General features: G+C 33.4%; 2 protein-coding genes across 18 annotated transcripts; both read left to right on the top strand.

The window, feature by feature from the left end:
* Window positions 1-30,580: 30,580 nt before the first annotated feature.
* On the top strand, window positions 30,581-34,604 carry LOC132616530 (uncharacterized). Of its 17 annotated transcripts, none has more exons than XM_060330995.1 (6): window positions 30,581-30,754; window positions 32,065-32,110; window positions 32,204-32,246; window positions 32,413-32,555; window positions 33,163-33,241; window positions 33,947-34,604. In XM_060330995.1, the coding sequence occupies exons 4-6, from the start codon at window positions 32,544-32,546 to the stop codon at window positions 34,297-34,299; spliced, it is 444 nt and encodes a 147-aa protein (XP_060186978.1). In that variant the 5' UTR covers window positions 30,581-30,754; window positions 32,065-32,110; window positions 32,204-32,246; window positions 32,413-32,543; the 3' UTR covers window positions 34,300-34,604. The 17 variants fall into 17 exon arrangements, 13 of the variants coding, with proteins under 13 accessions (XP_060186978.1, XP_060186977.1, XP_060186979.1 ...); XM_060330994.1 differs by having other exon boundaries at window positions 32,201-32,246; XM_060330991.1 differs by lacking the exon at window positions 30,581-30,754 and adding an exon at window positions 30,764-31,891.
* A 31,147-nt stretch (window positions 34,605-65,751) lies between these two features.
* LOC132617213 (1-aminocyclopropane-1-carboxylate oxidase 3-like) lies at window positions 65,752-67,948 on the top strand. Its single transcript, XM_060332172.1, has 4 exons — window positions 65,752-65,970; window positions 66,328-66,554; window positions 66,886-67,219; window positions 67,430-67,948. Exons 1-4 carry the CDS (start codon window positions 65,866-65,868, stop codon window positions 67,721-67,723), a joined length of 960 nt encoding a protein of 319 aa, XP_060188155.1. The 5' UTR covers window positions 65,752-65,865; the 3' UTR covers window positions 67,724-67,948.
* Window positions 67,949-72,089: the final 4,141 nt, after the last annotated feature.

The raw sequence follows: 72,089 nt of genomic DNA, 5'->3' as shown, positions 1-72,089 counted from the left end.
TGTGGACAAAAATGTCTTTCCCAGGAAAAACGATTTTAAAAAAAAAATACATAAGACCTAGGAATTTTTTTTTCGAAAGCCAGCAAAAACTCTATTTACTTTAATGTAAATAATTGTATTTTATCTATTTAATCCAATAAGTTTTACTTCAAAAAAAAATATAAAAGCTTTTAAATTTTAGAAGAATCTTTTCGACAAATTTTAAATTTAAGTACACTCTAAGAAACTTAACTATCTAAAATCTATCTTGTTTATAAATGGAAAAGCTGTAATTCAATAAGAAAAATGTATATAGTTTCCTAAATTACACATGCTTATTTTAACTAAACTGATAGGAGCACACAATATTAAAGAAAAATAGCTATAAACTAAATTGGAAATCTCAATGTAACCATACAATTCCAACATAAACTATACTAAAATGGAACCAAAGTAATAAAAAGAAGTAAAATCACTTCAGTTTTACCTTTTCTTAGAAAAAGAAAAAGTAAACTGGACTTTAAAATCAATCAATCTTATTAAATGAGAGTAAGGAAGCACGTAGAATGCGTAGAGAGAGCGCGTTCGAACACTTAACCTTCAAGTGCATTTTCAACCCGCTTACCATCTCGCCAAAGCAACAGTTATGTTCAAGTGGGTTCAACAAAAACCAATATTAGTAAACTTTCTATTTTAAGCCAAATTTATCTCTGTACATACCTTATAATTTCCTGACGAAGTGGGTTCAATTGACTCCACCTGATACCACGTGGGTCCGCCCCTGACAAGGGTAAAACATTTATTTTAGTTATTACTGTCTACCTAAATTTCTTATAAATATACCTATAGTGTGCAATTAGAAGACGATATAGATATAGTTTCATTCTGGTAGTTATATGAGTTATTCAGCTGTAATGTGATAATTACTTTTGATCAGTAATTACAGTCGCAGTTCGTTCCACTTTTTCATTACGGAAAGGACCCATAAGAACTCCGTTTTATGATTTATGCTCAATCTATTTAGTATTGATTTACATATAATCTTACAACTTTATAATTGAATGCTTGAAATAATAGGGCCACCAATCACCCTTGAAATATTTACCAAATTACACTAAAAGAACCAACGAGATAAATTTAAATATTAAGGGTAAAATGGTAAATTCACTTTAACCCCAAAGCTGCTCTACTCCCTCTTAGTATATACTAGGGCTGATATGAGCACGGGCCCAACATGTGATTATTATTTTTTTCTTTGATGGTATTTATCACATTTTTGTATTTATACGACATAGTCTACTTGCACATAAAATTTCAAAAAGAAATAATGAAGTTTGTGCCAATCAAGTATAAATTATATTGTTTTCATATTGTGGCAGTAAGGCTTAAATTATGATATACTTGTGGCAATAATTAAATTATATATTATTTTCAAATTTTAAAATGTATTGTTCTTTCCTAAACAAACTAATGAAGAAATAATGCAAATAGTTTGAAACGTTTGGAGGCGTTTTTTTATAAGTAGTTCTTAACATTTCTTATGCACATCTACCACATTTTGTCACAATAGATATTAAATCATATTTTGCAATAATATGGTACTAATAGTACTTAAATTTGGTGCAATTTAATAGAACTACTATAAGATAATTTTCCCCTGTAGTCAATTATGAAGAGCTTTCTTTTTTGTAACTCTCTATTGAATATGTTTTTACTTCAAATAATTTTTCTACTTGTTCTTAGTTGCATCAAAATTTGTCAAAATACCGCTCAAGTTAAAAGGCGCTAGATCGTTTTTTGTAAATCTATTTACCTTTTGCAAAAACTTTGTAAAATAATTTGAAACGGAAGAAGTCTACGTTATTAATTTCGTTTTGACAGCCAGCAGTTCCTTCATGCTTGAAGAAAATATTTCCCATATTTCCTTTTATCATTTATTTTAGAAAGATGAGAAATCCTATCCCCCAACCCCACAAATCAATAATTGAAATGCAAAGAATGAAAATGCAATAGTTCAGGGATTTTAATAAAAGATTTAATCTTTTTCCACGTCCTTAATTTTGTACTCCTAAGTACTCCTAATAAGAGATAAAACAATCTCCTTGAAAAATAAAAAACACAAAATAAAATAGGTTGAAAATAATTCTTGATGAGTGCATTTAAATTTGTCAGTACAAAATTACATAAAATTGGTGAAACTTCATAGGCTATCCAGGCACTCAGTTAGAACTTTCGATATTTTGATTTGTTAAATTCGGACAAGGCAATAATTGTTATTTTCCATAACAGCTACTCAAGATTGAGATAACGCAATTCCGTATGCGAAAAGGCTGCGGACGGCAGGGCTAAAACGGGAAGGACAGAGGGGACCTGGAAATTTAAGCGGACAAGAGAGCAATTAAGAGCCCGTGTGGCTTAGCTTAAAAAAACTGATTTATAAGTTGGTTTGATAAAAAAATAACTTATAAGTAAAAAAAATAAGTTGGGGCATCCCAATTTATTTTTTTGGTTTATGCTAAGCACTTTATTATCTTATAAAGTGCTTTACCAAATACCTAAAAAAATGAAAAACAGCTTATAAGCTGATTTGACCACTTATATGCCAATCCAAATGGACTCTAAATAAAAAAGGGCTGGTCTTTTTGTCCAATAGAGGTAAATTAGGGGTTGGCCTACATGTTGTTTCTACAAAAGCAAAAGGGTAAATCGGTCATTTCTGGATAACGGGAAGCTCCTCAGATTCGCGTTTATAATAGTAGTCACTAGTGGGGGTAGCCCGGGACCAACATAAGCAAAATTATATTGTTTTATGAATTTTGTAATTGAAATACATAATTTAGGCAAAAATTAGTTAATTCACGTGAATCCCTATCTCTTCTCCTGATCAAGGATAAATTTCTAAAGTAAAATGGTAACTTTTTCTAAATTTAAACTTAAATTTTTCAGTCCAAAAAATGTAGGTTATCGGAGTATTTTTCATTTCTTTTGACAAACTTATCATTTTAGATGATATTTTAAAAATGACTTGCATTGCTATACGTTAGACATTATATATAATGGTGCTTATATATGTTAATTTAAAAACAATAAGCATGTCATTACATGCACATACATGAATAAAGATGTCCTTTATATCTAAAGTGAGCATTGTCCTTTATATCTAAAGTGAGCATTTTTACCAGACTAAATTGTTATCAGGTTTTGAAATAGTCGTCTTTTTCTTTATTATGAGTTGGTTAAAATGATCAAAATCCGATTCACCAAGAAGCACAAAGAAAGGTGAATCTGAATATTATTCTTCTCTGTCCCAAATTATGTAATACTTTTTTCTTTTCGAGATTCAAATTGCACGAACTTTGACTAACATTTTAAAATGTATTTTTTCACCAAATTGATATAAGAAAAGTTGCAACTTATAATACTTTTCATGTATTTTTCAAATATATAAATTTTCTTAACATATTGAGTTAATCTGATATAATTTAGTTTTAACGTTTAATCAAATCAACTCTTAAAAAACGTAAAGTATCACATAAATTAAGACGGAGAAAGTACTTTCTTTTCACCAAATTACTCACATGTCACCATCACATGGCATTAGCACATTCAAAACCTTTTTGGACATAAAAAAATGACTTGAGAGTTTGCAAGATTTACAAAAGTGCACAGCTTTTATAAAATAAATTTAAAATTCATAATGAAATTGTTATTAAAATCTCCTTATGACAATCGTGCCATATACAATGGGATAGATCAACGTAATACAAAATAATAATTCTATTCTTAATTTATAATTTCACTATGATAATTTTAATTAAAAAAGTAATGCAACAGTTTTTGTGAAACTTTAAAACTAATCTAAATTCGAAATATTAGAATATTTCTTTGTATCGCTATGCAACATAAATAAAGGGATTAGAATGTTTTACCTTCATTCCTTCAAGTTGGAGTAGTTACTTAATTGAATAGGGTACCATACTTTTTACAAATTAATATAATTGGTGAATCAATTAATACTTAAAATATGTATATCCCAGCAAAACTTTAGTCCTACAAACTATAAGATATTACACCAAATAAGGGGTATTATTAGAATTTAAGCAAGCAAAAGGACTGTAGAAAGAATTTACTATCTGCACGGGGACCATAGATTTGTGCCTAACTACCTATACAAGTTTGCCACTTGGTAGTTTAAAGGAAAAAGTGCCAGGCTCAACAGTCCAGTTGTCCTAACTTTGGTGGGACCCACAGCTTGACAAAGCATAGTAAAATAGATAAACATACAGCTGACATCATCTTTTGAGGGTGTATAAAGTAGGGCTGGGCGTTCGGATTTTCAGTTCGATTTTATCAAATTTTGATTTGACTATTTTGGATTTGGTTTTTTAAAGTTCGATTCGGTTTGGTTTCGAACACTAAACCTTAACATATTTGATTTTCTCAACTGAAATAGAAAATTAGGAATACAAATGCAAAAGAGGGCTTGTTGTAATTGGGTTTTTTTGGCTTTAAACTTAATGGGCCTGAACTATTTTAATTTTTTTGGGTAATGTATTAAATTTCGGTGTGTGTTCGGTTTTTCAGTTCAGTTTTATCAATCTTCAGTTCGGCTATTTCGATTTCGGTTTTTTGAAGGTGGACACCAAACTAGTTCGGTTCGGTTCGGTTTGTTGAAGTTTCAGTTCGGTTCGGTTCGGTTCGGTTTGTTGAAGTTTCGATTCGCTAGTATATAGGCCCCAAAAGTTGAAATACTTACCAAATTACACAAAGAGAACCGCTGGGATGAATTTAAATATTAAGGGCAAACGATCAATTCACGTTGACCCCAAGCTTCTCCATTCCCTCTTATTTTTAATAGTAGAAAAGAAAAGAATATATATATATATATATATATATATATATATAGTAATAGTATAGACGCATGTTTTGCGCTTTCAGAAATTGAAGGCACTGCCATTGTTCTGTCATTCTCAAATGGTCCTTCCTTTTAATAGCTTTTTGGACTCTACTAACGGGCCGTCACTAAAAGTCCATTTAATTCGTGTCCTAAAAGCATCGTTAATCGGTGTACGGTTAGTCGCATAGGGAAAATTGTTCATTTAATTTGATTCGCAGTCGAGCTAGAAAGGAATTAAAAAATGTGTGGGGCCACCTGGGCCCAGATCATCGCTACAGCGAGGGTTGGACCGTTGCAGCGAGTCCACCCCTGTGATGATCTACTCGCTACAGCAACCATCTCAAAACTTGCGAGCTCCACCCCAGTGGATCCCTGGCGGAGGAGCTTTGTTCCTAGAAGTCCGCCCTTGCGGATGTTTTCCCACAATAGCGTGTCCGCCACAACAGACATCACAGAGCAAACCTGGTATTTAAGTCCCATTTCGGGATATTTGACCTCATTTTTCTTAAACCCTTACATCTCAGCCGCCATTTGGGACATTTTGGGAGCAAATCTCATGAATGCTTGGAAAAGGTAACCCCTTTAGACCCCGTTTATTTCACCCTCTCTCCCATTTATTACTTCTTTCACTAAGATTATCTACTAGATCTAATAAAAAGGGAGGCTTTCAAATTGTTCAAACCTTAGCTTGATAGAAAGGGAATTCTTAACTTGAAATCATGTCATTCTTGAGCTAATCACCTAGATTCTTATTCTAGGCTAAATAAACCAACATCAAATGCTAATCTTTCCTCTATTTTACAAATAAGTCACAACTTGATTTCTTGAAATTGGAATTTATAAGGAAAAAAGTTTTATTTAAGACTTGTTTGATAAATTTAGCAATAAAATACGGATTATTAGTCTATGAAAACTTAGGGAAAACTACTTCAGAATAATACCGATTTTACCCTTACAATTTACAAACGTGGAACCTTGTATTCAAATTCTAGAAATTGACTTATGTTCACTTGGACTCATTGACCTCCCTAGACCCTTTGTCAGGAATCATGGTTCGAGAACGAGAAGATGAAGACAAATGGATGTTTGTGACACCTACTTGTCCTCGAGGTAGGTTATGGCTTACTTGAGTAGACTTCAATTAGTATCTCATATATGCACAATAGAAAGTAATGAAGAAAGCATGTCTAGGTCTCCGGACAAGAAGTTGGGTTGGTTAATTCTAGGTTGGTACTGTTATGTGTGTTGTTGCAAAATTATTCCTATTGGTCACCTTGCTAGCTATGAGTGTTGTCGGTATGAATGAGTTAAGTTCTTTCTGTGGGTTATGTACGGTCTTGGATTTTATTTACCTTTTGGTTAGACTTCGGTTAGCGAATCTTCTGTAGAATTAGTGATTATTTGAGAAAGCATGTAAACCTTTGGGTATGGAGTTCGAGATGCAATACTTGGTATTGTTGTTGACTATGGCTTGTCGCCTTATTGTGTTCTATTGTTGTTGCCTTATTGTGATTTGTTGGCTTGTCGCCACATGATTGAGTCTAGATTTGATGCTTAGTCATTGCCTTATGATTTGGAGGACATATTTATCAATGTTGAGTTTGTTGGAAAGGAAAGTAAAGTTATGATATTGATATTGTGATTGAGGACAAGTGAGGGATGGCTCAGTGGTTAAGCACCTTCACCCACGACCGGTAGGTCCTGGGTTCGAGTCACACTGGAGGGGAAGTGTGGAAACACTATAAATCCTCCTAAAATGGGAGGGGGGGAAAAAAAATATTGTGATTGAGATATGTGTCCATGTGTGGCATGATTGATTCTTATATTCTTGTTGGCTTGTTATCATGCATACACTCATTTATACATATATTGGGATAGGGTTGCGCGCCACACACTTACTTGGATCGGGTTGCACGTACCGCAACACTGACTAGGATCGTGTTGCCCGTTCCGCAACATTGGCTAAAGGATCAGGCTGTGCACCACATCATGTACATAGACTTAGTAGTCCCCCATGAATCATGATTGTCGAGGCGATGAGATATTTCTGCCCAAAGCGTGTTTGTATCATTGCATTGCATTGCATTCATCTCATATTTACATATGGTTGTGCATTTTGTACTTGATAGTTGACTGTTGATGGTATGTTGATTTGATAGTATTTCTTTAGATTATACTTCGGACTTATGGTTGATTTTGAGGAAATGGTATATGAAAACGGGATCCTGGGCCACATATGCGTGAGTAAGGTTAGTGTGAACTCTTCTGTTATTGGCAGTGAGGGTTGGAAAGCTCAAATGATATTAGTAACTCTTTAGATGATGTTTATAACCTATCTTTCTATTTGGTTCTGGCCTAGTTAGATTGTTACGTCTGTTGGTGGTAATTGTGGAGCATTTTCCGAAAGCATGGTATTATAGTGAGCTAGTGATTGTATAGGTTCAATTGGATTGATCCATTTGGTAGAATCTTTCCCTGTTATAAACTGTTGGTGGTTCACTTCTGCCTTTTTTTTTTTTGGTTCACATGGTACCCATTGTTCCTACCCTTTATTTGATTGTGTTGTTAAGCGTTCTTCATTTCTATAACCTCATTGTTATTATTAGTAGGAGCAAGTTTAAAATTGGTTTCCTCTTTGGACTTAGGATGAGCCTGATTATTATTCCTAGTAGCTTTGATGGCATTCCTTTTCCCTTCCTCTACTTTTTTTTTCTTTAGCACTCTGCAATTGCCTATGTTATGACCAATTTTTTTTACAATGTCTACAGTACTTAAGGATGTTTTCATACTTAATAGTCTGCGTAAATCCTTTTAAAGGGGAATCTTCATCTTCATCCGCTATCCAAACACTAGTAATCAAAGGTTTCAGCGGATCAATTTCCATTCTAACTTTAGCCATGCTAGGTCTATTCATGTTCTTAGTAGCCAAATCAAGTTCTATCGGAGTACTAGCATCACTAACAATTTACCAATTATGCATATGAAAAGGTAAACCTGGTAAGAGTACCCAAATAAGTGCAATCGACAGATCTTCTTCCGATTTGAAATCGGGGGTCCGTCTCTACAACCAAACCTGGAGCTCTTCAATCTCAATCATTCTTTTATATAGGATCTGGGTGTAATCATCATCGTTTGTGAAGGTAAGAAATATATTGAAATTGTCAAAAACCCCAATATTGACAGTCCCTTCAGAGAAAATTTCTCAAAAAATCTTGATCTAATTGTATCAATTTGAGGATGACTCTTAAGAAATCTTCCCACTATAGTTAGTCTACATGGAGTTGCTAAGATTCCATAGTAGTCTCTTGATTTGAATATAACTGCGTGCATACAATTGTGAATTGTCCTCCTAGCTTTTGTAGGTTCTTGACGAATAATCGTAATAGAACCCGAGGGATCGATGAGGGTTTTAGCATAGGAGGTTTTTTCCAGAGCAATTTCATGAGAATTAGTAGGATTGTTTATGTGGGCTATTAAATTTTTTGGTTCACGCGCCGGAGGAGCGTCCTCTAGCTGCCCCATAGATGGAGAGTGGAGCTCAGATGCCCCTAATTTGACCGTTGAGAAAATAATAAATAGTTTTGTATGGAGAGAGTTTTTTCCAATAGAGAGAAAGTTAGGCTTGTCAAGAGAGAATCTTTAGCAACATAGGAATCCATTGCATTTTTCACCCCTAACGTGTGCTCTCTTTTGCGATTTGCACCCTATTCTATTTTTTTTATGACTTGCACCCTCACCTCTTCAATTTCTTGCAAAACAATAAAAACACACTTTTTATAAATTTAGCATGAGGGCAAAATAGGAATACAAATAAGAAATCATGAAACGTTTTCCACCAAGGAAACCACCCTTTTTTTATGCCCCCTCGTTCCAAAATCCCATCATGCAACTGATATAGCCGATGAACGAGGTGCTTAAAGCCCAGCACAAGTAAAAGATGAATATCTACCCATCAAAAAACATTGCTTGATGTTTTGGTTTATCAAATTGATAAGCTCCCATAGGTGAAATCGTAAAATGTGTACCCATAATCCCTATAGATGCTAGTGCCAGATCCAAATACAAAAATACATATTGGTTTGTTGAGTACAGAAATTGGATCCGTCACCACATGCTAGAGGTCTTAATACATCAATTGCTGTTGTCAATAGTAGAAGCAAAATACCTGCAAATGCAAAACAATAAATCAAAATGTGGTTCTTGGATCCTTTTTCTATTTTCAGGAAAAGAGGATGAAACTAACAAGGGGTTTTTCGATGTTTTCTATGTGGGTGAAGCATGGGCAAATGTTCTTAGCTTAATGTTTAGCAAAGTTAGGTGGCTGATAGTTTGATTTGGAAGGGGAACGAGACAAAACAAAAATTGTTTTAACTCTTTTTATATATAATGTCATTTCTTTTTTATTTTCATGATTTCTTATGTGTATTCCTATTTTGCCCTCATGCTAAATTTATATAATGGGGGTTTTTATCGTTTTGCAAGAAATTGAAGAGGTTAGGGTGCAAATCATTCAAAAAAAATAGAATAGGGTGCAAATCGCAAAAGAGGGCACACGTTAGGAGTGCAAAATGCAATGAACCCGGAAGAATTTATACGCCCAAGCTTAGAATTAAGAGGCACCGGAAGTGATCAATCATAAAGAGTAATTATAACTCCACAAACCACAAAACGAGGAATAAATAACGCAGATATATAAATTCATTTCTTACATTATATGATTTTATTTTTTTTGTTAAATGGTGTTAGTAATTAAAACCAAAGTTAGGCTAATTTTAAGAAATATAATCAACTATGACTCTAACTAAATTAGTTTTTACTGATAATAGAACTTACGGTGAGGACAATTATTGATAGAACAATGCAAATGCTCCAAGCATTATTGAAAACTGTCAATATATTCGCGCTTCGCGTGGTAATAAGAGAACTAAAATCTAACTAAACAGTTATTTGAATTGTTTTATAATGAAAAACAACTTTTAAATTGAAAAGCAACCTAAAGACATAAGATTGATCAAAATATAATTCAAATTTTTTTATATAGCTTTTATAAATAGTACCGAATTTATCTGATAGCAAACTTAGGTAGAAAAAAGGTGAAACTAATTATGAAGTAGGAAGAAAGTTTTTCTTTTTAATTTAAATTCACCTTCACTGGTCGCTATCTCCTCTATTAATATCCAAAAGCAACAAAGCAAGAGCAAGAGGTATGTGGATCTTATAACCTCTTCGAAGCTATATAAGAGAGTGGACATATATACCCACCTCGTAGGGAAAAAGGTTTAACTTCAAAATTAAGATCAAGATATATTATCTCTTATGAAGGATTTTCTAATATATTTGAAAATGTTTCAATCTAAACTAAATGAAAGGATCGGAAAATGTATTGTCTTGTCTTAATTTCGAAGTATATTTCAATCTAAATTAAAGGAAAAGTTTAGAACATCTCATACTGATAGAAGAAGGAATAAGATGGTAATAAAATTAAAGTGCTAAAGAAATTTTTATATAAATGAATCAACTTTAGTCATTAATATAAATTGTGCTAATGACGTTGTCGTCTCGAGTCCGGATCCTAAAGGGTATAAAAAAATACACTGTATTTACCAAAAAGGGATGCCCAAAAATTTATATACCAAAAGGGGTATATCGTGGGCTGATCCACGATATACCCCAAAGTTTTTTTTCGGCTGTTAGAGCCAATCAACGAAAAGAATTTAAAAAAAAAAAATTTGAACGTATAACGTGGACTGATCCACGTTATACAATATATTTTGTATAACGTGGATCAGTCCACGTTTTACCTCTAAAGTTTTTTTTTTTTTTTTTTTTTTTTTTTTGCGCGAGCACTAAAAAAAAAATTGGTAAACTTTTTTTTTTTGTGCAACACTTAGTGTGTTTTTTCATACTTTGACCAATGATTAATCGTGTGTGAAGACTCCGAAACGTCAATATTTTGGACGAAGAAGAAGTATGATTCTTTTTCTCCTTTTTGATTTCTTCCTTTCTCTCTTTTGTTGCCTTTTTCAAAAATGGAATGACCGATCATGAATTCTATGACGTTTTTAAGACCTCACTAATCAGCCAACCACTTTTCCATGAAGCGCCAGGGAACCATGCATTCCTCCCGGGCTGAGCTCTCGCGTGTCCGGGATCCGATCAGATCATATAGAACCTGATATTTTTTTTCTGCGTACAATAATGTTGGCTCAATACATCAAGGATACGTAGACGTTCGGATCGTCATTTTAGGGGTTGAAAAGGTGCCCGAAGTAAGTTTTGTTTGAAAAAACTTAGTGTTTGACTGTAAGGTTATTTTAGTCAACTTTATATGTCGAGAAAATTAATCAGCTTTATTTTCAAAAATTGAAACCGCAGAAGTGAAATTGACATTCACAGATACATTACCCTTGCGGCAGTTTGTCTGCGTAGATCTCGAAAAAATACGCAAGTTAAAAAAAAAACGCGTAAAACGGACGTCCGAGCGCAAAGTTATGACCATCTAAAGTTTGACCACTTTACAACTAGTTTTTCTCCCTATATCTTGTAGAATTATATTTATATTCAAAATAATGTTTTGTCGTGATTAAAAAATAACACACTTAAATCAAAACCTTAAAAAACAATACACTTAAACCTTAAACAAAACTTACTTCGGGTATCTTTTCAACCCCTAAAATGATTATCCGAACGTCTACGTATCCTTGATGTATTGAGCCTACATTATTGTACGCAGAAAAAATATCAAGTTCTATATAAAATATTGACGTTTCGGAGTCTTCACACACGACTAATCATTGGTCAAAGTATGAAAAAACACTAAGTTTTTTCAAACAAAACTTACTTCGGGCACCTTTTCAACCCCTAAAATGACGATCCGAACGTCTACGTATCCTTGATGTATTGAGCCTACATTATTGTACGCAGAAAAAAATATCAGGTTCTATATAAAATGTTGACGTTTCGGAGTCTTCACACACGATTAATCATTGGCCAAAGTATGAAAAAACACACTAAGTGTTGCACAAAAAAAAAAAGTTTACCAATTTTTTTTTTTTTAGTGCTCGCGCAAAAAAAAAATAAAAAAAATTTAGAGGTAAAACGTGGATCAGTCCACGTTTTACAAAATATATTTGTAAAACGTGGACTGATCCACGTTATACAAAATATATTGTATAACGTGGATCAGTCCACGTTATACCTTCAAAAAAAATTTATTTCGTTGATTGGCTCTGACAGCCGAAAAAAAACTTTGGGGTATATCGTGGATCAGCCCACGATATACCCCTTTTGGTATATAAATTTCTGGGCATCCCCTTTTGGTAAATACCGTGTATTTTTATACCCTTTAGGCTCCGGACTCTTGTCGTCTCCATTTCTTTCGTCTATCAAGCTTTCTTCCTGCTTTCATTCGCCATTATTTCTTGTTTAAATATATTTCTACTTCAAGAACTTGAAAGTAAGCTTATAGCAGTTAATATTCCCTTTTATTTAGTATTCAAAAGAAAAAGAAAAAAATCACCAATCCCGATCATACCAAGATCAAAATTTGCAACTCGTAACTCTTCTCTCTCCTTAAGAATTCCAGAAATGATTCGTTTCCCACCTTATAATAAGATAAAATTTCAATACTAACTTATTTCTCTCGATAAATCCTCGTATCATTTAAAGACTTTTATCTTTAAACTTATAGATACTAAAACACACACCTCAAAGAAATAGGGATAGCAAAAGACGAAAATGTTGTATCACCATATTAAAAATCAAAGATTTAGAAGCTACACTTTTAAGTTTATGTGAAGGTTGTTCAGCGTAAATTCTACTCCTTTAGGATATTAATTCTTCAATTTCAGTCGTAGTTTCTCTCCTCCATTGACGTTAGAGTACTTAAAATTGATAGCGTTTGATGTATATCGATCGTTTGCATGTTTTCAGTCTTTCGCATTCGGTATGACATAAGATTTATGTTCGTAGAATTTTTTTGTTGTCATCACTCAAGTGTACTTTTTTCTCTTTACTTATGTTTCCAAAATGAAAAGTAATTGATAGTTGTTTTTCTTTTAATCTTTACCATGTTATTAATTAAGACAATACCCAAAGCGCATATAAATTTCAAACCCAAACAATCAAGAGAATTTCATTGGAAAAAACATGCTATCTGTTCATGAGACTTACACAGATAAAACGAATTACATAAATGCACAAATTTTGAAAGTGAGAGAGGGAAAAAGAAATAAATCTTATACAATATCACTACAAGAAAGTATAGAAATGGCAACAAAATTTTTTATATTTGGCAATAACTTAGTTTTATTGTTGGCAAATGAACTTTTTTGTTGCCAAAGAATTTAATTTTGTTGCCATAGTATTGATTATTGTTGCAAAAAGTACTTTTGGCAACACAAAAAAAGTTGTTGCAATAACAACCGTTGGGAAAAGTCTGTGCAACAAAAAAAAAATTGCCAAAAGTACCTTTTGCAACAATAATCAATCTATGGCAACAAAAAAAATATTGTTGCCAACTATATTTTTTCTTGTAGTGACTCTTTTCTTCATGAACTTTGTTTTCCCTCTGCTTTAACAGTACACAATCAACTTCTTTTGTTCTCTTATGTTCTTTCCTGGAATAACAACCTATGGTCCTGTTATTGGGAGCCCGCCACTTTTGTAACCCAAAAAAAAAAAAAATTTGGAACCAAACTAACCCATTAAAAAAAAAAGAAATAAACTAGGCTTTAGAATCTATGCGTGAAAGGGCCAAAGTGTACATTTACACTTTGGTCCTTTCACACATAAATTCTGTGGGTGAAACCCCTACCAAAAACCGACCCCAACCTTTATTCTTTGGAAATTAAACTCAAAATTAAGTTTTTTTTTCATACTTTGACCGAAGATTAGTCACGTTTCAAAACACCGGAATATAAATATTTAATATAGAACTTAATATTTTTTTAGTGTACAATAATATCGGCTCGTTACATCAAGTGTACATATACATTTGGATCGTCGTTTTAGGGGTTGTAAAGTGCTCCGAAGTACATTTGAAAACTTGTTATATTTAGGTTTAAGTTTCATATTTTAAAGGATTTTGATTAATCTCTTTTGTTTTACTCTCAAAACTATGAAAGTACTTTTTTGGTTCAAGAAAGATAGAAAAGAAAAAATTACTCTGCTTTGTATTAATTTTTTTTCTTTCTCTTTTTTGTCTATTTTATTTTGTTATTGTATTGTGCAATCCGCACCTTTTGAATGTGAAAAAATAAATATAATATTTAAATATAATTCATCCAATACGAGAGGTTCATAATAATTGAAAAATATTTCATTCCATTAGCAACGAAATGCATCATAAATTACAATAGACTTTAAAAAAAAAAAATCAAGTTCTAGACACTCTTCTACTTCCAGATGTGCTGCCACCACGGGAGTTTTGCCCACATGAATGTCACGCCCCAAAACCCCACCCTAGACGTGACCGGCATCCGATGTCATGAACAACATCGGAAGAACCTAAACAACACAATAATAATACTTGAACCCGCCAGGTTTAACATTTGCCTCCAACAATTTATAAATTAAATGTAACAAATCATGAATTAAATCAGCGGAAGTCTAATATAAGTAATAGTCATAAACGTGGCAAACACCCATTAAGTCGTACGAGACTTTGACAATCTACCCCACAATTCTGGCGACTATCTATGGAGCTTCTAAGAGACACAACCATCATCTAACTTCAGGACGCGGCCCGGAAATCTAGAGTAATAAATGAAACAGGAAGTACCCCACGAACAAGGATGTGGGATCACCAAATCAATAGCAGCAGCAAGTTCTCCTAAGCGTCGAGAGTATCACGAACCTGGTCTTCTCCGTTACGTAACATACCATAAAAAACAACAATGGTATGCCTGAGTACTTTCATACTCAGTGAGTGCCTCAGGGACAACAAGTATTATAAAAATAAAATATAATAATAGATAAAGAAATCAGTTCTGAAAAGATAGCATAAAAACAGTCATTCCACTTTATGATTCTTAATATCATTTGTTAAACAGTTTACAAAGCCATTAATCAATATAAAAACAGGTATTCAGCATATGTACCTCAATAAGAATTATCAAAACCCATTTATAAATCCTCTTGTCAAGTTACAACTTCAAATATGCCTTTTTAATCAATTATGATTGTCAACAACAGTTCCATGAGAGAATAAGAATGTCACACATGCCAATACAGGCCCAAGAATCAATCATATCGCGCATAGTGCACCACACCGGAACATATAATTCTCGGTGGCTATCCTTCCTCCCGAATAGCTAGACATAAATCACACCGGACTATGTAGTACGCGGTGGCTATCCTTCCTCCCGAATAGCTAGGCATAGATCACACCGGACTATGTAGTACGCGGTGACTATCCTTCCTCCCGAATAGCTAGGCATACAGGTAGCAAACCCAGCGGTGGCTATCCTTCTCCCCCGAATAGCTAGGCTTAAATCACACCCCGGGTAGCGAACCCGGTAGTGGCCACTCCTCCTCCCGAATGGCTAGGCAATTACCGCACTAGGATCTATAGTGACTACCCTTTCTCCCGAGTAGCTAGGCATATATACACCAGAATATGAAATCTTCGGCGACCACTCATCCTCCCGAATGGCTAGGCAAAATCACATCAACAGAGTTCATAGCATAAAAGCCAAATCACAATTCATCTCAAGGTAGTCACATCACCATTTACCATTAAGGTTCATTATGCCATTATGAAAATTCATAGTTTCATAGATAATCTTGAAAACGTTTCCACTTCTTTAAACAAGATTCCTTTGTCATAGTTCCTTTATAAAATCATCAATACCAACAATTAACCATTAAGCATCTCTTATAGAAGAAAATGATTATGATTTCATATACGTATACAGAGGATAATACAATCTAGGTTTAATGTTGGGCTTGTCCCCTCACACACATTAACCATTAATCAAAAAATGTAATAAATTTCAAGAGTGTAAAACCAATTCATCATATCATTCAAAATATGCTTTTATAAAGAATCAATCTTTCAAGGGAGTTTGCAAAAGAGACATATAAATTAACTTTATATTCAAAAAGGATTTTATTTTTTAAAGAGACATACAGATCACAATAATGTTTTTTTTTTTAAAGGGAGACATACAAATCACCTTCATAGTCAGAATGGATTTTCAAAAGAGACATATAAATCACCTTTAAATTTAAAAAGGATTTTATTTTTAAAGAGACATACATTAGGGTTTTGTATGAGAAGTTCACCCCTTTTATTCAATAAAGAACTTTTGAGAAAAAGACATATATCCATAATAAGGTTTTTAAAAGAGAGACATACCTTAATTTGTTAAACAAGATTTAACAAATCACTTTTCTAATGAAGAACACCCAAACCGTAGCTTGAATTACTTTGGGAAGAATTATGTTGCAAACCCTAAGTTTTGGTCACAAAAATCATGTTAAGAATTATGGGTTTGATGTTAGAATGAATTAGTAATGTTAAGGATGCCCTTACCTTTTATTTGAAGACTTGGGGGAATGATTCTCATCCTTAGGGGTGTTTAGGAAGTGGAGGAATAAACAAAACAAGTGTCCTATTTATATTTTTCTGGTGAAAACGTGTCAAAGGACGCCTCTGAAGGACGGACCGTCCTTCGTGTTACGGACCGTTCTTTGGACCATCCCTTAGTGAAAATTTTCAGAGAGTTTTTGGAAATTTTTGAGACGTTACGGTTCATGTTATGGCCCGTAACATGTGTTACGGTCCGTAACGTCTCACCGTAACACAAGCAAAATTTTCAGCGAAGATAGGCTTCTGTAAAACGGGCATAAATTTTTGTACGCAACTTTGTTTGGGCTGGGCAACCTACCGTTTGAAAGATATTTCAAAGTTATACAACTTTCATCAAGGAAGTTTTTCCAAATTCGCAACACAGTTTCATGAAAATCGCCCAGAAGACAGACCCACCAAAACTTAGGCGAATTTAAGAGCCCTTAAGAACTTCACTAGTTGGTTTGACTTCAAAACGACCATCCTCCATCCGAATTCATCAATAATGGATTCATATAGATACAATATAATATTAATACTAGATTTTTACATATTCACACCTATTTCAAGTTTACGGGTGTTACAATGAACGCTTGTCATGCCCAAAAGAGTAAGTCTTTTCGCTAACATCCATTTGATTGTGATAACAGGTTAGCTTCCCCCCCCCCCCCCCCCAATTTACGGATATGGTTCTTGTTCGCAATCATAGAAAACGACGCGACTGACCAATAAGCTTGATCACTAAGGGGATAGAAGTTGTTGGAATATGCTTTAAGGTATTTTACGATCTTATATTCCTCTGCCACATAATCAGTTACATTTCTGGCCATTCGATCAAGTGCATGATTTTGTACGCCCAGTAACGATATGTTTGTTTCCTCCTTTGTCGTCGCAATAACCCGTTGTAACTTCATACACTCATTGAGCGACGTTATACTCGGTCATTTGGTGACCCTCTGCCTTTCTTCTATAGTGCTCCATCTTTTTGTCGGGCTTTGGCATCCATGTTCCGTCCTCAGCTAATATGGCTCTGGCCTACCTTGTTCTATCTGCAAATTTGCTCCACGACCTGCCTGAAAGTTAGTCTTACCATTGCGGTGACAGGTAGTCCTTGAGTAGATTTGAGGAGTCCATTGAAAGACTCCGAGCTGTTCTTTGTGAGCATGCCCCATCTCCTTCTTCCATCAGCATAAAGAGTCCATTTTTCAACTTCTAATTTCATCAACCAAACATATGCCTCTTCACTCACTTCCCTTAGCAGCTCCATTTTTGCAGCCCATTTTCTTTGTTGATGCTGCATCGTAGCCCCCCACATCAATTTGTTTACAGTGCTATTTTCAAACTTTGTTTGCAAAATAGACTTTACGTGCTTTAAACAATATCGATGGTAAGCATGCGGAGGCTACCACCCTTCCAGAGTACGCATATGCCTTTATGACGATCCGACAGTACACATATGCCTTGACGACCCTTAATGACATGAGTTTGTAGGTGAGTCAAGAACATCCCCCATGTCTTGTTGCTCTTGTTGGCGACAATTGAGAAAGCAAGAGGGAATATTGACCCATTGGCATCCATACCTACTGCAATTAGGAGCTTAATGTCATATCGGCCATATACATGCGTCCCATCTATCGATATTACATTCCGACAGTGAGCAAAACCATCAATACTTAGTTTGAATGCCCAAAAGACGAAGTCAAGCATTCTGCCCTCTAAAAGCCTCCACTGTACAACAATGCCAGGATTAGCATGTTTTAGAGCCGCCATATACCCCGGCAACGCCTGAAAAGAGGATTCCCAAGTTCCAAAGATCATCTCAAAAAGCACGTCTACGCCCGAGAAATCCCTTTCTCTTGCTTATGATTTTACCATATTTTGAGTGGACCATGCTAATACAAGTTTTGATAGGCATCCTGCATAAGTTTAAACAAACAACATTTAGCAATGATATTTTAATTGCTATAAGATATATAAGATAAACGGTCAGATAAGTTATCTTGGAGTTTCATCAATGTGTTTAAGTAACACATGAGAAATCATGTTTATATATAAATTAATAGGCCAAAGTCATAGATGGACCCCTTAACTTGTCCTGATTTTTCATTTAGACCCCTTAACTGAAACGTTAACCATATGGACCCTCGAATATAAAATAAACTGTGCCATTTGAACCCCTCGTGCCAGCTGGGTACACGGGTGCAGTCCACTTGCAGTGACATGGAAAAATAGACCGATAAAAATAAGTCATGTCAAAAAAAATAAAAAATTAAAATCTATTTAAATAATTTTAAAAAATCTGAAAAACTAAACCCATCCTCTCCGATAGCCCATATCGCAGCTGCCACTGCTGCCTCCGCCGCCCCCATCACTGCCGCCGCCGCCGCTTCAAAATCTATTTAAATAATTAAAAAAATGGTGCCGTTTTTTTGTCGGAGATTTATTTAAATAAATTTTGAAGTGGAGTAGCGGCGGAGGCGGCAACGGCAGTGGCGATGGCGACGGAGAAGTGGGCTATCGGAGAGGATGGTTTGAGTTTTTCAATTTTTTTAATTAGTTAAATAGATTTTAAAATAGAGTTTTTGTTAAAATGAATTTTTAATGATTAGAAATTTAAAAAAAAAAAAAAAAATTGGTAACTCACGATCTGTTTAAAGCAGTGCACTGCACGCGTGTGCCCAGCTTGCACGAAGGGTTCAAATGACACATTTTATCTTATGTTCGAGGGTCGAGATGGTCAACGTTTCAGTTAAGGGGTCTAAATGAAAAATCATGACAAGTTCAGGGGTCCATCTATGACTTTGGCCTAAATTAAAATGATTTGCTCGACTTTGTCCCATATCACAAGTATGCTTTGGGTGGAATTTTGTGATTTCCCACAGACCATCAGGCTTAGCAATTCCTCGAAGCAACCACCGACAACCTTGATTATGTCGCTTACAAATCAGCCTCCATACCGATTTGTTTGAGTCATCAATCTTAAAATACCTCATATCCTTTATACAATACATTTTGACAGCCCGTTGCAACATCTTTTTTTATGTGAACTGCATTCCCTTTGCAAGGACGCATTCATCAATTATGGGTTTTTTTGGGTCAATCCACGTTTTTTGGCGACTTTGATCATCATCTCTTGTGAAGACAAATGCATCCTCACCACCTTGAAGACTGTCAAGATATGTAATATAGTCAGAATGCCACTGCATTAGGCTGTCAGGAATTGGAGTTTCCACCATCGGAGGTGGTATGTGGTGGTGAGTTGGTTCTGGTTGCTTCTGGGGCCTAAAATGCGTATCTTCTTTATCCCCTTCACTATCTTCATCATCGGTTACCTCTGTATTATTAGCTGGTTCATCACCATCATTCTCTGATGTATCCACATAACTTGGACAATCAACGCCATCTACGAAAGGTCTTCTCCTACATGATAAAAAGCATATGTTAAATTCCAAATTCATATATATATATATATATATATATATATATATATATATATATATATATATATATATATATATATATATATATATATATAATTTAACATCAAGGTGATGAACCTACACATATTGATAATGAGCATGGTGTGGAGAATGATCAACTCCACCAAACTGAGAGGACTGCCTTTTATCCACAGTTGATACCACTGGCAAGTTTTGATAATAATCAGCTGTACCGAACTAAGAATTATTATAATAATCAGCTCCATTGAACTGAGAGTTTTTGTAACACCCCGTACCTTTAACCTAAGCTTTGACCATGATCCTAGACTTAGAAAACCAGATAAAGAATGTGGGAATTGGAAATTTCCTCTTCAGCTGTGAGATGGTGGTTTACGCCCATGAACAGTGACCGTATTTCAGTTTACGGGCCGTAAATCAAATCGTAAACTGGTAGTTGAATGTCATATGGTTAAATACGGATCGTATTTCACAATAAGGCCCGTATTTCAAATCGTAAACTGAAACCAAGGATTTCTGAGCATTCTGGAATTTGGCAATTTGATGTCAAATGGTTAAATACGGACCGTATTTCAAAATACGGCCCGTATTTAAAAATGTATTTGGAATTTGGGAAAACTTCCTTCATGAAAGTTGTAGAGCTTTGAAATACCTTTCCAACGGTATATTATGGGGGTCAAACGGACATCGGTTCAAAGAGTTATGACCATTTTACTGAAGAGACGCAGTGAAGTCCATATGTCAAAATACGGACCGTATTTCAAAATACGGCCAGTATTTAACTGGGCCGAAAATCTAATTTTTCCAGAACAGTATATATTCATCCATATCAGTTCAAATCATTATTTTTCATTTCTTCAAACCCTAGAACGACCTCCTACCCTCTTCCATCATCAAGAACATCAAGGTAAGCCTACTATAATTATTCCAACTCAATTCTAATACCTATCCTTGTAATCTAAACAAGAAATTATCATTCCTAAACTAGGGTTTTCAAGAAAACCCATCTCAAGGTTCAAGAATTCAAGATTTTGGAAATCTTCTTCAAAGCTCAAGTCTTTAATTCAAGTTTTGGAGCAATTAAGGTATGTAGAACTTCCATCCACATGTGGGAATCTCTACGTTCTTCCCCATGCTCCGTTTCTTGATATCCATGAAGTTCAAACCCTAGGGCATTAAACCCAACATATTGGTAGCCCGTATTTATGTATTTATGTACATGAATTTCGTATCTATATTCGTTATTGTATTCCTAATCTTCCATTACGGTTATTAGGAACCCTAGCTTAATCCATGAATCATGAATTCTTCCTCATGTGTTCTCATTATGTTTATATGAAACTTTATGATTTTATGTAGCAAGTTACAAGCATGTTTTCAAGTCAATTATATATATATAATTATGAACTATTGTTATTACTCATGAATCAAGAACATGTTTGCAAAACTATGACAAGTTATCTCATGAAACCATATTACAAGATATTTCATGAAACCATGTTTACAAGTTATTTCATGAAATCATGATTACAAGTTATTTACAAGTTATTTCACGAAAATCATGGGCTTCTTAGCCAACTATATCATGTTCATGTTTTTGGGAATTGCTTAGTTAACCGAGAAGGCTCAGATAGCCTGAAACTACGTTGCCACCGTAGGATAAGGGTTGTCAGCAAGGAGGCAACACCTTCATTATGCAGTTTGGATCCTTACATGCTTATTATTACTTAAATCTCATATCCCTGGCAAGGTTGTGAGTGTTCTGCTGGTAGGACGCAAGTACCAGACCATGTTGTCGGTTATACTATAGCATTCCCCACGTTACAAGCAGTTTTACATACATGTATTTCCATTGATTTACTGATTTCAGACTTTACTCACGTTTTATGCTCATGTCCAAGTTACATTCAGTTTTAGTTCATGTCCTATACCTATATTGTGCCATGTTCTTCATTTCAGCAGGTTTTACATACTAGTACTATTCACCATGTACTAACGTCCCTTTTGCCCGGGGCCTGCACTTCACGGTGCAAATATCTATTTTCAGGAGCATACACCTGCGCAGTAGGATCACTTCAGTTATCAGCTTATTGGTGAGCCCTACTTCTCTCTGGGTTCAACATGGAGTCTGCATTAGTATTCAGTTTATGGTAGTCCAGGGCCAGGTCCTGATAGTTAGTATTCAGACATGTTTTTAGAGGTTTCATAGACAGATATTAGTTCACAGAGTCAGTGGTGTTTTTCCTGTTTGCAGACTATTATGTTTTCATGATATTTTGTGCTAAGAGATAAATTCAAGACTTTATTCCGCAAATTTACATTTTCATGATTTATTTAAATTGCATCATATAGATTATAGTGTTTTGATGCCCATGTTGACAAGCAAGCCATGAGGTTCGCTCGGACACATGCAAGCAAGGCCCGAGTACCGTGTTACGCCCAGGCCATGGTTCGGGGCGTGACAGTTTTGATAATAATGAGTTGCTTCACTAAATTGAGATGATTTCTCAATATTACTCATATCAGGTCTATAACCCCTACAAAGATTTAAAAATGGTTATTTACCAATACATACAATAAACACGTGCTACTGCATAAAATAATAATATAAGAATGCATATTTACCAAGTATGATTTAATTGTTGGGTAAGATTTTCCAGCGGCACCTGGACACTCAAAATATATACCCCCGTAAGAACTAAAATCTCCATACGTGCTAGCTTGACTAGGCTGTTCATGCGGGACCTCTCGGGGTATCTTTTCAACATACATCTCAAGAACATTAAGGGAGACTAAATGTTTTAATTCTTCTGGCGCATTCAAATAATCCCTCAAAGAATCATCATCATTGATATAATGCCTACCATAAAGAACTATACTATTGGAAACTGATTGTGGATGTCTGCCTGTTATAGCGATTTCATACTCATCTGTACTAACCTTCATTTTTTCATATATGTAAGTGACTAGTGATTCATAAGACTTTTCAAGTGGACATTTAATACGAACATTTGGTCTTTTATTGTAACGAACTGTACTATTGTCATCAAGGATAATACCATCCCAATGTATTGAAACCTTAACTAGTGGAATATTTTGCGCCATTTTTTGTAGGAACTTTGTTTTTGTTTTTAATGAATTAAGAGACTTAAACTTATGAAATGGATGAGTTTTTACCTCGTCCAACATTTTTCTTAAATAGATTCATATCGACCCCTATTGAACATTGAAATATTGCGTAATATGAATTAAATTCAAATAAACGGTCAAAAAATGCAGCATTGTATTATCAAATCGGTCCTTTACGTATCATAAAAAGGTTGAAATTGGCATGCATGATGTGTTGTCAAATCATGTTCTATTGCGCATTGAAACATTGCGTAATATGAATTAAATTCAAATAAATGGTCAAAAATGCAGCATTGATTGTCAAACCGGTCCTTTACGTGTCATAAAAAAGCTGAAATCGGCATACATGATGTGTTGTCAAATCATGTTCTATTGCGCATTGAAACATTGCGTAATATGAATTAAATTCAAATAAACGGTAAAAAAATACAGCATTTATTGTCTAATCGGTCCTTTACGTGTCATAAAAAGCTGAAATCGGCATGCATGATGTGTTGTCAAATCATGCTTTATTGCGCATTGAAACGTTGCGTAATATGAATTAAATTCAAATAAACGGTCAAAAAATAAAGCATTGTATTGTTAAATCGGTCCTTTACATGTCATAAAAAAGCTGAAATTGGCATGCATGATGTATTGTCAAATCATGTTCTGTTGCGCATTGAAACATTACGTAATATGAATTAAATTTAAATAAACGGTAAAAAAAAATACAACATTGTATTGTCAAATCGATCCTTTACGTATCATTAAAAAGCTGAAATGGGCATGCATGATGTGTTATCAAATCATGTTCTATTGCACATTGAAACGTTGCGTAATATGAATTAAACTCAAATAAACGGTCAAAAAATGCAGTATTATATATAACATGATTAACAAACAACTAGTATTCACTTTAAAACGAGTTATCATGACATTCAACACCCAATTCGGTAATCTTGATTCTATTACAAGTTTTATCTCGACAAACATATTTGAAGCAATGGGTCGGACATGGGAACTAGATGATGATGATTTTCATTACTCATATAACCCTAACAAAAGATTCAGTCAAGAATACAATAAAACAATGAGAGACGAGTGGAATTGGCGTGTTAGGGAGGCTGAAGCACTAGAGCAAAAGTTATCTTCAGTAGGGCTTAAAGGCCCAAAAAAAGGTGCTATGTCAATGCCTCGCGGAACTCCACAAGATTTTAATTTTGCTCTTAATCGTTTTCGCGAAGAGAAAAATCGGACGCAAATACATTACCATAGGGTAGAATATGGTATACATGGTAGCACAAGATTTAGATCCAAGTGAGATTCGGACTGTGAAATGTCTGATAAAGATTAATATTTTTCTTATAATAAGGTAAGTAGGCAGGGTCATAAAGACCCCCTCCCCCCTCCCCCCGAGGGTACTTGGGGGTTTGCAACTATATAAGTATCCCCTTGTTTTTGTTATTAGACTACAGCGTATTCAAGTCGAGTAGTAGAAACTCAGCTTGGTATTTACTCCTTCCAAAAGAACCAAATAGCAATGATGGTGAGAGTTCAAATCATAGCAGTTTTTCGAGTGATACCAGTGATTTCAAACTAGACGAGCTAAATCCCCACCTTCTTATAATGCGTAATGATGATTTCTGCAGTGTGAAATATTTAGATCCACGAGAATATTATTGCGGTTTACGCCGAGAATGGTCACATTCGATTACCGAATCAGAACGTCTTGTTTATGACTTGGAAAATCTCAACGCTCCAATCCCAACAAGGTACTCAATAACCATGCCTCGAGTAGGCCCAACAACTTGCGAGCTTGCCGTACAAAGGATTAGAAAAGAAAACAACAGAATGCTGGCAAGACATTATAGATTTTACATGCTAAAGTTGGTCGAAGAACAAGCATCATCAACCGGTAGAGAACTAACATCTCCTGAAAAAAGATGTGTGTTAAGTGATCGCTAATATTCTAATGACGATTAGGGTCTATTTAGGCTCACTGTCTTAGATTATGGGTCAAGTTTGGGACTAAGGCTGTCACTTTGTATTTTTATTTTATGATGAAGTCATAAATTTGAATTAGTTTGGCATTTTTTTAATTCTTCAAAGTTTATTGTTAATGTCTATTATTAATTGACAATTTAACAAAGAAACACAAATAAATTAGTACATAAAGGGTGCGGATTACATTATAGGGGAAAAGGTACAACTAGTAAAAAACATAATCCATAGAAATATTAAACTTAATAAACAAAATACATATAAATAATGAACAACAACAAGATAGCACAAATGATCTTCCACAATTTAAGTTTCTCTTTCAAAGTTATTTTCTCATGTTGAGCCTCTCTAAGTTTAGCCTTCAGCGAAATTCCTTTTTTTTGGGAACCGGTGAGCAAGACCTCCAAAAGTTCAATCTTTTCTTCAGCTTCCACAAGCTTAAATTGTGAGTCCAACTTCACGGTATCTCTAGAGATACGTGAAGTCGCGGTATCCCTATCAAAAAGTGGATTTTTAAACTTCATCGCCACCGTTTTATCCACGTGAATGCTATCTTCCCACCGAAAGTGTTTACAACTGCCCATATCCTATAAACATTACAAGAAAATCAGTTTTTTAAAGTAAAATATATGGATAATGTGAAAAACAAAATACTAAAAAATGTAAAAACATTTACATCGGGCACTTTACAACGCCAAAAACGGCGACCCGGATTATCTTGGGTCTTTGATGTTTTTAGTTTACAGTAATAACTGCATTCACAAATATTGGGTTGTATAGCAAACTTTGAAGTTTCAAAACTTTGAGATATGTTTTTGGGAGTGCAAAAGTGTGTTGAAAGGGTGAAATGGAGGAAATGAAAGAGAAGAGTATGCTGGAAATGGGATCGGTTTTTGTAGGGGTTTCACGCACAGAATCTGTGCGTGAAGCCTAGTTTTTTTTTTTTTTTTTTGATGGGCTAGTTTGGTTCCATTTTTTTTTTTGGGGGTTACAGAAGTGCCGGGTCCTGTTATTGGCTCTCGATGTTGCCTCGTGTTGGTGGTGAACTACAGTAGTTGATTGAAACGAACGTTAATATGGATGGAAGATAGAATGTGAAGTGGAAAACGGCTGGTGTTGCTCCTTAATTGTTACTTTAATTATCACTAAATGTTTCAACAATTGTAACAGTTTTATATTTTCAATTGTGGAAACGTTTCATTGTTTCTTTTAGAAGGATGTAACAACCGTTCCATTTTTTCATTTGTAGCAACGTTTCATTCATTCCGAACAGATATAATCAATTTGTTTTTTTACTAATTTAAAATATAGAATAAAGGCAAAAATTTGAGGATAAAGAAAAATAGAGATTCTAAGCTATGAGAGTGCCACATCCCTGAGCCTATGTCCTGCCTTTATATATATATACTAGTTAATTGACCCGCGCTTCACGCTGTGAGGCACTGTTTGTAAATTTAATTAATTAAAAAAATATACTTTGATCTAAGACAAACACAAAGACGATAAAAATCAATTGTTTAAGGAAAAATACATATGAAAAAAAATATTAAACAAATTCAAATAAATAAATAAAATTATTGTGAAGGGATCTTATTGCGTAGAGGAAAAAATTATGTAACGTAAGTCTTCTTCGCCCATTATTCCTATTTAAATGCTATTAAGAAATGTTATTAACAATCTTATAGTAGTAAGATTATGCAAACAAAGCAGTAACTCTCTTTACTTAATATCTTTAGATGATATTAAAAAGGGGATTAAACCCGCCACAAAAAAATATTTTTCATGTGAGATATAGTTGTCACATTTTAAACTTGATTGTTAGAGATGGTCTTGACTATTTTGAAGATTCTATTCAAAAAGTTAGAAATGCGGTTGCTTTTCTTTTTTACAATGCTAATAAGCAAAAAATGTGACTTTCAGAATTCTTGTGTGCAAAATGGCCTTAGACCTAGGAAAATTCAAGTAGAAGTTAACACTAGGTGGAACTACATTTACATTATGTTACAACAAGCATATGATTATAGGATTCCCATACAACAAGTTCACAACCATTTTAATACAGATAGTGATGATTGGATAAATATTAATTAATGATTGAGAAGATGTTAAGGAATGTATTGAACTTTTACAAAAAAATTTAGAATGCAACTCTTGCTTTTTCTAGACAATTTTATCCCACGGTAATCGGAATTTTAGCCTACTTAACGGAAATAGCTAGAGTTTTATATGAGTATAAAGATAAATCCGGTTATCAAGCGGCTATTTTTTCTATGACGACAAAATTTAAGAAGTATTTTTTTCCCATCTCAACTTTATCTATATTGGGTTATCTTTTAAATCCTTGTTTTAAAATGTCTTATACTAGAGGATTGGTTGGTCAAATTTATAACTATTTAGAAATTAACGAGGGAGTTGAACCACCTTTACATGACGCCGAGTTTAGAAAGGTTTTTAGTCATTATTCTACTTTGGAAGAAAGTGCTACACCCATTGCTTCACGCCCAACTACTTTTCAAAGTAGCAAAAAGGGCTTGTCGGGTTTGTCGAATTTAAAAGTTTTACATTCACATCCAACTCCTCGTCATAATGCAAACTTTGATGAATATCACCTTTATTTGATGCAGCCAAATGTGAATATCAACCAACTAGATGATTTGGACATCTTGGCATGGAGGAAGAAATACAAGGCGAGTTATCTGGTACTTTCAAGAATGACTCGAGATATTCTTACAGTTCAAATATCAACCGTGGCTTCGGAAAGAGCATTTAGCCAAAGAAGACAACAAATTGGAGACCATAGACACTCATTATCTGGATTTAGCTTGCAAGTAAAAAAAACTACAACTTGCAAATAAATGTTATCCATGAATGAATAAAATATATGGTTGATTGAGCTTTCTTCTATTTACTTGTGTTCATATTTTTACTTATATTAAGTTAGGAATATACTAAGAATATACTTATAATATATATCTACTTAAATTAAAAAATAGAAACTTATATACTTGGAAAATAACTTAAGTTATATATATATATATATATATATATATATATATATATATTATAAGTAGCTAAGCATATAAGTTAAGTTTTTTCTAAGTTTATAAATTTCTATTTTATAACTTAAGTATATTTATATTATAAATATATTCTTAATATATTTTAGGTATATCTAGTATAAATATACTTAAGGTATAAATAGAAAGTTATAAACTTAGAAAAAAACTTAACTTATAAATAACTTAAGTTATAATACATATTACTTAAACATACATGTATATATATATATATAAGTAGTTAAGCATATAAGTTAAGTTTTTTCTAAGTTTATAAATTTCTATTTTATAACTTAAGTATATTAACTTTAGTTATAAACTTATATAACATATATAAATATACCTACAATATACTAAGAAATACTATAATATACATATACTATACAAAAAACGAAAAACAAAAAGCTTTTTTTTTACGTTTAAAACCGGTCGGTTCCGGTTCTAACTTTGGAACCGGTTAACCGGTAACCGGTGGCCGGTTCCGATTTTTCGACCAGAAACTGGCCGGTTTTATAACCGGTTGCCGGTCCGGGCCGGTAACAGGCTTAAGTTAGAGTAATACTCTGTCAAAAATAAGAGTCAATAGTTGACAGGTGTTGAAGAAAGTGTATTGCAAATTCTTATTTTTTTTTTAAATTATTTTTTTTGTTTCTTCTAAGGCTTTCCAGCATTGAAGCAAATAAAAGTGGGTATACCAAGTTTACAACTTGAATCAAATTCTATCGTTCTAACTCTATTATGTATTATTATCTAAATTTTGTCAACTTATTGCTTATAGATATAAGATAATAGTTCAGTAATGATTACTTCAGTAGAAGGATGTTTTTCAACATTGAAATTGATAAAAATTTTACCTAAACTAACAATTGAAAAAGAAAATTATTCAAAGAAATCGATTACAAAAAAATTATTAAGTAATAATTTTGCATCTAAAAACATTTAGAGAAATAGATTTCGAATAAAATTTGTTTGAATTTTAGACCTCTAAGAAGAATTTCGCTTTAGGCTTCTAATTAGGTTGAACCGTCACTGGCTAATACGATAGTTAAAATGAGACGAAGGGAGTATTCAAAAGGGTTGGGAGAAAGTTCACAAATATTATCATGTGCTAAGGTGGTAATTCAAATGCTAAATGGTCAGCTAGGACAAGCGTGGGAGGTGTAAAATGTGTGTGAAAGATATTTGACATCCAAAAAATTACTTGGATGTTGTGCAATTTTTCTTTTACCAGAAGGATCATGAATTGTAGTCGTCGGCTTGGCCTTTGTTTTTCTATGAGTTAAAGTAATGAGATTGCATGGAATTTTAATTTTTCTAATTGGCTTATAACTGAAACTTCAAACTGTGAAACTTCTATGAATAAAATTCAACGTTGAAAAAGCTGTAAGCAGAAAATATTTGAAGTTCGAAAAATTTTGAGGTTCAAATTTCACATTTTTTTGTGTCCATCTATTTATCTTACTTAAACTTTGTCATCTAAAGAAAATATTTGTAATAACAGAGAGGAAAAAGGAAAAAAGAAAAAGGAAACATCCAAATAGGAGGTAATAGGGTTCTTTTACCAAACCAAAAGCAAAACAAAAGAGAAAAAAAACCAAGAGAAAACAAACTAATTATTTTTTTCTAGAAGTATCTATTTTAGAGGTTCTAAAATTTCCTAACCATAAATTTAGTACGATCAGGACAAAAAACCGTAGTCATGTGGTGTTTTTTGTCCTTTCATGTGCAATGAATCTGAAAATTGGACAACCACTTAAAAAAAATTCTAGGATAATTTTGGTCAGTTAATTATTGACAAATTTTAATTTTAATTCTTGTTATATTGAACAAATATAATTTTGTTCTTATGTAGAAATTATATGATATACTGAACTAATTTTAGAACTATATCACTGCCAAATATGAAGTATATAGTAATACAAGTTTAATATAACACATGAGTAATTAACTTGTTGAATAATTAATAATCATATAAATTTTTAAATATTCACAAACAAAAGGATCAAAAGCGGAACATTTCAATTAATTGAAGGTTTAATATATTTAATGAAGCATCGCAAGTATTAAACTCAGAATCTATCAGGAACCAAAATGTTCTCACTACTAAAAAAATAGTATTTCCCGACCTCAAAAAACCGACCTCAATTGAGGTCGGAAAATAACCGACCTCATGAGGTCGGTAAAGTAGTAATATTTATTTTTCAATTTTTTTAAAAATAAACCGACCTCATGAGGTCGATAATATAATACTAAAATTTGAAAAACGTAATGTATCGACCTGACTAGGTTGGAAATTTATTTAATGCTAAATATTATAATTTTATTTTTAATTTAAAAAAATACCAACCTCACGAGATCGGGTTATTAAAAATATTTTTTAATAAATCGACCTCATGAGATCGATATTCTTTTAAATTAAAAATAAAATTATAAAATAATTATATACCGACCTCGTGAGGTCGGTATAATTAGTCAAATAGTTTTAAACCCCATCCGGTCACTTTCTTTTTATTTTTCTCGTTCTCTTTCTCTCTCTTTCCTTCTTCCCTCCCTCTCCTCTCTAAGGATAATTTACCAAATTGATAACTAAGGGAAATTGGACAGTTTCGATTGTATAGTTAGACGGTGGGATAGAGACGATTGACAGAGAAATTTGAACGGATAATCAGAAGACCAGAAGGTATTTAAAAAACCCTAATTTTATCATTTACTCAAATTCTTCTTTTTATGGTTAATTGCTTGTTTTTTTTGTTAATTAATGTATTGCACTAGCACTAGCCGTAATGGGAGTATCTTTTTATGGTTAGTTACTTGCTTTTGTTGCTTTTGAAGTATCTTTTTTTTTTTCCAGATTTTTTGGTCTGTTTTGGATCATTTTTTGACTGTTTTTGTTCAGATTTTTGATAGTTGTGTTTCTTTTTTTTGACAGTTTTCGTTTAGGTTTTGTTTAAGTTTTTTAATCAAGTTTTTTATTCATGTTTTTGCTTATTTTGGCATGGAGACTTTTAGTTTGAGTAATAGTAAATTCGCATTTGAAATTGAGTAAGTTGCTAATACATAGGTGGTTAGTATGTAGTTATTAATGGAAGTTAAAAAGATTTTGGTTGGTTTGTAGGAATTAGTTTCTTATAGTCATGTTCCAGCATCTATTGAAGTCATTGCGTCCAGTGGCAGAATTGGAGGAAGAAAAGATTGGAAGGTGTCATGACTAAGGAATATTCCAAGAATTTAGTTGCAAGTGCAACATTCTCTGTTGAAAATTTTAACCATAAAGGGAAGGGGAAGTTACGAATGCAAAGTAAATTAGGGGAAGTTAAGAATGCAAAGTAAATTAAGTACTACTGGAAGAATTGTGAAGGTCAATAGAGATAGTCTATTGGCTTTCAGTGCTGATTTGCACCAGTCTTGAATTATTTGGCCTTTCATCATAATATATATTGTTGTGGCTGTTGAGAGAGGGAAAACTGTTTTTCCCATTCTCGTAGTTTCTATTTGATATACTTTAGTTAGATGCTCTTGTGAAAAGGGATTATATACTTGTATGTATCCAATCGGAAATCTAGCAAAGGTTTATAGAATTTTCATATTTTCATATCTGCTAACTATCTCATATTGATGGTATTTAATGGCTAAATATCTCATGATGATAAGAAATCATCCACTTCCATCCATCAGCTCTCCTTTTTATCACACCAGCAGCCACGAAAAAACAGATCTGTCCATTATTTCCAAAATTGAATCCGGTATCTTCAAGGCAAATATGCACCCAATCCTTTCATAAGTGAGTTGGAGAGGAAGTTCTGCAGCCTGCAATGAGGTAAAGAAAATTTCAAGGATTGATGCACATGATACGAGATAATTGTTCCTTGGTTCTCAGTAGCCTAGAGTCACCCTCTATTACTGTAAAATGGCTATGTTTCAATTATAATGTAGTTGATTGTACAAAAAAAAAAAAAAAGAGATAAAATGATAATTCAGGTAATGTTGCAGAAAAAGTTAAATCTCTTCATGATGACTTGGTACAGATGATGACACTGTAAGTTTCGCTACTTTGACATTATTCCTTTTGTTAAATATACTAAGTTCTTTTATCTGATATGATAGCTGTGTCAAATATATTTCTCAGCAGTTGAAGAGCTCCTGAATCAAGCGGAACAAGATTACTATATTGGGTATGTTGCTGATTTCTTCTTTTGGGAAGCAGCTTTAATATTAACTATTAATCTACTTTTACTTTGATATTTTTCCCAACAAATTCAATCTTTATTTATGGCGTCATAAGTTGTTGTTTGGATTGGAAAAGTGACTATGATGTGATATATTGTTCTTCCTTTGTAGCTGAACTGTTTCAGGACAAATAATTCTTCATGCGGTCTCATGGTTTGCGGGCGAGCTGTTAAGGTGATGAATCTGAAGATAGCAAAGATATTATCGAGGAAGATGATGATGACCAGAATAAAGAGGAGGTGATGGAAAAGAAGGTGAGATTTGTTTTTTCTGCTTTTATAAAGTGATTCAAGTTTACCTAAGTTGGGATATTCATGTGAAAGAGGGTTCTTAGTTTTTTACATATTCTGTTTGCAAGGTAAAAGTTGATGTGTTGTCTCTTCTTAGCTGCTACATGTTAATAGAAGGATGTTATAACCAAAAAAGTTGCTTTTAAGAGTTAATTTAAGAGTGTGTTGTTCTCACATCAAAGGCTTGAATCATTGAAAAGAGGGGGGGGGGGGGGGGGGGGGGTTGTAAATCAGCAAAGCCAGAAATGAGGTAACTCTTCTATTCATTCTTTTGTCCTACTGCTTCATATATTCAATGGCTTTTATTTAAATCATACTATTTCATGAAATTTTGTAATATCCATGAAATCATCTATGTGTCGTGTAGTCATCGGTTTTACCACCGGAATACCTATGAGATTGTGGTCAGCCGATTTGGTTTATTGTTTTCATCTCCATAACTTAAAAGTCGGTTTACTTTTTGGGATCTCTGCAAATTTTTGAACGATTAAACCCACAAACCCATCTCTCCTTTCCTTCACTCTCACAGTTACCCAGATTTAACAGAGCTCAGTTCAAAGTAACATTATAGGAAAAGAACGATGGCGATCAGACAAAGTCGAATGGTTGTAAGTCGAAGGACAGAGGAACTGAAAATGATAGCCATGGAGGTAAACATAAGTCTTTATTGTTTAATACATTCGATTGTTGCTAATGGGACCTTAGTGGGTGATTTGTTAGTTTTCTGTTCTTTTAGATAGTCTCTTGTCGGGTTTCCTACATGCATGTTAGTACATTTCTCCGATTCGCTATACATGTTTGGAACTAGACACTTGGGTGCATGATTTTGGATATTAAAGATACATGTGTGATCTTTTCTATTGTTAGTGAAACTTAATTCTTTTTTCCCCTGTTCAATAATGAAAATACATCTTATCAAAGGGAAAATAATATTGATAGCCGAAAAGGAAATTTTCACATGTATATGCTCATATGACTGTGTCGACTTCCTAATAATCACTGGTCCTTAGAACTCAATGAGAACACAGAAAGTCTCTCTAAACATATATTCCAAATGAAACGAAGTAATGTACTTATGCTCCCCAATTTTGTTCGGTTCGTTTCAAATTACTTATGTTCTGCATTAGAGTTGGAAAGTAAGTTATTTTCCTTTTTTTTTAAAGATCAACAAAAGACAATTTATTATAAGTCCTGACTTTGAAGACTTAATCGGACCACAGGAAACAATAGACTGTACAAGTATTATGCAAATGATGTTTAAACTGCAATGGTTAAAAGTTAGAAAGCAATTGCAAGTTCAATTTGAATTGGCACTTGCCGGATTTTTATCTCTTATTCGTTCAAATTGAACACAGATGGCAGCAGGAGGACTGAGGGACCAATTGGGGCTGGTGGAATTTGTAGAGATCATCTAGGTAATTTGATCATGGCATTCCAGCAATCTCTGGGAACTGGTAGCAGCAATCTGGCCGAGGCAAAGGCAGCTATGATAGGTCTTAAGTGGTGCAAGGAGTACGGTGTACCTTGGTTATTACAAGAAGTTTTCAATGAAAGTCGGAAGGTAATCGATGAAAGTAATTGCATCATTCAACATTGTTATAGAGAAGGAAATCAAGTGGTGGACGCATTGGCAAAGGCAAGTTTGATAATACCAAACCAAGTTTCTAATTCGGCGAATGACTTGCCTAGCTATGCTAAAGGTCCTTAAAGGCTTGACTGGATAATGATGCCATCTTTTAGACACAAGCACAAGAAACACCAGTTTGTTTAAATCAGTTGTTTAGTTTCCAGGTTGCCCCTCCTTATACCCCTGTATCTTTTTGTATATGTTTACCGGAGGGAACTTGGTTTTTAATGTTATTCCTTCTTATGTATAGCTGCTTCATTGGGACTATGGATTCATGGAAATCCTGCAAGTTTGTACATAATTTTTGGTAATGATATAAAGGGCCACGCCACCATATGGCGTAGTTGCATTTAAATAAATAAAAAACGGTTTAGTTATTCGTTCAATCTAAGCTATTTTGCATTGTCTGATCAGTAGTTGGAACTTGGAAGTTAAGTTTGTTTCTAGAGTGTATTCTTCTTTCACCATTTATATATTAATGGTTGACAGTATTAAATATTCTGGTGAATTGTTGGCAGCTATTTGAGCTGGTTTTAGTTGAATATAAAATTGTTTTCGTCTTGACAGGGGCAGCTGGAATAGCAGCGGGATCCTACCAATTTGTTTGCAAAATACCGACCTCATGAGGTCGGTTTTCTGCAAAATGTTCCAAGAAATTGCAAATTACTGACCTCATGAGGTCGGTTTTATGCATAATATTCCCAGAAATTGCAAATTACCGACCTCATGAGGTCGGTTTTTTGCAAAATATTCCCAGAAATTGCAAATTACCGACCTCGTGAGGTCGGTTTTCTGCAAAATATTTCCAGAAATTGCAAATTACCGACCTCGTGAGGTCGGTTTTCTGCAAAATTATCTAGAAATTGCTAAAGCAATATATCATATATTCATATAAATTACCGACCTCACGAGGTCGGTAAACTCATATCATTATATTATTAATATAATTTACCGACCTAATGAGGTCGGTATTTTATTTAATTAATACCCGACTAAAAAAGTATTACCGACCTCATGAGGTCGGTATTTTGCGACCTCATGAGGTCGGTAATAATTCCGACCTACTATTTTCCGACCCAATTTTGAGGTCGGTTTTGTGAGGTCGGAAATTGCCATTTTTTTTTTGTTGGAAAATCCTGTTTTTTTAGTAGTGTCTCTACCCTTTTCTTCTCTTTCCTTCTATAAAGAAAATTCCAATGAATATTTTTTCCTGGTGTTGCTATTATCGTTCTCATATAGAATGTTCTACTCAGTGATTTGCAATTAAATAACTAGAATTTGTCTATATATAATATAAATCTAGGTATAGATAAGGTGATGTGGCACCTCTGTTAGGCCTGCATTTATTTATTTTTTCTCTTTTTTTTGACTTTTTTCTCTAATTTCTCTACAGAATTTACTAACTAAATAGATTAATGAGCCTTTTAAAGTAAATATTCATTTGTCATTATTCCATTAACCGTTTGGATGAGTCGGCCATGTTGAGCAATAAAGCCTGAAGTGACTGTTTATCTAAGCCAACCCACGTTGCGGTAACTATAAATTTTTAATACCAAACTTTCATATTCATATTCTTATAAATTTCTGCTTAATTTCTTTAAATTGATGGTACTTATGAATGATAAATAGCCTCAACACTTCTTAATCTAGCATACACAAGGTGATGTGATGTGACACCTCTCCATGACCAAAAATCATATTTATCTTTTTTTTTCCCCTTTTTTTGGCCGTTCTTCCTATTTAACTTACTTCATTGTAAAAGTAACCTACTTAATTTAATTTATTATTAATAAATGACTTATTATTGAAAGAACATTTACAACAAAGACTCTTCACATGCCAACATACAATTGCAAAGATAACATATAGATGTTAGTCATTTCAGAAGTTAGTAACCGTACGTGGTGTAATTAGGATCCCATCTTATTTTGTAAGATTAAAGGTGAAAAATTAAAGCAAAAACTCTTCAGATACCATGACAAATATAATTTAGAAATGTCTCTTATTTGAGAAAGTACTACTATGAACACATCTCATCCCTCTCAATACAGTGCTTTCTTTTGACAAATGGTTGTGCTCATGCGAACTCTAGAGGATCCAATTTTTATAGGTATGTATTGGATGATTTTAATAGTTATTTGAAATATTGTTGAATATACAAATGTCTCTCATTTGACAAGGTACTAACTATGAACATATCTCATCCCTCTCATACGGAGCTTTCTTTTCACAAATGGGTGTGCTGATCCGAATTCTAGAGAGGATCCAATGTTTATAGGTATTTATCGGATAATTTTAATAGTTATTTGAAATATTTTTTTTTATATATATATATATATATATATATATATATATATATATATATATATATATATATATATATATATATATATATATATATATACAGAGTTTAAGTGAGATCTAATTATTTTACTCCGAACAATTTAGACAAGTCTGGTCCTCCTATATATACATTAAAAGTTTAGTGTTATGTTGCTGGTAGAAAATTACTCTATTTATGACGCAGCATTGTCTGTTGCCTATATAGCGTGTTCCTTTAATTCCCTCTTCTTACTCAAAACTGATGTAGCATATTTTTCAAAATATGTCCTCTTTCTATGGTGGTATGTTGCATATTTTTACATAAGCACATAGACAAATTTGCTTGTTCATAACCAAAGTGACATAATGTGTAACTTTAGATTCTTTCTGCTTTGGACTGCCAAATTTATCTTAAGTAATGAATTATTTGATACAGAAAAAAATTGGCTTGGGCAAAAAAATTAATGTAGAAGATTCATATATAACTGATAACTAGATTGGAATTAATGAATAACTGATTAAAATGAGAATGCGTTTGGATTTTTAATATACAGATGGTTATAAAAAAAAAGATCATGTTTTTTAAAATTAGACATAAAATATGAGGAATTTTTTTTTTTAGGTGATTTTTCTTTTGGACCGGATGCTAATGAGTGTAGTTTTTTTTTTTTAAATGAGAGTAGAATGCTTATAAGATATTATGATATTTGTTTCCGGAAATTACATCATGATATAGATCGGAATGCACACTAAAGATGAGCATTCTGAAAAGAAAAAAGGATAGGCAAATCAGTGATTATATATATACGTTAACCTTTTTATTAGATACATTCACTCGAACAATATGATTATGTTTTATTGGTTCAAACTTTTTTTTTTTTTAATTATCAAAATTTTTATTAGCGTCCAGAGGCATGTACATTTGAAGGAGGGCCAGGCATATTTTATTGATACAATTAAACAAAGGAAAGAAAAAGAACCAAAATTCTTATACAAATTAATTGTGGTCATAGTAAACGTGACATCACATCTATCATAATTTCCTTTTTCTCCCCAATCACCCAATTTGCTTATTTTAATAATCTAAAGTCAACAATTACTTAAATTCATATATAACTGATAACTAGATTGGAATTGATGAATAACTGATTAAAATGAGAATGAGTTTGGGTTTTTAATATACAGATAGTTATAAAGAAAAATCATGTTTTTTTTAAAAATTAGACATAAAATATGGGGAAAAAAATCCTAGGTGATTTTTCTTCCAGACCGGAATCTAATGAGTGTAGATTTTGACCGGATGCTAATGAGTGTAGATTTTTTTTCTTTTTAAATGAGTGTAGAATACTTATATGATACTATGATATTTGTTTCCAGAAATTACGTCATGATATAGACCGGAATGCACACTAAAGACGAGCATTCTGAAAAGAAAAAAGGATAAGTAATTAAGAGGGTGGCAGATCAGTGATTATTGATAACGTCCAAATCCACTCCTCAACGAGAAAGTGTACACAGTCGTATGCAATATAATTTACCCAACTATGAGTCGGGGTTGATTCCACAGGAAAAAATATACTAGGCGATTTAAACAAGTAAGGAATTATCATCAACCAAGCTAAGCCAAACACTTTTTCAATATTTGGTTTTTGATTTTAAAACTAACAAAAATAAAACTAACTAGAAAGCAAATAAAATGATCAACGGCCACAAGCATGGATATAAGTAACTCTCAAGTAACGATCCAATATATTTTATGATTTTACAACTAAGAGCTGGTTTATGTTAATAGATAATGATTTCTAAAATCTCATTGAAAGTCTCTAACCAAATCAATAAATTTCACTCTAAGCTTTTCCAAGCCTTAGAGTGTGATAGTAGGCACAATCAATTTAACCTCAAGTAACTATCCTCTTCCAAGCTCAAGTTATTAGATGGATTTAATGACCCAAATTCTTGTTAATTAATCTTTCTCAACCTAAATTTCCTCTTCCGAGCTCAATTAAAGTAAATGGGCGAATCTTAGGGTTAACTACTCCCTTAAGAATCATTCAAAACAAGATTAATTAAAGAAACAAAGACCCACTTCATTAGAAATAAAAATCATTCAATACATAAGCATAACAAGAGATTTAACCCAACACTTGATAATGAATAACATCATAAACAAGATTCAAGTGAAAGAAGAAAATACTACATACTTAAATATTCAATACAAAACAAGAAATTGAAGAAAGGTTTAAGAAATATTTCATTAAAGTGATCCAATCTTCTCCTCCAATGGTGTAGATGAAACCCTAGCTCTCCAAGCTTGTATGAAATGGCCAAAGATAATGATATTTCTCCCAAGTCATGCTCTTATAGCTCCCAATATTCTCGCATTAAAATATGACCAAAACTGCAAATCAGTCACATTTTTGCAGTTTTAGCCATTTTTATCATTTTCTTCACTTTGATCTCTTTTTGACTTGTTTTTCATTTGATTTCTTCATGATCACTTCTCAATCATATAAACCTATAAAATTGAAGTAAATGAAATTAAATGCACTATTTTCTCAATCAAAACACAACAACAATCTAAGATTAAAGAATAAATAAGTTGGTAAAATACCAACTTATCAAACCCCCAAACTTAAACTATTGCTTGTCCTCAAGCAAATCAAATCTTACGACTCCATTCAAAAGTGCACCAACATCATACCAAGTCAAAAAGTCTACTTTAAGCACAGACACATACTTTGATTGGTACCAACAATTAATCCAAAACATATGAATTACCACTTCTTCTCAAAAACTTCATTTCATTTCGAGTGCTCAAACACCAAACTAACCAAAGTAATAATCAAGTCATGACACTAAAGTTTCAAAATTTACCTCATCATCACAAAATAACTTTCTCTTGTTCATTCCTCTCAATTGGAAAATGGAACAAATTCACAACTCAAATTCTCATGTGCCCTCACAATCAAAAGAGAATCCCAACTCGCAAAATGCAATTTAAAACACAAATGGGATATCAAATGGAAAGAATTAACTCTCTCTCTCTCTCTCTCTCTCACACACACACACACACACACACACACACAAAGATGTTCAAATGCACACAAGTAGTACCATAAACTTTCCCTTCATGTATTTTTCCACTAATATAGACACACTTGGTTCAAAATCAATTAGGACTTAAAGGGTTGTAATGTAGACTTTTGGTTAAGGTAGGACACAATTGGGTAAAAGTGACTCAAAACCTCCCTAAGCACTACAATTTTCAACAATAAAAGCAAACTTCCTTTGAAACTTTTCTACCCCTTTCTTCATTTTTCATTTCACCAGCTAGTCTTCCATTTATTCACAACTCTTATTATTCCTTCCTTCCTTTTGCTCTTCCTTTTTTTTTTTTCCAAAAATAACAAGGAAGTTTCCAAGTTTTTTTATTTTTCTTTTCTATTCTACTACTACTTTTTTTTCCCCACCTTTTCACCTTTAAAGTAACTCCTATATCACAACTTTTTTCAACCATCACCCCCAAATTTAGGCGTTTAGCTGATGTTTGCACTTTCAAAACACTTAAGGAGGAAGGGTGCCAAAAGATATATCAATAAAGAACAAAATAATGAGAGACAGCGAGGCATAGAGAACATTGAGACGATGGAGAAGAGTGCTAGAAAAATATTATTTTTTGGTATCTCAAAATAATGAGGTCGGTCAATTGGTCAATCAATTTTAGTACAAAGATTTATTATTATTTTATTAGTCTTGAATGGCATGTCTCAACCTACGAAGAATTCTCTATAATTGTTCATGATCAAGTATTTTCTTCAAGCTTAGAAGAAGTCCCTACAAGTGTTCGTGATGAGGGGAAGTTCCTACAAGTGTTCGTGTAAAAGAAAAGTCTCAACACGCATTTGTAATGAAGTATTTTCCATAAGATTTTCAACAAAAAGTTGAGGAAAGAGAGAGACTTACCTGGTGGTTGTGAGAAACGAGAAAGGATGGTTCGAATTTGTGGGGAAGCAACGTGGTGAAAAGTGGAAGGAGACAGTAGGGACATGCTCTTTTTTGTTTTGAAGTAAGGAGGAAATAAGGGAATGATTTTAAACTGTAGGGGTCGTTTGGTAGATTGACTCATTAGTCCCGGGATTATAATTTCGGGACTAATTTATCCTATCTATTCGGATTATTTTATAGCATCTAAAAGATGGTACAAAATAATCCCAGTATAAGTGGGATAAAAAGGTATAAGTTGGGATATCACAGCATTAATGTTTGTACCATGTTTGGTACAAAAATTAGTGCTGGGATATTCCAGCTTATACCTTAAACCAAACGACCCCTAAAAGTGAAAGACATACATGGGGGCTTTAAGTTCTCAGCACAACATATGACCTTAAGTTTTGGCACAAGGCTTGGAACTCTTTTAAACTTAGACCAAGTTTCTAGCAACTTTAGCACAAATTGTGGAATGGCAAACTCTGTACGTGCTCAAACAAGAGGCTTTTTTCTTTTCAAGTTGATTTTTGCCTTTGCTGGACCAAAAATGACAACAAGCCCTCTGGACTAAAAAATAGGTGCAAGCTGCACTTTTGTGTCTTGTTGAGCTCAAAGAATGGTCCTGAAGCACTTGTGCTTTCAATATGCAACCACTCCAACACCCCAAATAATGTCTAAATCAATTTCAAAAATCATGAAACTTGGTAGAATTATCAAAAATAAAAACAAAAACTTATCTTAAAAAATAAAATTTCAAAATTGAATTAAAAATAAAGGAGATATGGGTTGCCTCCCATAAAGCGCCGCATTTAACGTCGTGGCACGACATGAATTAACTTTACCACTTTTCCCTCCACTTGGAGGATATGAATTGTCGCCCAACTTTGAATCAAGAATACGATGATGCTCATGGGGCGGTGGTAGTAAAGCAAGGAGGCAAAGTCTCGAGTGTCGCGTCTTGCACATTTTTGCCTTTAAGTGAGGGATGTCGTTTTGTCTTCTTAGCATAGCAAACTTCAAAATGAAAACATATTCTTCTTCATCACCAAATTCCTCCATAGGCTCCGGTGATTCAATTTTCATATCTCCCACCAAGCACAATGCTGAAAAATGGTTAGAATGCGGTACAATGCGCTCAACTTTCAAACTTGCATGAATTTTGACATCCTCACCAAAAATGCACTAGAGTCTTCAAAAATTATGTTATGAACTTTTTCATTCAACTCTAGTATCATTTTTTCAATCTCGGTATCTTGCATTATCTTTGGGTTGGTCGGTTGGCAATTCACCATTAAAAAAGCTCTTGAAAATCAATCTTTACCTCTTGTTCGTTGGAAACCAACTCAAAACTACTATCCATGGCCCTTTAATATTGAGCATCACATGCCTCAATTTTTGCATTTAATTCGGCCTCCAAGTCCCGGATAGCAATTTCAAGTAGCTCAATTTCTTGACTTTGCTCAACATGCAATTTAAGACAATCTTCCATCATCTATGAAATGCCTTCATGGTTATCCCCATAGACTCCAAGTTGTTGAGCTTGATTCATAAGCCAATCTTGGCTCACAATTTTCACTTTTTCAAGTTCTTCATCATGGTGAGAGTCGTTCAAAGCTTGTAAAAATCCACTCATGGAGAAATTCATGTTTTGGACACTTTCTTGTCTACTTTCAACACCCTCAAGTTGGTGAGCGTTATAAGCCTCAACCAATAATCTCATTTGATCCTCCAAGGTGTGAATAGCTTTTTCATTACAATTAATTGTTTGCCTCAAGTCATTAAGTGGTTGCCTCAAGTGCTAAGTTCAACTTTTCCTCCTTTTCAAGAATGGTCTCCAACATGAGCATTATCCTCTCATTTTGAGCATTTGAGACTTCTTCCACTTCCATATCCCTATTATCATCAAAATCAAAAGTAGAATCGTCATAGTGGGGGGTTCGGGGAAGGGAAGGACAAATAAGCACAATTAGCCCAATGACCATTTTGACCACCACACCTATCACAAATACTCCACTCATAGATTTGAGATTGTGCACACAATCCGCCCCCGGGAGAATTCAAACAATGTTGCCATGAGTGTGGTCCTCCACAATAAGAACAAGGATCATCAAAGTATGAACAACTACCATCCGGCCAATTTTCATTATATGATGCCATATACAAAAACTAAGAAAATAAACAAAAACAAAGAAAATAACTACACAAATATTCACAAGTTTGGATCAAAGCAAGTAAGCTTAAATCCAAACTAACCCAAATATTCCAAACTGTTCCCCGGCAACGGCGCCAAAATTGATAACGTCCCAATCCACTCCTCAATGAGAAAGTGTACACCATCGTATGCAATATATTTTACCCAACTATCAGTCGGGGTCGATCTCACAGAGAACAATATACTAGGCGATTTAAACAAGGAATTATCACCAACTAAGCTAAGCCAAACACTTTTTCAATATTTGGTTTTTGATTTAAAAACTAACAAAGATAAAACTAACTAGAAAGCAAATAAAATGATCAATGGCCACAAGCATGGATATAAGGAACTCTCAAGTAACGATCCAATATATTTTATGATTTTACAACTAAGAGCTGGTTTATGTTAATAGATAATGATTTCTAAAATCTCATTGAAAGTCTCTAACCAAATCAATAAATTTCACTCTAAGCTTTTCCAAGCCTTAGAGTGTGATAGTAGGCACAATCAATTTAACCTCAAGTAACTATCCTCTTCCGAGCTCAAGTTATTAGATGGATTTAATGACCCAAATTCTTGTTAATTAATCTTTCCCAACCTAGATTTCCTCTTCCGAGCTCAATTAAAGTAAATGGGCGAGTCTTAGGGTTAGCTACTCCCTTAAGAATCATTCAAAACAAGATTAATTAAAGAAAGAAAGACCCACTTCATTAGAAATAAAAATCATTCAATACATAAGCATAACAAGAGATTTAACCCAACACTTGATAATGAATAACATCATAAACAAGATTCAAGTGAAAGAAGAAAGTACTACACAGTTAAATATTCAATACAAAACAAGGAATTGAAGAAAGGTTTAAGAAATATCTCATTAAAGTGATCCAATCTTCCCCTCCAATGGTGTAGATGAAATCTTTGCTCTCCAAGCTTGTATGAAATGGCCAAAGATGATGATATTTTCTCCCAAGTCATGCACTTATAGCTCCCAATATTCCCGCATTAAAATATGACCAAAACAGCCCATATTTTCAGATTTGCAAATCTGTCACATTTTTGTAGTTTTGGCCATTTTTGTCATTTTCTTCACTTGATTTCTACATGATCACTTCTCAATCATATAAACCTATAACAATGAAGTAAACGACATTAAATGCACTATTTTCTCAATCAAAACATAACAACAATCTAAGATTAAAGAATAAATAAGTTGGTAAAATACCAACTTATCAATTATATGTATACATTAACCTTTTTATTGGATACAAATCACTCGAACAATATGATTATGTTTTATTGATAAAGTTCAACCAAGTGCTTCTCCGTACGACAGGTACATGACCAGTGTCCACTTTCGCCACATCGATATCTTCTGAGCCACGTGCTTCTGGCACTTCATGCCTATCGTGATTCTTCTTTGATGAATGATTAACACCCAGAGAAGAATTTCTTCCTTAACCATTATCACGACCACGACCATGAACACGACTGGGGCCATGACCTTTTCCACGCCTAGAGTAGTGGGCGTACACCTCATTCACTTCGGGGAATGGTGCAGCGCCAGTAGGACGATTCTCATGATTTTTCATCAGCAAATCATCGTTTTGTTCAGCCACAAGAAGATGAGCAATTAAATCACAATACTTTTTGAAACCTTTCTCTCGATGTTGCTGCTGCAGGAGCACATTCGAGGCATGAAAGGTGGAGAACGTCTTTTCCAGCTTATCAGAATCACTAATCATCTCTCCACATAGTGTCAATATAGAAGTAATTCTGAGAATTCTGAACATCTCAGAATTGTACTTCGTAATTGACTTGAAATCTTGTAGCATAGATTGATCCATTCGTGTCGTGCTTTTGGGAGGAAGACCATCTTCAGGTGGTCATACCTTTCTTTCAAGTTTTTCCATAAAACAAGTGGTTCCTTAATAGTAAGATATTCAATCTTCAGGGCGTCATCAAGGTGATGACGCAAGAATATCATAGCCTTGGCATTTTCTTGGTTGGAAGCTTTATTTTTTCTTTAATGGTGTCTCCAAGACCCATAGCATCCAGATGGATTTCAGCATCTAGCACCCATGATAGGTAGTTCTTGCCATAAATATCAAGGGCAACAAACTCAAGTTTCGCAAGGTTAGCCATAAAATAGAGATAAGAAAAATAGTACCTTAGCCTTCTAAAATTTCTTTAGACGGCAGAGTCTCGTGCTGATAACGTGTTGTAAATTGAAATCAAATAATTCAATATAAAACAAGATATATAGACAATAGATATGGAAGAGAACGCCTTTATTAAATATTTCTTCTGTGTGCTCTGTATCAAGAGATCAACATATCCTTTATAGGGTGAAAGAACCACCCAAGAGTTACAACAATTAAGTACAAACTTAAATAGGTACATGTAACATACAAAAGGTTCATGGAACTTGGTGAATGTGTATGGACATCCATACAATAAATATGTATTTCATAACAGACATGAATAAATTTGAGTAAGTGAATGATATGAGTGTTGTGGTCATTTCTCAAATGAATCTTGTGGCTAATGCAAGAGGTTGAGTGTTAGAATCTTGTGCTACTAAGCATCTTTGTGCTAACAAAGTTTATTTTGTGTCACACGAGTCGAAGAAAAAAAAGATTTATTTATGTTGTTGATTCAAGAACTACTCAGGTTCTTAAAAAGAGAAAGTTCTTCTTAAACTCGTATTTGAAAAAAAAATGGATGAAAATGTTGGGACTTGATTAATCCTTTTTATTTATGGGCGTTATTAGAGGTATACATATTTTGAAAGGTTATTAAGATTAAAATTAGTGTTTTGTTTACTTGACTGATTAATATGATTTATGGCCTGTTAGACATGTATATGTTAGATTTTCCTTATATTAAGAAAATGCCAAGTTAAGTTTTTTCTTATGTTGAGAAAATAATATGAAGATTCATCTTATTAAATTTAAATTTTTATGATTTAAATGGGTTTTATTGTTCAAAATGGTCAAACCTTGAATAGTATTTATATGGTCTTAATGTTGTCAAACAGTTGGAATTAAGACAATTGAATGACAATTATCATGATGAAATCGGTACTTGACTATCAAATTGCATGTGTTATGTGGTTATTAAATCAACCTGCAATCAGTTAGAGGACTTATATGTGTTATATATCTTTGAAAGTCCTTACCTTGGGTGAACAGAGATTAAAAACAATACTTCTTCACTTATAAAGTCTATTTTATTTCACTGAAACACTAGAAAAGTTCTTGTTCTCCATTTTATGTTTGATATATTTTTATTTGTAAATTTGTATGTGATATAAAAAATGGGAAAATTTATAAGATTGGAAAAAAATTCTATAAATTGTGGAAAGATTATTTTTTAGATTGAAATATTTGAAAGTGTGAGGGTTTATATATCATGGAATATGAGTTTGTAATATTGAATTGACCGACAATGAGTTGAGTGGTTATGAAACCTCTTGATGATTATTCCATTAGGAATTAAACCAACACTTTTACATCGATGAATTGTTATTGTCAAGTCATAATATCCATTACAAAAGATAAATCTTGTGATTGGATGATGATTAATAGAGAACATTTTGTTTGAGACAACATTGTGAATGTAGTGCTAAAAAGGAATTCTAGCAAGTATTCCAATACTTATTTCGAAAACTTTTCTTGCTTATCATGATAATGAAAGTTGATTGGATGGGTGTTATGTATATCTGAAGGAACTCATGTATGTGTTGAAGCTTGACATTTTAATATTAAATTATAATGTTACATTAGAGTACGTTATTTTAGCGATTATGACTTGGCAAGAAAGAGGTTAATTATTCCCGATTTATCATAGTTGTGAGCTTTTGATTGAAGGAAATATTAGCTTCATACATTCCTCTTGTTCATGAAGTAATTTTATTACTGAGATGTTCACTTCGAGATCGTTGTTTAATTTCATATGCAGTTATCTTCGTCAAATAACTGCACTTTTGGAGACATGCTAATTATTATAATAACGGAAACGATGGGCAGCGAGGCCAGCTATGGGACAGAGAAAGATTTGAACGGACACGAACCCGAAACAACAATAATTTTATTTGGAATGGAAATTGTCATATTTCAATAGGAAAACAAAGACAATTTCAATGTGCAAGAAAAGAATGTCGCAATAATCGGGTTCTATTATGTTACAACTCCACTATTATTTATTTTTACAAATCTACCCTTGTGTTTCTTATAAAATATTAGCGATGTAAGTGATTAGGGTAGATATCAATTTTTATGATGATCTTAAAATGCATACTAAGTGTTAGACTAACATATATCATATGCATGTGATGATTTGCGATCTCATCATATTATTTTCTTAACATAAATATGTTGTTGTAAGATCATGTGGAGTTTAATTTCAAGTTGTGAAATGATATGAATTATTTAAACTGAGAGGATCATATCTACACTTGAAAGTTGTTATACAATTTTTTGACCGCATAAATAAATGATATTTACATTTAAATATTATCTTAAGGTTGGTGAACCTTTATGACAATTTTAAAGTATGTTTGATAGCTGAAAGTTGTGAATTTCTATAGACTTTAAGAGATCATTAATAATAAAAGTGCTCTCAATTCTTCTTATATTACTTAGTCTATTGATTTGTGGCAGGGTAGGCTATTGTTAATATTTCTTCTTTTAAAAGATTTAGAAAATGAATTTAATTCATGCGATGAATTTTGATGAGTTTTCTAAGTGCTCAGTTTGTGTAGAAGCAAAACATAACAAAAGGTCTTTTAAGACTGTCACTACTAGAAAAATAGAATTGGTTGAACCAGTGCATTGGGACTTGGCTAATTTCAAGAACAAATTGAGTAGTGGTGGAAAGATATATTACATCACTTTGTGGATGTCAACGTGATGAAGAACTGAAAAATCAATAGATGTGAAGGTAGAAGTTATTTACATGCTTTGTTTTGAGTTGAAAAGGTAAATCACTTTCTACCTATCAAACTCAAGAGATGAAAAGGTAGAATTATCTTTTACCTAAAACTTCTACAATATTGTGTATTTTCATGAGTATTAAATTTTATTAAATTCTCAAAATAGTGAGGGTTAATAAATGAGAAAAATATTCGTCATGAAAAATGTAATTTGCATTTTTGAGAATGCTTTAACCAAAAAAAAAGGGTATTACAAGTGAATATATCAGTCTTGAAATAACTCACATGTTATTACTTGTAAATGATGATTTTTAGCTCTAATATTGAAAGATGTGTCATTGTGGGGGAACAAGCTAAACCAGTTCTTTACATTATGACTCATATGAGGCAATTGGAATTGCCAAGAGTAGTGTGTACAATGAAAAAACAAGGACATATTTTGTAACGACCCATTTGGTCGTTTAGCACTTTTAGGCCTAATATCCCTAAAACACCCTTTTCGTGGTCTAATTTTGGTGTCTATAGCTTGCGATAACGGGTGATTCGGTTATTTAATTGACGAGTAAATTTTAGAACATATGTATTTAATGTGTGTGAATAGTTTATTCATAGAAATATTATTTGCACACATATAAAGTGTAAGTGGGTAAATATGATATTTGACGGAGTGGATAATTTTTAAATAAAATAAAATGGTTGAGTAAAAAGATTATTTTGGACAATGATTTTGTTGGGGAGTAATAGGACAAGCCCATAATTAATTATGTGAGTAAGGATTAAACATTGAATTTTAGTGGCAGACTAAATAATTAATTAGTGGATAGAGAATAAGTGGTATGTTAACAATAATGCACCACGTGGGTCCATAGCAATTAACAATCAGTGACAACAAATTGGTGGCATTTTTGTTTTTTTTATGTATGCTTCACAGCAATCTTGTACTCAAATGCTCACTTTTTCCAAAGTATTGACTATTGGAAAACCCCAAATGCCACTTTTGCATAATGATCCGGCTGCACTACATTTTTTATTTATGCTTCTTAGGAATTTATTATTATTATTATTATTAACTATAGTGGGAGACAAGTGAGGAAATTAAGAATCAAGTGGATAAAATTAAGAACTTACATGTCCACGTGGGACCATGACAAGTAAAGCAACCCATGACTATCCTATACAATATCTGGTGGGTGGACACGTTGGGATAATTATGATTAGTATGTAATAAAGTGTATAAGTGGGTGCCATTATATTCAGCACTCTCATTGTGCTTATAGAAAAATGTTTCAAGTACTGTTTCTTTAGATACCAAAACGTGAGATTATAAGTGTACATAGCAATCTTTTAAGTGAGAAATTTGCAATGGAGAAAAAGGGGGTGGACACCACTGCCCACAATAAAAAATTTATTTATGATCTTGTACATAATGAATATTATACCATGAAGTGGGCAGCACATAATGAATATTATACCAAGAAGTGGGCAGCACAAGACTTTTCATGGAATGTTGGTTCTGTTAAATTGAAAAGTCGTGCAACTTAGAAATTTTCCTTTGGGGAAATTAAATAAGTAATGAAGTGTACTGCAATGGCACTGCAATTTGAGGCAGCAACGTGTAGTTCTTCTCAAGAACAAAATACGGGTGTTGGGCACCGCTTTGATCTCGTTGTTCGTTTTATCGTGTATTGGATTCGGACTCTCTTCACAATGAAGTAAGGTGGAAAAAGAGAAATTATTGGCATATAAGACTTTGTCCGTTCGGAAGCACTTCAGAAGGAAAAAGCTTTGGCGTGAAAGTTCGTGACACCTGCTCAGCATTGAGGTAGGTTACAGTTTACTTTATTTCTAGACTCTGGTTAGCAAACCGTATGTAGATAGTAGTGATTGACGGGGAAAGCATGATAGGTCTTCAGGCATGGTGTGGAGGTAAATTTCATCTAGGTTGATAATGTCAGCTGTACGTGGGCTTGTTGCCATTATTGCGATATCGTTATATGAGCTTGACACTGTATTGTGATTTCATGTACTTGATATAATTTCCTCTCTCTTGTTATCTCACTGGTCATATGGAAGAGGAAGGTTATTACTGAGAAACTGAATATTGAATTACACTTCCTAGTATGAATCTATGGAATCTATGATTGCGGTGATTATTGAGGTTGATTTCATGCGAGGCATGCATCCCTTATTCTATGTGTTATTTAATGTAATTATCACCTAGTTGTATCTTTATCACATACTAGCTCACTCACCTTATGAAAGAAAAGGGTAATATTGATTATTGAGCCACGAACAATATTATGACTTGTACTTGTTTATTGCATATTGGTGATATAGTTGAGACTGATATCATGCATGACATGCTTCCATATTACTTTTATGTTTTCCTAATGGTGAGGAGAGTGATTGAGAGACTCCGAGGTCTTTGCCGGAAATTGAGAGTGACAGAAAGACTCCGAGGTTTTTGCCGGAGATTGAGAGTGATAGAGAGACTCCGAGGTCTTTGTCGGAGATTGAATATGATTGAGAGACTCCGAGTTCTTTGCCGGAGATTGAGAGAAATTGATAGCCTCCGAGGTTTCTGCCGGATAGCACGAGTGGTACATGGACTTCGCGGGTCCCCCATGGGTCATGACTATGAGGCATTTCCATAGCATGTGTGTACGAGAGTGGAGCGTGAGAGGTGACTACTGCATTGCATAACATTTACATAGCACAACATTGCATTGCAAGGCACTCTATTTGAATTGCTATTCATGTCATTGCATGGCACATTCTCTGATTGATTTTAATTTGTGAATTATTGAGTTGTTGTTGTAAGTAATTATTTTAGAGACTTGATGGACTCGAGGTTTGGAGATTTTCCCCTAGGCTTATAACCTGAGATTTGAAATCCCTTGTGACTATCGTACCGCTAGACTTTTATATATGCTAGAGTTGGGACTGTGTTTGATTACTTATCTGTTTACTTGTTAGTTGCTTCTTGTTTATATGCGTGAACTAACCATTGTCGGCCTATGATACCTACGAGCCTTGTGTTGTGCTCATACTACTCTTGCTATACTCTTTGTGGAGTGTAGAGTTATTTTCAGGTAGTGTTCGGAGTCTCACGACCGTTTTGAGGCATTCGTCAAAGGCGTTTGGGTGACCTATTTGAGATCTTGCAACCCAGAGTCTCTCCTTAGATTTCTGTTGTTCTCTATCCTTATACAGAAGTCGTATCCAGTTTGAGTCTGTTATCTACTTCAAATTGTAAACTTCTTAGAAGCTCTTGTATGAGTCTAGACCAGGTCTTGGGAATTTCTTATAATAAAAGTATTTGTTCCGTATGTTGTATCAAATTAAGGTAGTTACCTGAAGGGTTCGCCCACCAGGGAGGGTTAGTGTGGGTGCCCACATGATCCATGATTTGGGTCGTGACATATTTGCGTTAGACATGATGTTGTCAAGCAATTATTGAAGCTTGGAGTTTGTAAGGTCCGAGAGAAATTTGGCGGATCCTTAACCAAAATTTGGCAAAGAGAATAATTCTTGAAAGATCGAGGGGGATAGGGCTAAAGCACATGGATTGAGGTAATATGCTGGATACCCGTTTGTGATCAAACAAAGCCATATAGGGCGTCAATATACACTACATATCCTATTCCTATGACGTGTGGTAATGTTTTTTAAGGTTGAGTTTTACTCTTAATCCATAGCCTGTTGTGGGGGTGCATTTGAGATGCACTTGATGGGTTTACTTGAGCTTTACTTTTAATGTTTCCATAACCCATTGTGGTGGTGCTATTGAGAAGCACTTAATGGATTCACCGTTTGATATGAGAAGGTTGAGCTTATTCTTCTCTTAATGGTTCCATAGCCTTAAGGTGGTCTATTTGAGATAGAATTGATGGAATCACCTACGTAAGTGTAAAGGTGTGGTCGCATTTTATGAAAGATTTCAGCCGTCTTTCTAGAGCACTCATAAGACCCGAGGTGTGTGCATGACCATAAAAGCACTTTGTTAGTATCACAGAGTTTGCATAAAATTAAGGATATCGTATGTGTTGTGGGGGTCTCAACTTATGTCCATTCAGTTCAAGAGTACTTCACTTTATGGATATTAGTTGTTGCCTCATTTCACTATGTGTTAATTCAAATCGAAAGATATTTACACTTAAGTACATGTTCCTTCCTTTTGCCGAGAAATTATTTCTTATTATTTTTTTGAGATATGTAGGGGATTGTAAAATATATATACTTATATTATTAATATCTCAAATAAAGAATAAGAAACATCTTTGAAATTTATATAATATCTACCACTAATTTTGGTCAAAAGAAGAATCGATTATATGTTTTATGAGTCTTAATGGTAGCCTCATAATGAAGGAAAATGCTTTGAATTGTCTTTATGGACATTGTCTTTATGGCCTTGATTACAATTGTCTTTATGATCTACAATTGTCTTTATGACCTTAATTACTCTTATAATTTCATGAAAAATATTTTCAGAAAAAGCAAAATACTTTCCTACATATATGATCTTATGGGATCATATTTGGACATAGCAAAAAAAGATAAAGTAAAATATTTTCTTCTTCTTCTTCTTCTTCTTCTTCTTCTTCTTCTCTTTTTGGGCAATTGTGTTTGTGCAAACTCCAAACTTCCAGCCACTAATGCAAGTGCTTGGAATTGCTGTGGAACTTTGGGGAGCGACTGGGCTAAACGATTTGCACCACAGTCGGTTCGAAATCTCTTTCAAGATAGTGGCTTGCGACGACGCAACATTCATCCGATAAGTTGATTCTTTCCTTTTGTTCGTTTTACTGATTAATATTATTAATATTTCCAACAAATGGAATCTCAGAGTACAAAAGTGAACTTGAGAAGGAAAAAACGAGAGATGACCATGAGAATAAAAAGGAGAGGATGACCGTGAGGTAGAGCAAGAAAAGCAAGAGAGTCTGTGCGAGGTTATTTCTTATTCAATCACTAAATTTCCAACTTTTTCTTCTAGTTGTTTTAACACTCTTATAGGTACTCACGAAAAAGTGTACTTGCATTGAAGAGCCATCATTGGATGAACTTAATCTTAAGGCGGAAGTTCATTCTGATCATGATATTTAGAAATCAAATTCTATTACGTACATACGATTTTGAAATAGCAATTTGAAACCCTCCACACCACTCTTACCTAGGGACCCAAAAAAAAGGACTACTTAATATTTACATATCTTTAACAGAACAGGAAAGTTTAATTAATATTCAATGGACATGGATTAATGTCAAATTTAAACACGATGCTAAAAGACATTGCACAAACACACATGGGGGCATCAAGATCATGTCTTCAAAGTTTTGGCTCATGAATGAAATGTCATTTTCATCTATGTCCTTACTCTTTGAAGTAAAATAAAGATGACTGCCTCATGAATCAAAAACTTTAATTTCATCCAGACCTTACCCTAAATAAAGAAAGAAAAAGTTAAGAATTTTAGGAATTTTTGGTTGTTTTCGTATCAAAGTTTCTTTTTGTTTTCTGTGATATTTTATTGAGATGAATTATGACCATCAGTTTAGCTTATTTTCCCTTTATATATGCGTACTTCATGACTAATAGATCTACAAACTCTTGTCACCTGAAGTAATCTGTTTCACGTAACTAAATTCATTACGGTTCTCTTTTTACGCGGGCAAATAAAAGCTACTACGAGATTGTTGGTGCTCTAAATTAAATTTTAGTATTTTAGAGTCGCCACCTAATTTATTAAGGGAAATTAGAAAAATCGAGTAAAAGATTTATTCAAGCAATAGAAAAATCTTTTGGTACCAAAGTTTAACGTAAGGATTCTGATGATACCCTAGGAAAGGTATTACGCACCCTAGTATTAAAGATCCATAGAATACAGTTGACCTACGAGCTTCAATGTGTGATTAATGTATTTATTTGCTAAAATATTTAACTTTCCGCAAAAAATGTCATTCATTCTTATCATAAACTCAAGAATGGCAAAAAGTTCCCATTTAGAAAAGGGGTTTTGGGTTTAAAAATCCGCATAAGTGTTCAACTCACTTTATTACCGGACTAGGACGCACCCGGGATTTCTCCCGAGTACAGTTACTACTATTCTAGTCTTAATAAAATGGGTTTATTACTTATGAGTTTTGTTATTATATAGGAAAATACGAGTATATCTCTGTTTTATACATACATACATACATACATATATATATATATATATATATATATATATATATATATATATATATAAAAGAAAGGGATAAGGCATCATTACGCCCCCCTCACCTAGTAGCGTTTTTGCTACGACACACCTTACTTAATTTTTGGTCCTATCACCCCCCTAAACTATTTAAAACCGTAATATTTTACCCCCTAAACGCTGATGCCCACTCTCATATGGGAGAGTGACATACACTCTCCTTGCCACATATGCATTTATTTATTATTTTTTAAAAAAAAAAAAATCAGTTTACGTGTCAATTTTTAAGAATAAAAAAATAAAAAACGGATTTTTCTTTTAAAAAATTTATTTTTAAAACCCGTTTTTTTTTTTTAAAAAAAATAAAACTGAAAACGTGAATTAAAAACTGAATTTTATTTTAAAAGAAAAATTAAAACCCTTTTGTTGAAAAAAGAAATTCAGCTCACGTGTCAATTTTTAAGAATAAAAAAAAAAAAAACTGATTTTCCTTTAAAAAATTATTTTAAAAACCCGTTTAAAAAAAAAAAAAAACTGAAAACGTGAATTAAAAAATTGAATTTTCTTTAAAAAAAAATTAAATCGCTTTTTTAAAAAAAAAAATCCGCTTACGTGTCAATTTTTAAGAATAAAAAAATAAAAACTGATTTTTCTTTTAAAAATTTATTTTTAAAACTTGTTTTAAAAAAAAAACTTAAAACGTTAATTAAAAAACTGATTTTTCTTTAAAAAATATAAATTTAAAACCCTTTTTAAAAAAACAAATTTGAAAATTTGATTTTTTTTTAAAACCCATATGTTTTAAAAAAAAAAACAACTGAAAACATGATTTTTTAAAAAATATGGAAAAATGGATTTGTTAAAATTATGGAAAGCTTGATTATGTTTTTTAAAATGTCTTAAAAGATCTTGATTTTCATGATTTCATTTTCTTAGGACACTTTTATTTTTCAAATAAAATACGGAGATAGTGTTTTTCTTGTCAAAATTTGAAAAAAAAAACTGATTTTTTATAAAATTTTGAAAAAATTAATTATTTTTTTAAATGTGGAAAACTAGATTTATATTCATATTTTAAGAAAAAATTAAGTTTTCCCGTTTTTTATGTTTCTCACTCTCTCAAAGAGAGTGAAACACACTCTCCTTGCCACGTCAACCTTAAGAGGGGATAATATTACTGTTTTAAATAGTTTAGGGGGGGTGATAGGACCAAAAATTAGATAAGGTGTTTCGTAGCAAAAACGTTACTAGGTGAGGGGGGTAATGAGGCCTTGTCCCTATAAGAAAAGTGAGAGTTTTATTAAGTCCACTTTAATTCCATTTTGAAGCTCATATAAGTCTACTCATATTCCACACCAAATCCATTTTATCATTTAAATCCGATCCAAGTAGGTTTCAATCACGCCCCGAATCATGGCCTGGGCAAAACACGGCACTCGTTGCCATATTGCATGTGACCGAGCGAACCACATGGCTTGCTGAATCATCCTGAGGCATACATGAGCGGAAACATATAACATGAATGTGATGAGATTTTATAAAATATGAAAATCATAACATTAATAAAATATTGATTCAAAACATGAATGCAGAAATATCGTAAATGAGCCAAAATGGCTATCCGACTCCAATCATCTGACATGGCATGTCTGACTAGTCTACTCTATGAAACCTCTACATAAGTCTGAACATGAAAATATACTCACAGGGACAAGGCCCCTAGCATACCTTTAAATGCATATCTTATCATGAAAATAATAAATAATAAATATCTAAGCCCCGGAAGAGATGGGGCTCACCAACAAGCATCAGTGCGAAGTCCTACTAGACAGATGCGTCGTCCTGTAAATCAGTACCTGCATCGTGAAATGCAGGCCCCCGAACAATAAAAAGGGACGTCAGCACATTGAATGTATTGGTATGTAAAGCAACTGAATGAAATAACATGGGACATGGAAATAACATAATAGAGACTGAACTGAAACATGATCATGAACATGAGTACATATATAACATGTGTAAAGTATCGTAAGTAGGGAGAGCATTAAATACAACCGACAACATGGTCTGGTACTTGCGTCCTACTAGCAGAATACTCATATTTTGCCAGGGACATGAGATTTAATAATATTATGAAAGGATCCAGTCATTATGAGAGATCGTCTTAAGCATGGGTGGAGTGATCCTCATCCTACGGTGGCTACGTAGTTTCAGGTTGTTTGAAGCCTTCTCGGTAATTAATGCAACTCAACTCCCAAAAACATGAACATGAAAAATAAGTGGCACTTGCTGCCCATGGCTTTTCATGAATCATCACTTGCATGTACATGGATATCATTCGTATTATTCTTGCATGAACTTATAAAAAATATATATCTTTTCTTGAAAATATCATAATAGTTCATAAACTTGCATGTAAAAACCCATGGAATGCAAGGTACGAGTTTACATGAATTACGGACAGATTCTCAATAATCATAATGATGTATCAAGAACACAATGAAGAATTTATAACAATTTAATGCATAATATAACATGGGGCATGGACCTAGGATTATCATGAACATGGTTAAAAACCCTAGTTTTGATGTACCGCGAAATTTCGGGATATTCGATGCTAATTCCTTAAGCTTTTGTGAATCTTCTAGCACTTTTGTTGTTACTTTTTATGTATTTATGTCGTTTTGTAGGATAAGATGCCTGAAGAGCATAACGGAGCAAAATAGAGCAAAAATAGAACAATCAGCACTTTCTGGCAGTACATGCTAGCAGCACTTGCTGCAGCATGTTGTGCATGCAGCATCTACGAGTAGCACTTGCTGCAGCATGCTGTGCATGTAGCATCTGTGAGTAGCACTTGCTGCAGCATGTTGTGCCTGCGAGTAGCACTTGCTGCAACATACGCTGCACCTAGGGCATTTTTATCCACAATTTGTTCCCAGTTTGGAATGTTATAAATACTCTTTTAGGGTTTGTAAAACATTATCTTTGGCCATTTCATACAAGTTTTGGAGACTAGGTTCCTACACCACACTTTGGGGTTGAAGATTTTAAGATTTGGTTGAGCATTTCTTAAACCTTTACTTCATTTCTTCAATTTCTTGCTTTGTATTGTATATCTAAGTGTGTAGTATTTATTTTCTTCACTTGAATCTTGTTTATGGAAATATTCTATGATTAAAGTGTTGGATGAAACTCTTGTTTTGCTTATGTATTGAATTATTTTTATTGCTATTGAAGTGGGTCTTTGTTGATTTAATTAATCTTGTTCTTTAATGTTTCTTAAGAGATTAGCTAACCCTAAGACTCGCCCATTTACTTTGATTAAGCTCGGAAGAGGAAATCTAGGTTGGGAAAGATTAATTAACAAGAATTTGGATCATTAAACCCATCTAATAACTTGAGCTAGGAATAGGAAAGTTACTTGAGATTCAATTGGTTGTGCTTGATATCACACTCTAAGGCTTGGAAAAGCTTAGAGTGAAATTCATTGATTTGGTTGGAAAACTTTTAATGAGATTTTAGAAACTATTATCTATTAACATAAACCCGCTCTTAGTTGCAAGAGCATAAAACATATTGGATCGTTACTTGAGAGTTCCTTGTACCCATGCTTGTGGCCATTGATCATTTTACTTTCTTTCTAGGTTAGTTTACATTTTTGCATTAGTTATAATTTTCTTAAAATCAAAATATTATCAAGTGTTTGGCTTAGCGTAGAAAGTGATAATTCCTTACTTGTTTAAATCGCCTAGTATATTGTTCCCTATGGGATCGACCCCGACTCATAGTTGGGTAAATTATATTGCATACGACCGTGTACACTTTCTCTTTGAGGAGTGAATTTGGACGTTATCAAGTTTTCGTAAAGCTTCGTACTATATGGAAGAAGAAGCGTGAAGAAGAACAATGATGTTCCCACACATAGATAGCAACCCTACATACCTGGTAATGCTCCAAACTTGTATTAATAATCTGAACTTAGAAGAAGAATTCTAATCCTTGGTCTTGGATTCCTTTAGGTGGGTTTTCTTGAAAATCCTATGTTAAGAACATGAAATTCCTACTTAGAATTCATGGGTAATTGATGGAATTCACTTAGGATGGTCTTAAGGAGCTTACCTTGATGCTTGGAGAAGTTGAGAGAAGAGAACTTTCGTGTTAGGGCTTGAGAGGAACGAGACTTATGAAATAAAACTGAAATTCCCGTCTTTTAATTGTCTCAGTCGCGGCACCGTTACCGACCTCGTTCTTACTCTTTTCTACCCTTTCTCTTTCTTCCTTTCTAGATCCGTCAATTATGTTATTTCAATGCCGCCATGTCAATTAGTGGCAAGTTCAGTAAACACAAAACTATAGATAACATAATCATCATTTCCTCCTGTAAATGTTATCAGTTAGATTCTTCTACTGCAATAAATTAAACATACCTTTTGACTTTTTAATATATGTGCTAGATCTTTACAAAAAATGATATTTTGAGGTTGGTCGAGCAAATTCTAAAAGTAAAAGGGAAGTAAATAACATATAATGTTTCGTAGAGGAATATGAACTGAAATTATCAGTTGAAAGTGACTCAGCTCTTTGGCTTGGCTCCTAATATACCTCTTTTCTTTGGGTCACGTTATAAAACTCCTTTTTCTTTAAGTACATTCCTGCATTTTAGTTCCCCCACTAGGATGGCAAAAATAGTGCAATGACCTGATTGTGTGTTTGATAAAATATTGAAATTATTAGGACTTTAACCCCATTAAAATCCTTATAAGGTCAAAGGTAAATATGTAATGACATGCACTACTAAGTACTTACTACTATTTACACCAAGCTCATCAACTTACCATTTTTAGTAGAAATATATATTAATTGATTATTAGTTAAATGGATAATTATTAAATTTTCAAAAAACATATAATAAATAGGATAACTTAACTATATAACTTGTATTATTGATTTTGGAAGTGAAAAGAGCTTAACGATAGTTAAAATGAGACGAAGGGAGTATTCGAAAGGGTAGGAAGAAAGTTCACATATTATCATATGCTAGAGTAAACCTGTCAAGTGGGCCGGACCAGCTCGTTTAACCCTGCCCATAACCGGCCCGGAATGGAACCGGTAAGAGGGGTAGTGGGCTGGGCTAGGTGGAACAATTTAGGGGTTGGTTCGGACATGCTATGTAGCTTGGTAGCCCAGCCCACGGGGTTCGGGTTCTGGCCCACCGAGCCCCCAACCCGGCCCGGTTCGGCAAAGGCATAATTAACTAAGTTTACATTAGTGTTAAGACATTTATCTATGGCAAAAGTTCCACAATAAGGTAATTCATATATAATAAATGGTAACAAGATGATAGAATACGTTTTCAATTTAGGTGAGTCCAACTAGTAAAAGTCGAGGCCGTCTAACTTTAATTTAGGTATCACTATCACATTTAAGGGAAAAAAAAAATATCACTTTCAATTGCTTTAAAAATTAAATTTTATCTTCAACTTTAAACTAGATATTATTTCCTCTCATCTGAAACAATGCATATTTTGCCCATTTAAATTGTTCATCCCCCATTTATAATTTTTTTTTTAAAATATTGTGTTCTTTTAATTATTGTTCATCTTAAGTGTTTTTCTCAAAATACCCCCCAACGTTTGACCAAAATCCCAACTACACACCTAACTTTTGCTGGGGTCCTATTACCCCATGGACAAATTTTTTCAGTATTAAAATGCCCATTTTTTGCTGATGTGGCAGTCCAATATGATAACTCCCAATTATTAACAGGCGCTTGTCTACACGCGCCTGGCCCACGTGCCACGTCATCATCGTCTTCATTAGGAGTTGAAAAAAAAAATCACACCAAATCAACTCAAAGAATCTAGTTGAAAAAAAAAATCACACCAAATCAACTCAAAAAATCTCCAACCAAGCAACAAGTAGCAACTCCAAACAAGCAATTTCCAATCAGATTTTCTTTAACAAGATTAGATTTTTCAACCTTGGTTTTTTTTTTCCAGATTTTTCATTTTTTTTTCTTCAGATTTTTTTTTTTAATTTGATTTGGGAAAACATTGATTATAATCCAAACAAACCCAAATGTGAAAGGAAGCTTCCTAACACCAAGTAGAACAAAGTTCATCCATTAATTTGATCAAACAATCAAGAATTTAAAGAAACCCACTTGGTGTTCTTCATAGCTTTCTCCACAATGGAGTTTAATTTTCTCCCCAAATCAACTCAAAGAATCTCCAACCAAGCAACAAGTAGCAACTCCAAACAAGCAACTTCCAATCTCAAATCTCTTTAACAAGGTTAGATTTTTCAACCTTGGTTTTTTTTTTTCCAGATTTTTCGTTTTTTTTTTCTTCAGAATTTTTTTTTTTGAATTTGATTTGGGAAAACGGTGATTATAATCCAAACAAACCCAAACGTGAAAGGAAGTTTCCTAACGCCAAGTAGAACAAAGTTCATCTATTAATTTGATCAAACAATCAAGAATTTAAAGAAACCCACTTGGTGTTCTTCATAGTTTTCTCCACAATGGAGTTTAATTTTCTCCCCAAATCAACTCAAAGAATCCCCAACCAAGCAACAAGTAGCAACAGAGTTTAATTTATGAATTCATAATGGGTATTATTTTGACCAAAAAAATGGAGATGGGTATTAAATAGGGTGAAGAAGAAGATGAAGTAGCCTAAAAATGGAGAGAATTTAAATTTATCTATGTGGCAGCTTAGTTGGCGCTCCAAAACACGTCAGATGCAGTTTTTTGAAGGCTATCATGCGCCACTGAGCGGTGCATTCACGCTCTTGTCCATATCAGCAAAAAAGGGGCATTTTAGTACTGAAAAAATTTGTCCGGGGGGGGGGGGGGGGGGGTGGTAATAGAACCCCCGCAAAGGTTAGGTGTGTAGTTGGGATTTTGGTCAAACGTTGGGGGATATTTTGAGTATTTTCTCAATGAAAGATCTCCTTCCAAGTTATGAGAGTAAATAGACACAACATTTCTAAAATAACTAGTCAATTTTCCTTTAACTGTATGATTAAATAAGATTTATTAAAGATTTTTATATTTGTTTTAATCCACTAAGTATGAAGAAGAATGAAGGATATTTATAGATTGGAAATAAGGCCAAAATATTATTTAAGAAACCTGATGGGTAAAATAAAGTTGGCAACAACTAGATTTTAAAGTTCAAACTTAATAAATTTTAGTATTAGAATTGTTTTTGAAAAATATTTAAAACTGGCCCGGCCCGGCCTGGTAATTAATTTGTAGAACAATTGGTAACCGGGGTAAATTTGTAAATATTCACTAATAAAGAGATTAAAAGTGGCACGATTTAATTAATTGAAGGTTGAATATATTTGATTAATTATGCAAGTAGTAAAATCAAAATCCATCAATAGAGGAACCCACATGGTCTCGACCCTTCTCTTCTTTTTCCTCCTATAAAGAAAATTCAAATGAACATTTCTCTTGGTGTTACTATTTTCCTTCTCATGTAGAATGTTCTACTCAGCGATTTCCAATTAAATAACCAGAATTATAAAGATAAACTTAATTAGTTACACCCAACAAAAATAATTAAATGTCAATTTGGGCGTCTTAATTTCTATATTATTATTATCTGGCCCACACTTGCATGTGCATCAGCTTGATTTTTATGTGGAAAATTAGTTAGATAATTAATTTGCACAATTAATTAGGTAAAGTTGTCTGATGAACCAAATGGATGACAAAGCAAAAAATACACAGCAAATATGACCTGTTCAAAGTTCAACAATATCAGAGTCAAGAATAGTTAATATCTGGATTAGAAAGTAACTTAAGAATATAGTTTTAGAAACGTGATTCCAATGTCTAAATTACTCTAATATCATCTTCAACTTCTTCAAATCTTTTGGAGTAATCTCGATTTTCTTGTCAAAATCCACCAAGGAAATGACCTCCTACGATCACTTATAAATTTATAAAGAACTATAACATCAATTGACTCAAATCTATGTGGTCACCTTAGTCTGATGCCTAAAGTTAAACATAAATAAGAGATTTGTAGAATTTAAATAAAGTGTTTATATTAAGAACAAAAGAAGTTTTCAGCAAAGTGTATCAAGAATATCTCTAAGTTCTAAGACCAATAAAAGATAAATCTGCGATAGTTGTTTTTAATCCCAGTACTGATATAATTTCATCCTTTAAGGAATTTAACAAGAAAACATGAAGGCCTGTATGGGTTGTTGTTAGGGGTGTACAATGTAAACCGACAAACCACACCAAACCGCTAAACCGAGTCAAACCGAGAAAAAAACCCGACTAGTGGTTTGGTTTGACTTGGTTTGGTGTTGGAAAAAAAAATATCCGACCATAATTGGTTTGGTTTGGTTTTAACTAAAAAAAAGTCAAACTGAACCAAACCGAACCCGACATTACTTGAATTCAATTTTAACTTATTTTGTACATAAAAATATTTATTTGTAATGTAATTTATAAATATTTCTTAAATTTTTTCGTAGTTTTGTTTTTTATCTATTATCATATTATTCAAGCTTGAACTTAGAATTTTGAATGACAATAAGTTTTATATCCTATGGATGTTGGTAACTCAAATAGAGTCCAAGCCAAAACCAACTCAACATTAATGTTAACAAGAGAAATTCAGTTTACCACTAGGAATGACAATAATGTTGGATATTTATTCTTTAGTTTTGCATGATTGATTTAGAGAGTGAAAATACATAACTTAAGTTTTTTTTCTTTGTCATGTAATTAATACTTATTTAGCCGTACTTATTTTAGCATGACTTAGTATTTTTAGATTATGGTCATTTTATTTATGGCTTGTTAATTAGCAATATTTATTTTAACCAATTTTATTGCTTTTGTTGAATATTTTAATACAACGTCATCACTCTTCTCACATTTTGTGTTATATTCTTAAGAAACACCTTAATTATATAGTTGTATCTTACTAGGACTAAAGAAATATTTGAAGTAAAAGTTATATCGTTTGTATCAAGACTATTCCGGAAAAACAAAAACCCGAAAATCTCAAGAAAACCCAAGGTTGAAAAAACCCAAATTTTATTTGTTTGGTTTGGTGTATAAATTTAAAAACCCGACGCAATTCGTTTGATTTGGTGTTTAAAAAATCCGAACCAACCCGGTCCATGTACACCCCTAGTTGTTGTTATCATTCATGATCTCAAACTAACATATAAATAAAGCAATAAATTAAATTGGCCTTTTATATAGTGGCAGAGTTAGAAACCCTTACAAGTTCAAAAACTACTATATTAAAAGTTTTAATTTTTAATAAAAGATTTTATCAGGCTATCTGTATACAGTAAAAATCGGATTTATGCTAGACCGGTGAGACCGGGAATTGAGGGAAGAAAGAAACAAGCACGAGCATGAAGACTTTCTTTCGAACCGGAGGTATTGCACCAGAAGTGGTTGATCAGAAGAAAGCGGAGGAAATCGTTTGGTCCGATTTGTCAGGAGCAAATTCCTCATCACAGCCAGTCCGATTTCTCCATGGCCGAGTTGATCATGGCTGTTAGTTAGGTTCCTTCATGACCAAGTTGATCGTGGCTGTTAGTCCGGGTGTTCTGTTACAAAATTGTCACACGTCAAGACTGTTCTGCCACATTGTATTGCCAATCGTACGGGTGTCAGAATAGATATACATTTTTTGTTTGAGATGTGTCATATTTCACATATAAAGGGAAAAAAGTTTTATTCAGTACTTAGGCCCCGTTTGTCCATAGAAACCAAAAAAAATCACTTTTGTTTTTAAATTTTGGAGTTGGAGTTGGAGTTGGAGTTGTGTTTGACCATAGTTTTTGAAATTGTAGTTTTTGGTGAAATGTAGTTGTAAAAAAGTGAAAAAAAATTAAAAACAAAATTTTTGAGTTTTTGGTATTCTGAAATACAACTTCAAGCTGTATTCGAAATTCTTACGGCCAAACGCTGAAAAGTGAAAAATGTGAAAAAAGTGAAAAACAATTCTGGAATAACGTGAATAATTCTTATAGCCAAACGCCTACTTAAACTAATCATAGAAAAAACAAAGAAAGACATTAAAAACTCAGTAAGAATTAGACGGGTTGAGTTATGAATTGTTTCTTGGGAAAAGGACACAAATGGCCGCTGGGCCCAAAATAAACGCACGCCCTGGCCCAAGTTTTCCCAAACCCAAAAAGTAGCCCCTAAACAATTCCCATGAGGTAGCCAAAATCTGTAGCAAGCCTTTTCTGGCGACTTTTTCACCAAATTCTTTTTTAAAAGTCATCATTAAATGCTGGCTGGCCCAACAGCCAAGCGCTTTTAAAAAAAAAAGTCAGATTTTTGTGTCACCACTAAAGGCCGGCTACAGAAAAATCAGGTTTTTTTAGTGGCAACTAAAAAAGTCGCCACTAAAAGTTAAATATCCAAAACATGTATAATATGTGCATATTTTGTAAGAAATATTTCAAAAAACTCTGAGGCGATTTTTGTATGTAATATGTAGCATTTGTTTATAAAAATATGTATCAGTACCTATCTGTAATGTATATAAACTATATAAAATATGAATCATTAAGGTATGCATCATTTTTGTATATAATATGTATCATTTGTGTATATAATGTGTATTATAGAATAGAAAATTGTATCATTTTTGTATATAAAGTGTATATATAATTCCAGCATGTGTATATAAATTGTATCAATCTTGTATAAAAAGTGTATCATACGTATAAAAAATGTATCATAGAAATTGTTTCATTGTGGTATATAATATGTATCACTATTGTATATGTAAAAACAAAAAATCATAGCATTATTGTATAATATGAGTATAATAAATGTATAATTAACGTATAATTTATGTATAATAAATGTATATATAATTCCAGCATATGTATATAAATTGTATCATTCTTGTATATAAACTGTATATATAATTCCAGCATATGTATATAAACTGTATCAATATACTACTAAATATACACATATTATACATTTTTTGGGATATTTATTACTAAATATACACATATTATACAAGTTTTGGGATATTTAATCTTTAGTGGCGACTTTTTTAATTGCCACTAAAAAGCCTGAGTTTTCTATAGCAAGCCTTTAGTGGCTATTTTTTATCACGATTTTTAGTCGCCACAAAAATATGACTTTTTTTTTTTAAAGCGCTTGGGCTGCTGGGCCGGCCAGCACTTGTCATTATTTTGGGCCGAGCGGACTCCTAAGGTTATTAGGTCCAAATATTGGCCAAATGTGACATTACTTTGGGCCATTAGACACACAATGTCCTTTTTCCTTATTTCTTTCCTCAATTTAGCCCAAATAACTTTTAGGCTGATCATTGACCCTTCAATTTATCAATACAATCCATTTTGATTCATCCAAATTCAATTCATCTCCACTCATTTAACACCCCTAGCGTTGGCTCTCACCGGGAAGTTTCTTAAGAAAATATAAGTAATTAAATGCGCAGCCTTAAGATTATTGTGAAATTCAAGGCAACTTCCCAAACATATAGTAGTAGCATCCTAGTCAAACTGTCCAAAAGGAATTTTAAATAACACATGAAACAAAAGCACAATAGTTTCCACTAGTGCAGTCATGATCCACCACCAATTGGAGCCTTGTATTCTGGTCAAGATGGGTCCTCCAATTGTCTTAAGACCAAAATCCCCTTGGTAGGTAAGATGGTTCAACAAGGAACTATGACTCATAAGGTAGACTTGGACTTGGACCTTACATAAGGTAGACTTGGACTTGGACCTTTCATGGAGACTTGGAATTAAGATTGTGCATTATGGGGCCAAACTATTATTTTGAGTCTCCTCATTGTTGTTATAACACGTACTTTCTGGATTTCTTCTCCTATAAATACCCTCACAAACCTCATTCTTTTGCATCAAATATTAATCTAAAATTCATTCATCTCTACAATCTTTAGTATTCACACATATTCTATTTATTAGTAACACATTTAGAAACACATTCTTTACCAAGAAAGATGGAGAACTTCCCAATTATCAACTTGGAGAAGCTCAATGGAGCTGAGAGATCCAACACCATGGAAATGATTAAAGATGCCTGTGAGAACTGGGGCTTCTTTGAGGTAATTACAGTTTTCATAAACATATATTACTCCCTTTGTTTTAATTCATGCTCATACTTTACCATTTTAATCTGTATAAAAATGAACTTCAGTTTCTAAATTTGGAACCTGTAATTCTAACGTCATGCATTATTGCATGGTATGTTTAATACCACGGCAAGATTTGAAGGGTGGTAGATTAAGCATATCTTAAATTTTAGATCACAAGACCCAAAAATTTTCCTTAATTTTTTAAAATCAATATTCAGTCAAACAGAGACACATAAAACAAAAGGGCGAATAGTAGTAGTAATATTTAAGCCCGTAAGAAATTTTGCAAATTGATGTATATTTTGTTTGTTTATGTCATTATTGCAGTTGGTGAACCATGGGATTCCACATGAAGTGATGGACACAGTGGAGAAATTGACAAAGGGACATTACAAGAAGTGCATGGAACAGAGGTTTAAAAAATTGGTCGCCAGCAAGGGTCTTGAAGCTGTGCAAGCTGAGGTTACTGATTTGGATTGGGAAAGCACTTTCTTCTTGCGCCATCTTCCTGCTTCTAACATCTCTCAAGTACCCGATCTTGATGACAAATACAGGTATATATTCAGTATATATAATTTAAATCCTTATTCTATGAGTGATAATTGTGCAAACACCGTTACGCCATCAGTACATAAAACCTAAACTTAACATGGACATTTTACAATGTCAATGCATGAAATGTTAACTCTCCGAGATCCCAAGCTTGCGAAACGTGAGGTTCTTGAAAAGTTGAAGGAGAATACTGTACCTAACTTAACATGCAAAACACATTACACCTCCGTTATTCTTTTATTTTTTGGCGTGTCCTACGTGTAAGATATACAGGCATAAAGATATATAGTACTTAATAAAGTTTCTTATCAATGTCGCCCCAAAATGATGCAGAGAGGTCATGAGAGATTTTGCCAGAAGACTTGAGAAGTTGGCTGAGGAATTACTGGACTTGCTCTGTGAAAATCTTGGACTTGAAAAGGGTTACTTGAAAAAGGCATTTTATGGATCAAAAGGTCCCAATTTTGGGACTAAGGTGAGCAATTACCCACCATGCCCCAAGCCCGATTTGATAAAGGGACTCCGCGCTCACACAGACGCGGGTGGCATCATACTTCTTCTTCAAGACGACAAAGTGAGCGGCCTCCAACTCCTCAAAGACGACCAATGGATCGATGTTCCTCCCATGCGCCACTCTATTGTTGTTAACCTCGGCGACCAACTTGAGGTAAAAAAAAAAAATACATTTGATACAACAAAAGTTATTTTTTATAAAAAAGATTATTTTGGCAATATAAGAGGACAAGATTTTGTGTCAAAATGTGGAATTTGACTTCTGTCATACCAAACACGTATCATGTGTCTGCTCTTTTTTGACAAAACTTAGAATTACATACTAGAATGGTATTTAACCATTTATCATCAAATGAAAAAATAGGTGATCACCAACGGAAAATACAAGAGTGTGATGCACAGAGTGATTGCTCCAACAGATGGGACTCGAATGTCACTAGCTTCGTTTTATAATCCAGGAAATGATGCAGTAATCTATCCAGCACCAACTCTGGTTGAGAAAGAGGAAGAGGAAAGCAAACAAGTTTACCCAAAATTTGTGTTTGACGATTACATGAAGTTATATGCTGGACTCAAGTTTCAGGCCAAAGAGCCAAGATTTGAAACCATGAAGGCCAGGGAAGCAGATGTGAAAAGTGATCCGATTGCAACTGCTTAGATTCCAATTTAATTGGAAAGATGGAGTTTGAAAAGATAATGATTCGTTTTAGAAGTTTTACTAATTAAACCTAGTCATATATACACATTATTTCCTCTTCTTTTGTATGGTAGAATCAAGCTATTCAAAATGATTGTGATTTGCTCCATATATAGGAGTAAAGGTTGTATATCAAAATAAATTAGAGAATAAAAGCTGCCCTTTAGGGCGAAGTTATATAAATAATTTGCTGTGTTCCATTCCTTCTTATGGAGTCTCAGTTTATCTAACTTCACTATATTCACTCTTTGGACATAGTGATATTTGTGATTGAATTTTGTTGACCAAATTTGAGAATTTGACTATGAAGAAATTGATTTCTGACATATATAGAGCATTATTTTCTGTCAAATGATCAGACCATTAAAACGGCAAGGAGAAATAAAAATGGATTTCTTAAGTTAGCCGAAAGAATTGTAATATATTTATTATAATTACCAGATAAGATGAAAAGAAAAATTGAGAAAATTCCCTCTCATGATGTTATTGTTGGTATAATTCTGTAAGTTGAAAGTTTATGTCGCCAGTTTCAGGCTCAAAATGTATCATGTAGCAACTTTTTTTCGACTTATTTTAAATTGAAAATGTTGGAGTCCCACATTGGTGAGACAGAGACTTAGTACTACACATGTTTCATGGTTAAAGTCTAAATCCAAGAGGAGGAAAATTGAGCAACATAAAGCCCAAAATAAAGTTGAACGGAGCCCAAAGGGAAACCCAAAGAAGCTCCTCACAAACTTGTGTTTAGAGGAAATGAGATATATTGTCCTCTTACAATTTGAATAGAAAAAATTGACCTTTTTACCCCCAAAACCATTTCTCCCACTATTTTTACACGTCCACAGTCCAAATAGGGCAGAAATTAATGCGTATTTTTGGATGCAAATTTTGCTCTTTATTTCCCTTATTCTAGTTAGGTAGTTTTTGACATTAACTTTTACATGCTTTCCTAGTTTAAAAAGTTTCCTAGTTAGGTTTTAGATTTATTATTATTTTCATAAAAGTATGATTCTAATTCATGCTATTTGGGATAAGTTTCCCTTATATATAAGGGTTGATTTTGTTATTTTCGTTGCACAACATTAGCATTTGAGAGTTTCTCTTCTTTAAAACCTTTGCGTGTTGACTACTTGGGATTTATCTTGCAACCTTATAAGAACGATTCTTCTAAGAGGTAAGATTAATTCTTCAGCTTGATATTTTTGTTTCTTATTCATAAATTAAAAAATTTAATTACTCTTATACTGGTTATTATCTCTAGTTTTTTCGAAAAAGGGTCTAGAACATATTTTGATCTTAGTCTTGAATTAACTCAATTAGTATCATAATTAGCTTTAATCAGCTAATCTTGAATACTAAGATAAATTAGGATTCTTAGACCTTAACCCTGAAATTTGGGGATTTTATTCTCGAATTTTGCATATCACTTCCACATTATTTTCTTGTTTTTATTCAAATAACTCAATTCTTATTAAGTGGTATCAAAGCAGTTCTATCAAGGTTCTGTTCTTGATAATCTTTGGAGTTTTGTAGCCCAAAAAAAAAGCTAAAGAAAAATTATTTTTTTGTAGTAGCTTACATAACAAGGAAAAAAAACGAAAATTTTAAAAAAAAATCCTTAAGTGCTTGCGATTAAGCTACTTTAAGAAACTCCGGGATTATGGGAGAAATGTGTTTTTAGTCCTTTACAAATTCTTTTTAGTTCCATGACCTTCTTACAAGAGATCTCCATTTTACACATAATAAATCTGAAAAAAATACATAAGAGATCTGAAAAAGTCATTTTCTTCCATTCAAATTGTAGGAGGGTAAGAGATCTCATTTCCTCGGGTTTTTTCTTGTCTCATCAAACCAATCGTCTGGAAATTGGTAAATTCTGTTTGTTTCTACATCTTACTTCTGAAAGGTTGACTAGTAGTGTTTATATATAAATTTTAAAGGAATCAACCAACGATACTAATTTGAGTGGAAAAGGCAAGACAGGATGAGGTTAATAGAGGGAAAAAGTCAAATTACGAGATTTCCTTCTTTGTTTTTCATTTTCAAGATGTCTTTAAGTGGAACTCAAAACAAAAATTTAGTCGATGCGCTCAGAATGATTATTGTTCAACTTCATGCGATAGAGGTCTCCCTCAATCCACCTAATACGATGAACATGGCCGACGTGAGGAGAGAAATAAGAACCGGTGTCCACATGATAGGAGGATATGAATGTTACTGTAGTTGATTTAAAGTGGAAAAATATATTTCATACAAGGTGTGGGATAAAGAGTAAAATTAGCTCGTTTGATTATTGATAGTGAAGGGGATCTAAAGTGGTGATTTCGCGCGTGATGGAGAAGTTGGAACTTACATGCATCAATCACACTACTCCTTATAAGCGGCAATTGTTGAATAATTTTGGTGCGCTTAGGGTGACTAAGCAATGCATGATTTCTTTCACCATTGGGAGGTATTCCGATAATGTTCTTTGTGATAATTTCAATGCAAGATTGTCATATTATGCTTGGATGGCGATGACACTTTAATAGGAATGCAATTAGTGATAGGAGAAAGAATAAAGTTTCTCTTGAACTAAATAGAAGAAAATATATACTTGCACCTTTAACGCCATCCCAAATTTATGAAGATCAGAAACGTGTGTGGGAAATAATGAAAAAATTTGAGAGAGAAAAGAATGAGAGAAGTAAGGGAGCGCATGTTGACATCCCAATAGAGAGAGAAAAGAAAAAAAAAAGAGGATGTGATGTGTGAAGAGAATGTAATGTTAGGGCACAAAAGTGAACTTGAGATGAAAAAAAAAAAAAAAAAAAAGATGACCATGAGAAGAAAAAGGAGAGGATGACCGTGAGGTAGAGCAAGAAAAACAAGAGAGCCTGAGTGAGGTTATTTCTTATTCAATCTCTAAATTTCCTACCTTTTCTTCTAGTTGTTTTAACACTCTTATAGGTACTCACGAGAAAGTGTACGTGCATTGAAGAGCCATCATTGGATGAACTTAATCTTAAGGCAGAAGTTCATTTTGATCATGATATTTGAAAATCAAATTCTATTATGTACATACGTTTTTGAAATAACAATTTAAAACCCTCCACGCCACTCTTAACTAGGAAAGCAAAAAAAGGACTACTTAATACTTACATACCTTTAACAGAACAGGAAAGTTTAATTAATATTCAATGGACATGGATTAATGTCAAATTTAGACACGACACTCAAAAGACACTGCACAAACACACATGGGGGCATCAAGATCATGAAGTCGAAGTTTTGGCTCATGAATGAAACGTCATTTTCTGTCCTTACTCTTAGAAGTAAAATAGAGATGATTGCCTCATGAATCAAATACTTTAATTTTATCCAGACCTTACCCTAAATAAAGAAAGAAAAAGTTAGGAATTTTAGAAAATTTTGATTGTTTTCATATCAAAGTTCCTTTTTGTTTTCTATGATATTCTATTGAGATGAATTATAACCATCAGTTTAGCTTATTTTCCCCTTATATATGCGTACTTCATGACTGATAGATCTACAAACGCTTGTCGCCTGAAATAATTTGTTTCACATAACTAAGTTCATTGAATTGAGTAGAATCTCGAACGCACATGCAAAATAAATAAGTATTTTAAGAGACCGTATAGCATGAATCTGGCACTACTAAAGACAGACTTTAATTTCTACAAAATCATTAGTATTAGATGGATAAGAAATGAATCTTAGAAATTTTAGTCGTTTTCATGTTAAATCTCCTTTTGTGTTCTCTATCACTTATTGAGATTCATCTGTTTAATTCTCAAGACTTTTAGGGCCTATTTATGTTTTTAACTGGCAAGCTATTGGAAAACTTTAAAGTCGTCGTGATATGCAACAATTCTTTTCTCCATTTTTCACCATGCAACAATTCTTGCTATTTGGGTTGTAATGGGGAAAAAGGTCATGTACATGTCAATTTAGTGAACCTTTCATAACCTTTTGAGAAAATATAGAAAAAAAAACCCCTTAAACTTGTCTACAAAACTCACTGTAGCAATTTAACTTTACGGACGTTTAAATACTCTTATTCAGGTTGAAGTGAAACTAATATCCCCTTAATAGATGACGTGGCAAAAAAATATTATTCATTTTTGGGATGCGCGTGAGAAGGGAAAAACACCAAATTAAACATGATCCAAACTATACACGTCATCTTATAATTGGATAATAGCTAAACTTAATTATGTTTTTCTTAATTTTTTATCTTCATTTTAGCTTTCCTTTTTTCCCTTCCTCTTTCTTAGGGCCTGTTTGACTTATCTTAGAAAAAACAGCTTATAAGTCCAAAAAAAAA

The sequence above is a fragment of the Lycium barbarum genome, chromosome 11, assembly GCF_019175385.1.
Source record: "Lycium barbarum isolate Lr01 chromosome 11, ASM1917538v2, whole genome shotgun sequence".
NCBI classification, from domain to species: Eukaryota; Viridiplantae; Streptophyta; class Magnoliopsida; order Solanales; family Solanaceae; genus Lycium; species Lycium barbarum.
The sequence above is the reverse complement of the archived record's forward strand: the minus strand, read 5'-3'. Positions and strand labels throughout refer to the sequence as shown.

Bases quoted from the DNA above. Each gene is read 5' to 3' on its own strand.
- LOC132617213 (XM_060332172.1), top strand. From the start codon at position 65,866: ATGGAGAACTTCCCAATTATCAACTTGGAGAAGCTCAATGGAGCTGAG. The intron at 65,971-66,327 runs GTAATTACAGTT...TCATTATTGCAG, and splicing joins AGAACTGGGGCTTCTTTGAG to TTGGTGAACCATGGGATTCC. The intron at 66,555-66,885 runs GTATATATTCAG...AAAATGATGCAG, and splicing joins GATCTTGATGACAAATACAG to AGAGGTCATGAGAGATTTTG.
- LOC132616530 (XM_060330996.1), top strand. The intron at 33,242-33,946 runs GTAAACATAAGT...AATTGAACACAG, and splicing joins TGAAAATGATAGCCATGGAG to ATGGCAGCAGGAGGACTGAG.